The 72,089-nt window shown below is 45.7% G+C and overlaps 1 protein-coding gene across 1 annotated transcript; it reads left to right on the top strand.

Annotated features, from left to right (window-relative positions):
- The first annotated feature begins 26,229 nt into the window (after positions 1-26,229).
- On the top strand, positions 26,230-58,311 carry LOC115081086 (vomeronasal type-2 receptor 26-like). The gene is made up of 5 exons (XM_029585597.1): positions 26,230-26,481; positions 44,068-44,892; positions 52,296-52,523; positions 55,912-56,035; positions 57,398-58,311. Exons 1-5 carry the CDS (start codon positions 26,230-26,232, stop codon positions 58,309-58,311), a joined length of 2,343 nt encoding a protein of 780 aa, XP_029441457.1.
- The last annotated feature ends 13,778 nt before the right edge of the window (positions 58,312-72,089 follow it).

Below are 72,089 nucleotides of genomic sequence, written 5' to 3'. Positions count from 1 at the left end.
ATTAGTTTTATATACCGTTATTTGGTAGAGCCATCATAACGGTTTACAAAGTGAATATTATTTTCTTAACAGTATTGAAACATTATAACAGAATGAGCATATATAGAAATAAGCAAGTCAGGTCAAATAACTATTCTTGGGTTGGAAGTGGAGGGAAACGAGTTTGGTTGGAGATTAGAGTTGAGAGTTAATTTGATGGTATGGTCAGTTGACAGTGGGTCAGTGAAGAATTTGCGGAAGAAAAAAGCTTTTAGGTCTTTTTTGAACGTTTTTGTGTTGTTCTGAGTTCTCAAATCTTCAGGTAGAATGTTCCAGAGTTTGGGGGATGCGATGGAGAAGGCTCTTTCTCTTGTTGTTGTCAGATGTGCATCTTTTATGGTAGGGATGTTTAAGTAACTTGAGTTATTGGAGCGTAGGTTTCTAGAGGGTTTTTGATGAGATATGTTAAGCGTGTTTAAGCCTTGGTCATCTTTGTTTAATTTTGTGAATGATGGTCACAAATTGTGATGGAGAAGGTACAGAGAAGGGCTACCAAAATGATAAGAGGAATGGAACAGCTCCCGTACGAGGAAAGACTAAAGAGGTTAGGACTTTTCAGCTTGGAGAAGAGACGGCAGAGGGGGGATATGATAGAGGTGTTTAAAATCAGTGCCAGGAAAAATAGTGGAAAGTGTTCTAAACATCAAAATCACAGAACATATAGAAAGACATGGTTTAATGGAAGAAAGTCAGCATGGCTTTACCCAAGGCAAGTCTTGCCTCACAAATCTGCTTCACTTTTTTGAAGGAGTTAATAAACATGTGGATAAAGGTGAACCGGTAGATGTAGTATGCTTGGATTTTCAGAAGGCATTTGACAAAGTTCTTCATGAGAGGCTTCTAGGAAAAGTAGAAAGTCATGGGTTAGGTGGTGATGTCCTTTTGTGGATTACAAACTGGCTAAAAGAAAGGAAACAGAGAGTAGGATTAAATGGACAATTTTCTCAGTGGAAGGTTGTGGGCAGTGGAGTGCCTCAGGGATCTGTATTGGGACCCATACTTTTCAATATATTTATAAATGATCTGGAAAGAAATACGACGAGTGAGGTAATCAAATTTGCAGATGATACAAAATTGTTCAGAGTAGTTAAATCACAAGCAGATTGTGATAAATTGCAGTAAGACCTTGTGAGACTGGAAAATTGGGAATCCAAATGGCAGATGAAATTTAATGTGGATAAGTGCAAGGTGATGTATATAGGGAAATATAACCCATGCTTTAGTTACTAGGGATGTGAATCGTTTTAGGACGATTAAAATTATCGTCCGATAATTTTAATATCGTCTTAAACCGTTATGGAACACAATACAATAGAGATTCTAACGATTTATCGTTATAAATCGTTAGAATCGTGAGCCGGCACACTAAAACCCCCTAAAACCCACCCCCGACCCTTTAAATTAAATCCCCCACCCTCCCGAACCCCCCCCCAAATGACTTAAATAACCTGCGGGTCCAGCGGCGGTCCGGAACGGCAGCGGTCCGGAACGGGCTCCTGCTACTGAATCTTGTTGTCTTCGGCCGGCGCCATTTTCCAAAATGGCGCCGAAAAATGGCGGCGGCCATAGACGAACACGATTGGACGGCAGGAGGTCCTTCCGGACCCCCGCTGGACTTTTGGCAAGTCTTGTGGGGGTCAGGAGGCCCCCCCCAAGCTGGCCAAAAGTTCCTGGAGGTCCAGCGGGGGTCAGGGAGCGATTTCCCGCCGCGAATCGTTTTCGTACGGAAAATGGCGCCGGCAGGAGATCGACTGCAGGAGGTCGTTCAGCGAGGGTTCCGGCGCCTCGCTGAACGACCTCCTGCAGTCGATCTCCTGCCGGCGCCATTTTCCGTACGAAAACGATTCGCGGCGGGAAATCGCTCCCTGACCCCCGCTGGACCTCCAGGAACTTTTGGCCAGCTTGGGGGGGGCCTCCTGACCCCCACAAGACTTGCCAAAAGTCCAGCGGGGGTCCGGAAGGACCTCCTGCCATCCAATCGTGTTCGTCTATGGCCGCCGCCATTTTTCGGCGCCATTTTGGAAAATGGCGCCGGCCGAAGACAACAAGATTCAGTAGCAGGAGCCCGTTCCGGACCGCTGCCGTTCCGGACCGCCGCTGGACCCGCAGGTTATTTAAGTCATTTGGGGGGGGGGGGTTCGGGAGGGTGGGGGATTTAATTTAAAGGGTCGGGGGTGGGTTTTAGGGGGTTTTAATGTGCCGGTTTTGCGATTTTACGTTTTTTCGATTTTTTACGATTTTTCACGATTTTTCACGATATTTTACCCCCCCAAACGGCAACAATACGATTCCCTCCCCCTCCCAGCCGAAATCGATCGTTAAGACGATCGAGGACACGATTCACATCTCTAATAGTTACACAATGTTAGGTTCCATATTAAGGGCTGCCAACCCAGGAAAGAGATCTAGGCATCATATTTATTTATTTATTTATTTAACATTTTTATATACCGACCTTCATGAAAAAAATTCATATCAGATCGGTTTACATGTAACAAGGGGTATAACTTAATCAACCATATAACAAAAGGCGAAAGGTACATATAACAAGGAGGTTTTAACTTGGAGGGCTAGGATAGCCGGAGATATAGGACAGCATAACTGAATAAATTAGATAATACAATAATATAAGAAGAGAGGCATAAATATAATGCCTAAACTTGGAGGGGGGTTTAGTTAGGAGTTCGTGTCCGGTCTGGTGGAGAAAATTGCTGGATATGCGAGTTAGGGGAAGGCTTGGAGGAAGAGCCATGTCTTGAGTTTTTTTCGGAAGGTTAGAGGGCATGGTTCTAGTCTGAGGTCTGTGGGCATATTGTTCCAGATGGTTGGGCCAGCTGTAGAAAAAGCTCGTTCTTTGGTGGATGATAGGCGAGTGGATTTCGTTGGGGGGGTTTGCAGGGTGCCTTTATATGCTTCTCTGATAGGTCTAGAAGATGAGTATGATTTGAGAGGAATCTGGAGGTCTAGTTGTTGCTGATTATGAATGGTTTTGTGAATTATGGTGGATCATAATTCAATCATAGTGGATAACACATTGAAATCGTTGGTTCAGTGTGCTGCGGCAAACCAAATTTTGGGAATTATTAGAAAGGGAATGGTGAATAAAATGAAAAATGTCAGAATGCCTCTGTATCGCTCCATGGTGAGACCCTACCTTGAATACTGTGTACAGTTCTGGTCGCCGCATCTCAAAAAAGATATAATTGCGATGGAGAAGGTACAGAGAAGGGTGACCAAAATGATAAGGGGAATGGAACAGTTCCCATGTGAGGAAAGACTAAAGCGATTAGTACTTTTCAGCTTGGAGAAGAGATGGGTGAGGGGGGATATGATAGAGGTGTTTAAAATCATGAGAGGTATAGAACAGGTAGATGTGAATCAGTTATTTACTCTTTCAGATAATAGAAAGACTAAGGGGCACTCCATGAAGTTAGCATGTGGCACATTTAAAACTAATCGGAGAATGTTCTTTTTCACTCAACGCACAATTAACTCTGGAATTTGTTGCCAGAGGATGTGGTTAGTGCAGTTAGTATAGCTGTGTTTAAAAAAGGATTGGATAAGTTCTTGGAGGAGAAGTCCATTACCTGCTATTAATTAAGTTGATAGCCACTGCTATTACTAGCAACAGTAACATGGAATAGACTTAGTTTTTGGGTACTTGCCAGGTTCTTATGGCCTGGATTGGCCACTGTTGGAAACAGGATGCTGGGCTTGATGGACCCTTGGTCTGACCTAGTATGGCATATTCTTATGTTCTTATGTTATGTGCATGCACCAAACTTGTAACTACAAAAGAGGCCTACTGGGGATTTGGTTTCAGAGAGCACCGCTGTCCCAATCTATGTGAGTTTACAAAACTGCCCACAGACCGCTCTATGTGCTTGTGCACGCACCAAACTTGTAACTACAACAACACTTTTAGAGCGCCTGGCAGACATAGGCATCAAGGGAACAGTCCTTAGCTGGTTCAAGTCCTTCCTGTCTAACAGACATTTCAAGGTAAAGATAAACAACAAAGAATCACATCCGGTCCTCTCCAACCAGGGAGTCCCCCAAGATTCCTCCCTCTCACCAACTCTTTTCAACATTTACCTTCTCCCGCTCTGCCATCTACTCACCAATCTAAAGCTAACTCATTACCTCTACGTGGACGACGTACAAATTCTCATCCCGATCACAGAATCCTTATACAAAACTATGACACACTGGAACAACTGCCTGCAATTGATCAATCTCCTGCTCTCCAGCCTCAACCTAGTCCTTAACAACAACAAAACGGAGATCCTAATCATCTCACAAGATGACAACAACGGGCTTCTCAAACCAACTGGCACCCTCCTATCAACCACATCAAAATTAAATCAATCTCCTTATGTGAGAGATCTAGGAGTCATGCTTGACAACCAACTAAACTTAAAAAAATTTGTAAACACCACCACTAAGGATTGTTTCTACAAACTGCAAGTCCTTAGAAAGCTGAAACCACTACTTGCCACATTAAAAACAAAAAGGGACTTCTACGCTCACAAGATCCATCACCTCATCTTTGATTCAAAAGCCCTATTTACTTACGTTTTGAATTTAACTCAAGTCAACCCACCGGACATCCCAATCAACCAAGCGCACGAAAAATCCGAGGAGTTGGCTATCTTCTTCAGTAACAAAATATCCAAACTGCAATCACAGCTGAAACCTAATACCTCAGCGCCTTTCAGCGCATTACTCCATCCCTACAAAGGCATTTCTTTACATGTCTTTGAACCTATCGCAACTTCAGAGACCCAATCTGTATTAAAGAGAATGAAACCCTCCTCTCACCCACTTGACCATATTCCTTCCAAACTACTGCTGCTAATACCAGATACCATCTCCAAAGCTCTGACTGACATTATCAATTGTTCCTTAGCCCAATGAATCTATCTAGATGACTTGAAAATTGCCTCCATCAAACCACTTTTAAAAAAACCAAATTTAAATCCCAAAGACCCGTCCAACTTCCGCCCAATCTCAAACCTCCCTTTCATAGCTAAGGTAATGGAAAAATTAGTTAATGCCAGATTATCAGACTTCCTCGAAGACCACAATATATTATTCCCCACTCAATATGGTTTCAGAAAATCTTTAAGTACCGAATCACTTCTCATATCCCTAACAGATTACCTCGTCATGGGCCTCGATAAAGGTCATGCCTACCTACTGATACTCCTCAACCTATCGGCCGCCTTTGATACTGTTAATCACTCCCTCCTTCTAAGTCAACTAGCGAACATTGGAATAACAGGCTCTGCACTTGCCTGGTTCAAATCATTCCTGGGAAACAGAGGATATAAGGTCAAAATACACAACAAAGAATCACAGTTTTACCATTCCACGCTAGGAGTTCCGCAGGGCTCCTCCCTTTCTCCCACACTCTTTAACATTTACCTCCTCCCCCTATGTCAACTATTAACCAAACTGAAACTCAAATACTTTCTATATGCGGATGACGTCCAGATCGTCATCCCCATCAAAGAATCCCTCACAAAAACAATCAAACTCTGGGAAAATTGCCTTCAAAAAATTGACAACCTCCTCTCCAGTCTAAATCTTATCCTAAACTCTTCAAAAACCGAACTGCTTCTAATTTCCCCCAAAAACTGTAACCTCACCTCAAATCCACCAACCGGTTTTCAAACATCACAAGTAAGAGACCTAGGAGCTATCATTGACAATCGGCTAAATCTAAAATCTTTTATAAATCAAACTACCAAGGACTGCTTTCATAAACTTCACGTCTTAAAAAGAATTAAACCACTTTTCCACTCCCATGACTACAGAACAATACTGCAATCAATAATCTTCTCTAAGTTAGACTATTGCAATGCCATTCTACTAGGTCTCCCGTCTACTCACACTAAACCCCTCCAGATGGTTCAGAACACGGCGGCCAGAATATTAACAAACACTAGAAGAAGAGACCACATATCTCCTATTCTCAAAGACTTGCATTGGCTGCCAGTTCACTATAGAATATTATATAAGTCCATTACCACCATCTACAAAGCTATCCATCAACTCTCCCCGCTTAACCTTCAAATCCCATTTAAAAAACATACCGCCACCAGACCGATCAGAGAGTACTACAGAGATTCACTACAGGTTCCCCCGTCCAAAACCTCTCAGCACATAACCCTCAGAGACAGGGCATTCTCCACAGCAGGACCTACTCTGTGGAACTCCATCCCACCAGAACTGAGACAGGAACCATGTCTTCCAACATTTAGGAAAAGACTTAAAACCTGGTTATTTATGAAAGCCTTTCCAGACACCATCGGAACCTATATTTCACCTTAATAAACTCTGACCACCCTACAGGGTAATCAACATCTTTGCCAGGTTTGGCAGGTTTCGTTCTCTCAGTTAAATTACTATCGCCTCTTCACCGTTCCAAGTTGTATTACGTCTTTGTTTTATTGTAACTGCTACGTTTTTTTTTCTTTGAACACCTGTTAATGTAATATTTTACTGTTGTCACACCTTGTTAATTGTAAACCGGCATGATGCGATTCCCATCGCAAATGCCGGTATAGAAAAAAACTCAAATAAATAAATAAATAAATAAATAAATAAATAAATAAATACATAAATATTGTGGCAATAAGGGGCATATCTTAGCCCAATGTGGTGAACGGCCGGAAAACGCCAGCACCTAGGTGTCATCGGGGAGCTGACCCTGGTTAGTACCAATACCGCTCTTCAATGTACTGTACCAGTTACTCTAGAATATCCTGGGGGTTTCTTCGCCACATTGGCACTGGTTGACTCTGGAGCCGGAGGAAACTTTATCCTCGCAGACCTCGTCCAGCAATTACAGCTTGCCATACAACTTCATCTTCCTCCGCTCCAAATTTCTTCGATTCATGGAACTCCCCTTCCGGGAAGCATCTCTACCAGTACTAAGCCCCTAACTCTCCGTACCGGCCTTCTACACACTGAAGAAATGAAATTCCTTATACTCGAGAGAGCCATTCATCCTATTGTCTTGGGCTTGCCCTTGCTCCAGAAGCACTCTCCAATTATTCACTGGGACAACATTCAAATTGCATCTTGGAGTCCATTTTGCTTTACCTCCTGCCTGGCTACGGTTTCACGGCCTTGTGTCCCACTCTTGACCACACCGTTGATGATTCTCACACACTATCTGGACTATATGGATGTCTTCTTTAAAGAGAAGACCGAACTCCTCCCAGAACATTGGCCCTTTGATTGTGCCATAAATTTGGTGCTGGGTACTACACCCCCCAGGGGGGCGGGTATAACCCTTGTCGCTTCCAGAAACCTGAGCCATGTTCAGCTACATCCAGGAAAATTTAGAGCGGGCCTTCATCCGGCCTTCCACTTCCCCCACAGGAACCAGATTCTAGTTTGTGGCGAAGAAAGATGGGTCGCTTATACCCTGTCACTAAGCTCGACCTCCGGGGCGCGTACAACCTGGTAAGGATATGACCAGGTGATGAATGGAAAACTGCATTCAATATGAGAGACGGGCACTATGAGTACCTAGTCATGCCATTCAGCTTATGCAATGCACCGGCGGTTTTCCAAAACCTAATGAATGAGGTGTTAAGAGATATGCTACACACCTCCATCATCGTATACCTAGATGATGTACTGATCTATTCCGAGGATCTCGCCATGCATCGCCTGCATGTTCGACGGGAGTTACAAAAACTGCGAGACAACTGACTCTTTGCCAAATTGGAGAAGTGACAGTTTGAACAAGAATCCCTGCCTTTCCTTGGTTATATTTCGTACTCCATGGGCTAGGGATGTGCAGAAGGAAAACATTTGTTGCTATTCAGAATTTGTTTTGCCCGGACCCAAATCCACTGCATTCGTTTCATAGGGGGAAAAACCAGTGATTAGTTTTATTCATTTTCCGATTTCCCATTAAAGTCAATGGGGGAAGTATTTGCAGCCTATTTTTGGCTGCAGAATTGGAGTTTTCTTATCAATTCTGATGAAACTTCTGGGGAGCAATCATCAGAATGAGAAAAGAGCTCCAAGGTACTTAGACCGTGGCAAAGTGGCACCAAAGTGGCATGAATAGTCTAAGGCACTTTAAAGGGGCAAAAGGGTACCAGGAGTGGCAAGAGTGCTTTAACAGAGGTGCAAAGCAGCAGCGAGAGTGTCAAAAACACACCACAGCTACAAAAGAGAGCACCGATAACAGATGCATGAACCCTCGAAGGCAGCATGACAGGCAAAGTTACAAGACAAGTGGCATCAACATCCTACAGCACAATGAAGGGGGAACATAGCAAGCGGAAAGACTAGCACCAACACACTGAGGAACCATGATAGTGGCAAGAACACCACAAGGAGTTGAGTGAGTCATCTAGTATATGGCAGCAAGGCAGAGTGGCAGAAAGCTGATAGGGGCAAGACAGGCTGGCAGAGTGGAGGTAGTCTGGTCCCTGTGGTATTGATAGGGGAAAGACAGGCTGGCCCCGGGGAGAGTTCCCTTTCCTTTGAGCAGGAAAGGGCTCTCCTGGAATGGGTTGGCCCCTAGAGTGGAGCACGAGCCTTCAAAGCATGGCGATGTGGAGCAGGGTGCCATGTGAACAGCGGGTCAACATGGGTCAACATGTACTAAGAGACAGGCCGGTTACCCCAGGGAGAGTTCCCTTTCCTTTGAGCAGGGAAGGGCTCCCCTGGAATGGGTTGGCCCCTAGAGTGGTTCACAAGCCTTCAAAGCATGGCGACGTGGAGCAGGGTGCCATGTGAACAGCGGTTCAACATGGGTCAACAGGTACTAAGAGATAGGCTGCAAGACCGGGGAGAGTTCCCTTTCCTTTGAGCAGGGAAGGGCTCCCCGGAATGGGTTGGCCCCTAGAGTGGGGCACGATCCTTCAAAGCGTGGTGACGTGGAGCAGGGTGCCATGAGAACAGCGGTTCAACATGGATCAACAGGTACTAAGAGATAGGCTGCTACTCCGGGGGAGAGTTCCCTTTCCTTTGAGCAGGAAAGGGCTCTACGGAATGGGTTGGCCCCTAGAGTGTATAATAAATGAAACCTATCTGGTTCTCAAAGGAGGTGGCTGACAAAATTAAAGCTAAAAGAACTGCATACAAGAAATACAAAAGATCCCAAAGGGAGGAGCACAAAGAAGAATATCTGATTCAACTGAGGGAGACTAAGAAATTAATCAAGTTGGCAAAAAGTCAAGCGGAAGAGAGGATTGCCAAGGAGATAAAATATGGTGACAAAACATTTTTCAGATACATCAGCGAAAAGAGAAAAGTCCAAAGTGGTATAGTGAAATTGAAAGGTGGAAATGATCAGTGTGTGGAGAGAGACGAAGAAATGGCAGAAATATTAAACGAATACTTCAGCTCTGTGTACACTAAAGAAGACCCTGGAGAAGGACCATCTCTACACAACAAGAAACTGGAGGGAAGCGGAACAGAGGAAAATCCATTTACAGTAGATAATGTATGGGAAGAGCTAAAGAATCTGAAAGTGGACAAAGCCATGGGGCCTGATGGGATTCATCCAAGGATACTGAGGGAGCTCAGAGATGTGCTGGCGGGACCGCTGTGCGACCTGTTCAATAGATCCCTAGAAATGGGAGTGGTGCCGAGTGATTGGAGAAGAGCGGTGGTGGTCCCGCTTCACAAGAGTGGGAACAGAGAGGAGGCTGGTAACTACAGACCGGTTAGCCTCACTTCGGTGGTGGGAAAAGTAATGGAGTCACTGTTGAAAGAGAGAATAGTGAACTATCTACAGTCGGGAGAATTGATGGACCAGAGGCAGCATGGATTCACCAGAGGAAGATCCTGTCAGACAAATCTGATTGACTTTTTTGACTGGGTAACCAAGGAATTGGATCAAGGAAGAGCACTCGATATCATATACTTGGATTTCAGCAAAGCTTTTGATATGGTTCCGCACAGGAGACTGGTGAATAAAATGAGAAGCTTAGGAGTGAGTGCCAAGGTGGTGACCTGGATTGCAAATTGGTTGACGGACAGAAGACAATGTGTGATGGTAAATGGAACCTTTTCTGAAGAGAGAGCGGTTTTAAGTGGTGTACCGAAAGGATCGGTGTTGGGACCGGTCCTGTTCAATATCTTTGTGAGCGACATTGCGGACGGGATAGAAGGTAAGCTTTGTCTTTTTGCGGATGACACTAAGATCTGCAACAGAGTGGACACGCCGGAAGGAGTGGAGAGAATGAGACGAGATCTAAGGAAACTGGAAGAGTGGTCGAAGATATGGCAGCTGAGATTCAATGCCAAGAAGTGCAAAGTCATGCATATGGGGAGTGGAAATCCGAATGAACTGTATTCGATGGGGGGGGGGGGGGGGGGGAAAGGCTGATGTGCACGGAGCAGGAGAGGGACCTTGGGGTGATAGTGTCTAATGATCTGAAGTCGGTGAAACAATGTGACAAGGCGATAGCTAAAGCCAGAAGAATGCTGGGCTGCATAGAGAGAGGAATATCGAGTAAGAAAAGGGAAGTGATTATTCCCTTGTACAGGTCCTTGGTGAGGCCTCACCTGGAGTACTGTGTTCAGTTCTGGAGACCGTATCTTCAAAAAGACAAAGACAAGATGGAGGCGGTACAGAGAAGGGCGACCAGGAAGGTGGAGGATCTTCATCGGATGACGTACGAGGAGAGATTGAAGAATCTAAATATGTACACCCTGGAGGAAAGGAGGAGCAGAGGTGATATGATATAGACTTTCAGATACTTGAAAGGTGTTAATGATCCAAAGACAACGACAAACCTTTTCCGTAGGAAAAAAATCAGCAGAACCAGGGGTCACGATTTGAAGCTCCAGGGAGGAAGATTCAGAACCAATGTCAGTAAGTATTTCTTCACGGAGAGGGTGGTGGATGCCTGGAATGCCCTTCCGGAGATGTGGTGAAGACCAGAACTGTGAAGGACTTCAAAGGGGCGTGGGATAAACACTGTGGATCCATAAAGTCAAGAGGCCGCCAATGAAGAGTGGGTGACTCGCCAGAATGATGGCTACTGCCTGGAGACAATACCCTTATTAAATAAACATACACATGCTTACTGTGACTCCAACATCGCTCTAAGCTTCAACAGCAAGAGGAAATGTGGAAAAAAGGATTCACACTCACAAAGAGGGGAGTAGCTGGCTTGTTACAGCGGTTACTACCCCAAATCAAATAAGCCTGATACTTCACTTTCAATGCCTATACAGCATAGTTCTCTGCTTCAACGGCAAGGGAGAAGAAAAACTGATACTTCACACATCCAGCAGAGCTCTCTGCTTCAACGGCAGGGGAGAAGAAAAGAGGGTTCGCACTCACAAAGCGGGGAGTAGCTGGCTTGTGCAGGCGGTTACTATCCCAAACCAAATGTGCCTGATACTTCACTTTCGATGCATATCCAGCATGGCTCTCTGCTTCAACAGCATGGGAGAAGACTGATACTTCACGCATATCCAGCATAGCTCTCTGCTTCAACGGCAGGGGAGAAAAAAAGAAAACTGATACTTCACGCATATCCAGCATAGCTCCCTGCTTCAACGGCAGGGGAGAAGAAAAACAACCAATAAGGGCTGTATAACATAGTCTGGGTAAAACAAATAAGCATGGGTGTAGCTTGCTTATTGCGGCGGCTACTACTACTAATCAAGCTAGATATTTCACTTGGATGCAGCTCCATCACTGCTCTCTACATTAAAGGTGGGGGCGGAAGGGAAATAGAACCAAGAGCTAAGAGAAACAGATAAGTATGAGAGAAAAAATGTGTGAAGCTTGCTGGGCAGACTGGATGGGCCATTTGGTCTTCTTCTGCCGTCATTTCTATGTTTCTATGTTTCTATGTTAGGATTTAATCATGTGCAAACAGAGCATGACTTCATGAGCAAGTTGGAGGAAGTTCTCTTCTCTGCCCTGAAACTAAAAGAAAATTGTTTGTTTTATTTAAGGATCCATGCTGTGAAGGATTAGTATTTTGAATTGCCGGAGACTGAAGTTTTCCTTTGCAATGAGGGTTCAGCCGTTAAGACCAAAAGAAGCGCTGACGTCATCTCCCACCCAAATCTACAATATCGACCTATGTTGACTTTGTACCCTACAGTGCCTCTGTAAACTACGGGAACACAGAGGATGAACAGGCACAGCAGTCGAGGATAGTGGTCAAGCCCTTTTAAAGACATAAATCCTGGACGGACAGGCACAGCATTTGAGGTCAAACCCTTGTAGAGATGTAAATCCTGGATGGACAGGCACAGCAATCGATGATAGAGGTCAAGCCTTTTTAGAGATATAATTCCTGGATGGATAGGCACAGCATTCGAGGATAGAGGTCAGGCCCTCGTAGGGGCGTAAAGCCTGGATGGACAGGCTCAGCAATCGAGTTTAGAGCTCAAGCCCTTGTAGGGACATAAAGTCTGGATGGACAGGCAGAGCATTTGAGGTCAAACCCTTGTAGAGACGTAAAGCCTGGATAGATAGGCACAGGAATCGAGGATAGTGGTCAAGCCCTTTTAGGGACATAAAGCCTGGAAGGACAGACACAGCATTCAAAGTCAAACCCTTGTAGAGACATAAAGCCTGGACTGACAGTACAGCACCTGAGGATAGAGGTCAAGTCCTTATAGAGACGTAAAGCCTGGATGGTCAGGCATAGCATTCGAGGATAGAGGTCAGGCCTTCGTAGGGGTATAAATCCTGGACGGATAGGCACAGCAATTGAGTTTAGAGGTCAAGCTCTTTTAGGGACATAAGGCCTAGACGGACAGGCACAGCAATCACGGATAGAGATCAAGCCCTTGTAGGGGCGTAAGCCTGGATGGACAGACACAGCAATCGAGAATAGAGGTCAAGCCCTTTTAGGGACATAAAGCCTGGACGGACAGGTACAGTATTCAAAGTCAAACCCTTGTAGAGACGTAAAGCCTGGATGGGCAGGCACAGCATTCAAGGATAGAGGTCAAGCCCTTTTAGGGATACAAAGCATGGACAGACAAGTACAGCATTCGAGGATAGATGTCAAGCCCTCGTAGGGGCATAAAGCCTTGACAGACAGGCACAGCAATCGAGGATAGATGTCAATCCATTTTAGGGACATAAAGCCTGGACGGACTGGCACAGCAATCGAGGATAGAGGTCAAGCCCTTGTAATTAAACAGAGTATGTTTTTAGAGCAATTGAGACTGTCATTTGTGAAGCAAGAAATGAGCTGGATATTATTTGTGAATTCCCAGAAGCTCTTAACTGTACTTATGCACTTCAGCTGATGACAAAGGAACTTGAAGAGCTCTCAAAAATAAGAAAACCACTACTCAAGCCCAAATCTACAATATCAACTTATGTTCTCTTTGTAGTTTACACAGTGCCTCTGTAAACTCTTGGAACACAGAGGATGAACTACAGTGCAACTACCACCAGTTGATTTTCTGTAGTACTAGAAACATTACTGTTGGCACCTAAGAAAGATTTAGGGAACATGGCCCATATTATGAAGGTCAGGAAAACTATTAGGCATATGAAATATGCAAGCTCCAAACATCTGAAGTCAGCTTTTTATGTTCTTACATTCCAAATGTGGATGGACAGGCACAGTGTTAGAGGTCAAGCCCTTTTAGGGCATAAGGCCTGGACGGAAAGGCACAGCATTGGAGGTCAAACCCTTGTAGGGACGTACGGCCTGGACAGTGGACGGACAGGCACAGCGTTTGAGGTCAGGCCCTTGTAGGGACTTACGGCCTGGACAGTGGACAGACTGGCACAGCATTTCAGGTCAGGTACATGTACTGCAGTGCTGATATTATCTGGAGCATAGGAGGCAGTTGGAGCTGCTGCAAGGCTTTCAATTGCTTTTATTCATCTTGCCATTCACAGGGAAAATTTGGAAACCCAAGCAAAGGCAGGTTTATATTCAAAAACATTAGCATTTCCATCAACTCTGGTGCCAGCCTTGAGCGGTGAGGGCTCATGATATCCCCTGTCATTGACAATGCATGTTTACTTGGCCCACTGGTTGGTGGACATGACAGATATCGCTGAGCCACTTTGGCTAGGTGTGGCCAGACAGTAGAATTCTGTGTCCAATATGATAGCGGATCTGTCTGCATGTTCTCTGTCGGCTCTGAGAGATACCGTGTCACTGACAGTTGTGCTGGTGTCTCCTTTGCTCAGGTGGGCTGAGAGTCACTCATGCCAGCTGCTTTCTCTCTAGCCCGTAGGACAAAAGATGAATCTTTATGGGCGACATGCCTTTGGCGTACTGAAGTGGAGGAGGAGGTACTAGATGTCGCTGACAGAGTGCTGCTCATGCTTGGGCTAGCACAACTCTCGGAAGTGCCCGCTGTTTCCTCCTCTGCTTCATACCTAATCTGTCTCTGTCTATGGCGCTCCTGTTCACAGACTTTTAGTAACAGAAGGTCCTTCACAAATGAGAGACAATTGGACTGTAGGGCGAGTTTCCCTTTCACCCGGGGATCACAGACTGTGGCGAGCATTTTTGTCTGGTCTTCTGTTAAAGGCCTTAATCTCTCTTGCACCTGCTGCTGCAAAAAGTCCAGACAATGCAGCACCTCAGCTGTCATTCCCTCTTCCTGTTTAAAGCCCTCCAAATTTTCATCCAAGAAATTAACTATAGGAATGATGTCAGCCAAGCTGGCACATCTGGAACTCAGCTGCTCCGTGACATCCTTGAAGGGCTGCAGGAATTTTACCAGCTGACTCATGACTAAACAATCATGATACCCCATGGGATTCTGCACACCTATGTCAATTGAACCAAAAAGTTCATGAAGGGGTGTCTGCAGCTCCACTAACCTCTGCAGCATCATATAAGTAGAATTCCACCGGGTGGCAATGTCTTGAATGAGACGCTTGTGAGGCATCTCCAAAATAGTCTGCTTTTGTTGGAGAACCTGCCCCGCCTTCACACTTCTGTGGAAGTGCCTTGATGTGTGTATTAACGTATGCAGGTATTCATTCTCTTGGTGATTGGACACCAACCCCAGATCTGACTTCACTACCAGGTGCAGAGTGTGGTCAAAACATCGGATGTTCTGAAAGCCCCCGTCACATATTGCCTTTTCCATGTTTGCACCATTGTCTGTGACAAAGAACCCTCCCTAAGGATTCCTGTCTTGCTGCTGTAGTTGCCAGCCCTCCAGCATCTGTCTAATGCATGCTAGAATATTGGTTGTGGTATGGGCCTCGTCTGTCAGGTGGGTGTGCAGTAAATCCTACCTCCACCCTGATACTTATTCACTAATAGAAATGCTGCCTGTCCCTGCCTCAGCCAGGTCCCACCAGTGTTCTGTCAGGGAGAGGTAAGAGTGTACAGAATTTATGGCGGTCCAGATATTGCAGGTGAAATGCACACTCCCCTGTGCCTTATCTAGCAGCACTTGGATGCAACTGTGACACTGCTTGTACAGGCTGGGGATGACCTTTCTGCTAAATGTGGTTCTGGAGGGGACTTTGTAATTTGGAACTACGACCTTCAGAAAATGCTTGAAATCCACATTCTCCACTATCTGCAAGGGCTGGTCATCAAGGGCAATCATTTCCCCAATGATCCTGGTTACAACTTTTGAGGCTGCCTGCCTCCTACCCCACGATAGCGTTACCGCACACCACCACATTTCCTCCATGGTGGGTTGTCACATCTGCCACATGGCAGGGGGCTGCTGGCCTGCCACCTGTCTGCTAGAAGGGGATGAGGGCATTGGGTGACACTGCTTCTTTTCAACCACTTTATGCTGCCTGGGAAAAGGGGTCCCCTGACTGGTACTGCCACCATCCCCAGATGGCAGTATTGCTGTTGGGTGTTGCCTCTTCATATGATGCGTCATGCCAAAATTAGATAGATGTCCCATTTGCTTACCTCTGCAAATAGCCCTGCCACACTAATTACACCGAGCAAAATGCAGGTCCTCCATCACTTTAAAGTGGCTCCAGATCACAGATGTCTTTCGTGATCCCTTTTCTATAGCCTTCGAGGTGGATGCTGGCACTAGAGCTGAAGTAGTGGGTGCACCCTGAGAAGCAATGCCAGGGGCATCAGTCACACTCTGTGCCTGCACTGACTGCTCTTCCTCCTCCTCATCATCAGTTTCATCTATCCCCTGCAGCTGTGAAGTGAAGGCTAAGACAGGACTGACAAATCCTCCTAAACCTTCGTCAGCTATTACGTCTTCCATTTCTGATGATGAGAATCCCACACAAGATGATTCTTCATCAGAATCAGAAGCAAACAGTGCCTGCGCTACATTGTCAATGCTAAGTTGAGTCTGCTGTCGCACTGCTGCTTTTGGGTGTCACCATTTTGTCTTGCATAACTCAGCCTCCCCTTCCCTCACCTCCAAAACTACAGGGTCAGAAACAGGTGGAGGCGATGCATCATTTTTAAATTTCATTTTTTTCCGGATGGAACTGCCTGCCCCTCCAGAGATTTTAGATTGGAACAGGTCCCTTTTTAACTTTAATGGGGGAGTGCCACTCCCTTTTGAGGTGTCTCCTCTCCCAGTCCCAATCACTTGACCACGTCAAGCTTTCCCTGACATTATGGATTTAATGTCACTGCTTACTAGGGATTTCAATTAAAAGAATTATTTCCAAAAGAGACCCACTTGGGATTTGCCTTCAGAGAGAACCGCTGCCCCAATATGCGTGAGTCTGCAAATCTGGCTATCCACAGGCACAGTGCCTTGATGTGTACACTAATGTAATGAATATGCACACAAAAAAGTTGTAACTACAAAAGAGGCCTCCTGGGGATTTGCCTTCAGAGACCACCGCTGTCCCAATATGCGTGAGTCTGCAAAACTGGCTGCAGTGCCCACAGACATAGTGCCTTGATGTGTGCACTAATGTAATGTATATGCACACAACAAAGTTGTAACTACAAAAGAGGCCTCCTGGGGATTTGGCTTCTGAGACCACCACTGTCCCAATATGCGTGATTCTGCAAAACTGGCTGCGCACAGGCACAGTGCTTTGATGTGTGCACTAATGTAATGTATGTGCACACAACAAAGTTGTAACTACAAAACTATAAAGCTACCCAGTGCCCACTGTTACTGATGCCCAGTGCACTGCCTTCTTGGATTAAAAGAGCACAGAGAGACAGTGAGTTCAATAAAAAAAAAAAAAAAGACTGCAGTTATGCCAGTTAACAAAAAGCCTGGCTTGGCACAGCAGCAAAATTGATGAAATATCTGTTTCAATGGCAATTCTATCAAACTAGCTAGAAATTGAATATATCTCCAACCCACAACACCAAAATGCTGCTTCCAACCTACCCCACGGGGTAAAATAAGCAGCAAAATGCCACTGCTAGTGCTAGCAGCTTCTCTCAGTGGCACAGACAGAGAGACCCTCTCAACTCTCTGATCAATTAAAAAAAGTGCGGTCAAAAAATAACAGGGCTAGCTAGCACTGCAGCCAAATCAAACAAATATCTTTTTCTATCGAAGTAGCTAGCAATTGAATACAATTTGATACACTTAGACTAGCTCTGAGTTCAGCCACCTCCCCATACCATCCCCGCCAAGAAAGTGCGTGGCACGCCGTGTGCTTCACGTATAAATAGTGCTGCATCCTCAGGAACAGCGTCACAGAGCACTGAGTGTGAGCGGCGATTGGCTGCATTACAAAAAATGCTTAGCTCTGAAAGTTTGCATTCTGGTCTCCTTGCCAACCTGTCTGACCAGGCTGTGTGACAGGGCTGTGAGGTCATTTATGACTCACAGGAAAGGGCTGGCTTTTGCTATCTCCTATTTCAAATGGCCGCTAAGAAATCACTATGAGCCAAAAGAATTATATGTTTGTAATTGTGGGGGATCGTGATCCATTTCACGAACCCACAAATGCAATGGATAGGGGCGTATACGTTGCGGATTGCCAATACGTTGCAAACGAATGCACATCCACTATATTTAGAACATATCTGGTTAGGGTTAACATCATCTGGGTGGTGATACCCAGATAACTTTAGCTGAGTATTCTCATTGTAAGACTTGTCCAGCTGAATATCTGTCTCAAGTTATCCAGATCAATTTAGCCGGCTACCTTATATTCTCACCTTTTTTCTGAATAGTGACCTTCAAAAGGTTAGTCCTCCTATTTCTAAAATGGAAGGGGAATGTAAAAGAATCTGAAATTAGAACAAAATAGTGTTCTTCCTCCTTCATTGTACCAGGGGAGACATTAGGCTGTGATTATCATCAGGACCCGTTATTACAGGTCACACACCTACTCATCATATAATGAGTGTAGGAAGGCACCTGACTACCACCTTGTTTAATTGCATCTCTAGAATTACAGGAGTTAGTGAAACAACCTCCAGGCAGAGAAGATATAAACCTTGTCCTCTGGTGCAATTATTCACCTGTGACAATCTGGCCTCTTCTCTTTACATTTTAATCTCTGTTGTATGTGTGTTTCCTTGTTATTTTCTTTCTATATCTCAGTCTCTGTATTGAAAATTATATGCTTATTTCTTGGTTTCTCATCTCCTGATTTCAATTTATGTTTTTGAACTTTCAATGATTATTTTCTTGTCTCACTGTTTCATCTTTCTTTAGTCATTTTTCTGCTGTTTTCGCTCTAGTTCTCTTTTTGTATCTTTGATCTCTTTTTGCCTATACTCCACTTGGTTTTATGTTTCTTTTTACTTTCCATTTCTCTCTTCTGTGCTTCCCATGCTGTGATGATGAATCTAGAGGCTTTGTGATAGAGAGTGAGAAAATGAGACTTTTTGCATGCTTGACTCTCTTGCTGCTTGCTGTTCCCATGACGGAAGCGATAAAACCAGGATGTAAGCTGGAGCTCCGGGAGATGGCTCCCTTCTCTCTGGATGGAGACTTTGTCATAGGGGTGATAGCTGGATCTCACATTGGTGTTGTTTACCCCATCCTTGACTTCAGAGAGACTCCTCAGCCAGCACGTTGTACAAAGTAAGACATACTGTTTGGGAATACTATTCTGTTAGTGACATTTCTAACCAGGATAAAGACCTGGGTCTATTAATTGGTAATAAATTGGCTTCAAAGACACAAAGCCAAGCAGAACACTTGTTTATATGAATATCTCTAGATGACTTTTAGTTTAGTTGTGTTTGGAACACTAGACATGGTCAATATTTAACACAATGAGAATTTCTTGATCATAATTTATGATTTCCTTACAATAAAATTCCCAAAATTGGTACACTGGATATCTGTTGCCTATCCATTATATTGATTGTGTAAAATATCTAACAAATTCATCAATACCTCAGTGGAAAGAAAGAACCAAAAGAATGAGATAATGGCATGTTGTCTAAGTTGGGAAGTGGTTGACTGCGAAAATATGCAGAATTGTGTAGTTGGGGAGGGGGCGGGGGAGTACAGAAATCAAAGGCAGCTTTATGCAGTGTGGTATAAGATAATGATTTCCATCAGGCAGGATAGCGACTGCGGGGTGATAATGTGAGGATTTCAAGGTATTATAAATGTTGCAATAGGGCAGCAGCCAGAACTGGAAGGATGTTAGGATGCATAAAGAGAGGCAGTTCTAGTAGAAAAAGGGGCAGATTTTCAAAGGGGAACGTGCATAAGATACGCGCGTAACCCCCGAAAAGCTGCCCCTTCCACACCCTGCACACATCGAGCCTATGTTGCATAGGCTCGGCGGCACGCGCAAGCCCCGGGACGCTTGTAAGTCCCGGGGCTTTCCTGGGCGGGCGTGTCACGGCCGGCACGTCATTGGGGGGCGTTTCGGGGGTGGGGCCACGGGTTTGGCTCCAGCCCAGGGGCGTTACGGTGGCGTGGACGCGGCCTCCGGACCAGCCCCCGGACCGGATATGGCGCGCCGGCGCACGCAAGTTATGCCTGCCTTGGGCAGGTGTAACCTTTGAAATAAAGGTGGGGGGGATTAGTTAATGAGGGGGTGGGTTAGTTAGGGGAAGGAAAGGGAAGGTGGGGGCGCCGGAAAGAAAGTTCCCTTCGGAGCGGCCTCGGAGGGAACGGAGGCAGGCTGCACGGCTTGGCGCATGCAGGCTGCTGATTTTGCACAGCCTTGCGCGTGCTGACCCCGGATTTTAAAAGATACGCGTGCCGGATGCGCGTACTTTTTAAAAATCTGCCCCAAAGTGAGGCAGTTTTGCCATTGTACAAGTAGTTGGTGAGATCTCACCTAGAGAACTGTGTGTCCATTTCTGAAGGCCATACTTTCAAAATGATATGAGTTGATGTGATCCAGAGAAGGCTATTACAATTATAAATGTCTGCATCAAAATCTATGAAACTTATTTAGTTATTTACTTGAAAAGAATTATAGCCCATTCGCTCCTAATTTTGTGGTGGCTTACAAGAAGTACACTCATAAAGTCAAAACATACAGACTTCTAAGTGACTCAGCCAGAGAGTTTGCCATATATTCATAAAAATAAGTACTAATCAGCCAAATAAATGTAGTCCACTGTTTGAAAAACATCCGAAGACTAAAGGACCTAAGTATGTATGCTCTACAGAAGAGACCTCTGAGACTTTTTATTGATGATGTTCTGTTATTGTGCAATGGCACTGAGAAACAGTTGTTGTGTTTTCATCAATGGTTAAACAGAAACATAGAAATGATGGCAGAAAAGGACCAAATGGTCCATCCAGGCTGCCCAGCAAGCTTATGGTGGCATCAAAAGTATCAGGATTATTGGTTAAGGGTAGTAACAGCCACATCAGCAATTACCCCACTCCTACTTTTTTTCACAGACCTTAAAATTTAGTGCCCTTGTTGGTTGCTGTCTGCGTTCGATTTCCCCTCCATTTTTCCCCGCTACCGTTAAAGCAAAGAGTAATATTGGAGCAGAGGGCAATAATGGAGTTGCATCAACAACAGGAAGACCTATTGGTTAAGAGTAGCAACCGCCACACAGCAAGTTACCCCCATGCACTTGCCTCTTCATTTCCATCCTTTAGTCCCTAGGGATCCGCAAAGTTTTTCCCATGCCCCTTGGAAATTTTTCACTGTTTTTGTCTTCACTACGTCTTACAGAAGGTCATTCTAGGCATCCACCACCCTCTCTGTGAAGAAATATTTCCTGTGGCTGTTTCTGAGTCTTCCTCCCTGGAGTTTCATTTTGTGATCCCTAGTTCTACTAATTTCTTTCCAACGGAGAAGGTTTGTGATTGTGCATCATTAAGACCTTTCAGGAATCAGAAGGTCTGTATCATATCCCCCCTGCACCTCCTCTATTCCAGGGTATTCATATTTAGATCCTTCAACCTCTCCTCATAAGTCATTTGATGGAGACCCCCCATCATTTTTGTCGCCCTTCTCTGGACTGCCTCCATCCTGTCTCTGCCCCTTTTGAGATATGGTCTCCAGAACTAAACACAATAGTCCAGGTGAGGCCTCACCAAGGACCTGCACAAGGGCATTATCACCTCCTTTTTCTTTCTGGTTATTCCTCTCTCTATGCAGCCCAGCATTCTGCTGGCTCTAGCTATCACTAAAAAGGTGGTAAAGAGAGTCTTTTGAAGCAGAGAGCAGTTGAGCATGGTCTTGAAATGCTGCCAGCATTGGGTTGTCGGTTGAGTTTCTTGCCTACAAAAGAGCTAAATAGCTTTGAATATAATGAAATGAATAAAATGAAATGAGAGATTAATTAAAACAAAATTTATTTGCAATAAAAATATAAAAAAAATATTGAACTTTAATAGATACAGTTCCTATAATAATAATGTTTCCCCACAGTGGTTCCGGCTGTTGAGGTCTAATTATTTGAGGAATTGTGTTTATCAATTCAAAATAAGACTTTGTTTGCTGGTATTTTTATTGCTAATTTCAGTGGTTACAGCTTGTCCTCTGTGTGGTACAAACATATTCAGAGGCATTAAGCCAGTTAACTCACAAATTAATTAGCTAAATGCTGACTTTTTAATATTTTGAGCACTTATCTGGCTAACCTTTAGCTGAATATTTCATTATTTAGCTAAAATTCATTCAGATTACATAGGGACATTCTGGGGGCATATCTGAGAGAAGTTAGGTTAGCCAGATAAGCTAACTTCAATATTCTGACCACATTCATAGAGAAAATATGATATGAAATATACTACTCAATACAATATTTATTCATATAAAGACATGAAAACCTATCTAGACAAATAAAACCTATCTATCACATTCACACATATTCATCCATCCACATCCAACCACATCATTAAAAATACATTCAATATTATATTTTTATCTTTTGCAAACACTTCTCTTATGCTGTATTGTTGCACTGTCAAATGACCTGTGCTATCCCATCACACTGTTCTGAACCAACTGTATTACTAATAACTTCGATATTCAGCATTAACGGGCGGATTTTAAAAGCCCTGCTCACGTAAATCCGCCCGGATTTACGTGAGCAGGGCCCTCGCGCGCCGGCGCGCCTATTTTGCATAGGCCGCCGGCGCGCGCACAGCCCCGGGACGCACGTAAGTCCCGGGATTTTTTAGGGGGCGTGTCAGGGGCGGGGCCGAAAGACGCAGCGTTTTGGGGGCGGGATGCAGCGTTTCGGGGGCGGGCCCGGGGGCGTGGTTTCGGCCTGGGCATTCCGGAACCACCCCCGGGGCGGTTCCGGAATGCCCCTCCCTCTGGGAGGCATAAATCTATGGATAAAGGTGTGGGGGGGGTTTAGATAGGGCCGGGGGGGTGGGTTAGGTAGGGGAAGGGAGGGGAAGGTGAGGGGAGGGCGAAAGAAAGTTCCCTCCGAGGCCGCTCCGATTTCAGAGCGACCTCGGAGGGAATGGAGGCAGGCTGCGCGGCTCGGTGCGCGCCAGCTGCCCAAAATCGGCAGCCTTGCGCGCGCCGATCCAGGATTTTATAAAATACGCGCGGCTAGGCCCATATCTTATAAAATCCAGCGTACTTTTGTTGGCGCCTGGTGCGCCAACAAAAGTACGCAATCGCGCTTTTTTAAAAAAATCTACCCCTAAGTGGATAACATATCCGGCTAACTCTGTTTATGCCCTAGACCTCTCCCTATATTCCATGGTGTGACTGCACTAGTGAATATGTTTTCATAGTTAGCTGGTGGATACGTTTATCCGGCTAACTTTATAATATGGCCAGTGACTGAATATGGAACACATACAGTGCAGGTGTCATTTTTGGGGAGGGGTCATCTCCTTTGTCCCCTTTGCCCCTATATTAACATTTCATACAGCTTTCAAGCAGCAGCACTGAACTTACACATGGGTTTCAAACAAAGGGATTTGGCAAAGGTGAGTTAAGCTGCATGTAGATGGTGCTGCAGAGAGTCAAGAGGTCATGACACTAGGTCACATACTGCACAACCTCTGAGTTCTTCTGTATCACTCAGGCTTTCACTAATCTAGCTACGTTGGATGCCCCTACGTGTTCAGATCGGCCCACATTTCTGAGCCCCATTCATATAAGATACATTCTCTGACATCACCTATTACTGTATTTTTCGCTCCATAAGACGCACTTTTTTTCCCCCAAAAGTGGGGGGAAAATGTATGTGCGTCTTATGGAGCGAATATAAAAAAAAAACTAAAAATCTAACAAACCCCACCCTCCTGACTCCCCCAAGACCTGCCGACTCAATTTACTACAACCCCCCACCCTCCCGACCCCCCCAAGACCTGCCGACTTAATTTACTACAACCCCCCCCCTCCTGACCCCCCCAAGACCTGCCAAACGTCCCTTGTGGTCCAGCGGGGGATCCAGGAGCGATCTCCTGGGCTTGGGCCGTCGGCTGCCAGTAATCAAAATGGCACCGCGGTCCTTTGCCTTCACTATGTCACTGGGACCGACCAATGGCAGCGGTAGTCCCTGTGACATAGTAAGGGCAAAGGGCCGTCGGCTGCCAGTAAACAAAATGGCGCCGACGGCCCTTTGCCCTCACTATGTCACTGGGACCGACCGCTGCTATTGGTCGGTCTCAGTGACATAGTGAGGGCAAAGGGCCGTCGGCGCCATTTTGTTTACTGGCAGCCGACGGCCGAAGCCGAGGAGATCGTTCCCGGACCGCTCCTGGACCCCCGCTGGACCACCAGGGACGTTTGGCAGGTCTTGGGGGGGTCAGGAGGGTGGGGGGTTGTAGTAAATTAAGTCGGCAGGTCTTGGAGGTGGGTCAGGAGGGTGGGGGTTGTTAATTAATTTAAAGGGTTGGGATGGGGTTTTTTTTGGGGGGGAGGGGTTCACAGAGAAAGAAAAGTTTTCTGATCTGGGGAGTGGACCGAAAGGGCCTCCCCAGACCCGAAAACAAAATGGGGAGAAAAAAAAAAGCTATACACTCCCCTAATTTGCTCCATAAGACTCCCAGACGCAGAGCCGGTTTAGCACAATTTTTTTTTTTTTTATTTTCCCCCTCTGAATCCTAGGTGCGTCTTATGGTCAGGTGCGTCTTATGGAGCAAAATATACGGTAATTACCTAAAAGCTCTGTACTCTTTTCTTCCCTAGAGGAATATATTTGCTGGCAGGTGCTTATCTGCAATAAGTTCTGACTATCCAGTTACCTGTACCAATTCCCTATAACCCAGGTGGAAATGTTCTGCCTCTGGTGGTAGAAGATGGGTTCAGGACATTCTCTCCCTCCTTGAGAGCCCAAATAAGAGAAAAGTCTTACTGAGGGAGTCCCATCCAGAATCCATGAGCCTTGCTTTGGGCTGTCCCAGCACTTCTCAGCCAATGCACCAATATTTCATGGAATATTGGCAAGGCTGAATAACACCGGTCAAGTCAATCAGAAAGAAAGACTTTTATTATTGGTATAAGAGAGAACATATACAATTTGTATGAGTTCCCTTCACTCTGAATAGCGAGTAAAACAAAGTGAGCCTTGATTAGCAGGCGAACATGTTTATTTTATAACATTTCCAATTAATATTCTAGCAAGTCCTACATTTTACAAGCTTTCTAATTTCTGCTTTTTGCAGCTCACTGACTACTGGAGAAGAAGGCTGAAACTGCTAATTTATTGTTGAAAGAGAAGAACATTACACACCATCTTATCTTTAAAAGACACACAGTCTACTTCTTGTATTTATTCATGTTGCTTATCCTAGGCATGAATTTTGTACTTTCCCTTTTATCCTTTACAGCAACCAGGACATGAACTCTGAAGCCTAGTTCAATTAGACTAAAAAGCAAGCCTTGGGGTTTGCAGTTCCCCTACATTATGATCCCTATCACTCCCTTAGAGATCTTCTGTGTTTATCCCATGTCTTCTTGAATTCAGAAACTTTTCTTGCCTCTACCACCTCTAGAAGAAGGCTGCTCAATGCACCCATCACCTTCCCTTTCAGAAATATTTCCTTAGATTACTCTTGAGTCTACTCCCTTTCACCCTTATCACATAACCACCTCATTCTAGAGCCACCTTTCTTTTGAAAGAGACCTGCCTCCTCTGCATGGAAACCTTGGAGGTATTTAAATGTCTCTATCATATCTCCCCTATTCTACCTTTCCTCTAGGGTATACATGTTTAGATCTATAAGTCTGTTGCTATATGCTTTGAAACAAAGACCATTGATCATTTTAGTAGCTACCCTATGGACCAGTTCTAACCGGTTTATATTCCTTTGAAGACATGTTCTCCAGAACTGTATACAGTATTCCAGATGAGGTCTCACCAAGGACGTATACAGGCGCAATATCTCATCTTTTTTTCTGATGTCCATTCCTCTCTCTATCCACCCAACAATCTTTCTGGCTTTTGCCTTCACCTTACCTACCTGTTTGATCCACCTTAAGCTCATCAGATACAATTACCTTTAGATTTTGCTCTTCTTTCATGCTTTGGTGAATTTAACCCCTTATACATTACCTCTCCCTTGGGATTTTTGTAGCCTACATGCATAACTGCATTTTTGAGCATTAAATCTTAGCTCACAGACCCTAGATCATTCCTCAAGCTTTGCTAGATGCCTCCTTGGTATCATCGCAAATAGACAAACCTTTGCCAATAAACCTTCCACAATGTTGCTCATGAAAATTTTGAAAAGAAATAGTCAAAGGACCAATGCATCCACAAATATTTGGTCCATGTTGGTTTCCATCATTGAAAGGTTTGATACTTTGAGAAGGAAGGAAGAATTCTGATGACTCTGCATCTTCCCAATGGTGTATCATCATGACAGAAATCTGATTTCTTCTTAAGTTTTCAGACCAGGTATTACCGTGACATATTGGCCACGATGTTTGCCATAGAAGAAATTAACCAAAACCAGCACCTGCTGCCAAACCACACCCTGGGCCTCCGGATCATGGACTCTTGCTTTTCAGAGGTAGTCGCTCTGAAGGAAACCCTTCTGCTGCTGTCTGGGGGACAAACACTCCCAAATTATAAGTGTGAGGCTCACTTGGTTCTGGCAGGAATCATCGGGGAGATGTATTCATCTGTGTCTGAGGTTATGGCCAGGATACTAGGAGTTTACAGAATCCCACAGGTATGAGATTCCTCTCTCTCTTTCTCTGTCAATGACCCATTGAGTTATCTCGACTTAATTTTATCTGCACAAATCCATGGAGTTCCTCTTATTTTTTAACAGCATTATTAAAAGTTAATAAAAAATACAAGGTGATACCTTTTTATTGAGCTAACTTAGCGGCAATTTTTATAACACTCATATTGCTTACAGGTGTGCAACTACAATCTATCTCATAGGCCTGCAAGATCATTTTCACCTCCTTCAAAGCAGGTGCAAAGTCAGCACTGTAAAGCATGTGTGGCTGTTTCACATTAAATCAATGGAGGAAGCAATGCAGCCAAATAAGAGCTCCAAAATAGGGGTTTTCTAATCAATTCTAATGAAATGTGTGAGCAGACATCCTCAAAGGGGGCAAAATAACTACAAGGCACCGAGATTGAAGCAAAGTGGCATGAATTGCTTAAGGCACCGTAAAGGGCCAAAAGGGTACCAACAGTGGCAGGAGTTCTCCCAGGATCTATGGGAGGAGGAAAGCAGCATCAAGAATGAGAGGAACACTCAGAGTCTTGAAAAGAGAGCACCAATAACTGTTCTATAAAGAGGAGCAAATGGCACCAAGGGTAGCATGAACATCCTAAGGCAACATGAATGGTGAAAGAGACAGCAAAGCTGGCAGGAAACCTCAAAATCACTGACAGAGGGACAGTGCAGCACAAACAGGTATTGAAGAAACTAAGAAACCATGAGACGTGCAGAGTAGCTACCCAGAATGGCAAGAATCACATAAAGTTGTAGAGTCCGGGGTATGGCAGTAAGTCTGAGTGTCAGAAAGCCCCTCAAGGTGTAGCATAAAGGATGTAGCACCAATGCAGAATGGCATCAATGCATCAGGGGAATGGCATCAAAGCAATGTGGCAGCAAGACCTTCAAGCTGTAAAATATGGGGATTGCAGTAAGACTAAGTTAACTGGATATGCAATGTTGCCCCGATCTGCCCACTGCCTGCCCACAAAGTTCTCCGGCTAAGAGATAACTTGATAAGTGACTTATCTGGCTATCTAACAGCCGCTGAATGTGTTTTAAATATCGGGCTCATAACCTTTTAGCATGCTGGAGAAAGTTTTTTTTTTTCCTGGTAATTAAATCTCAATGTTCATGCCAAACGCCCTTGAAGCTGCTGGTCATAATTACTTTTCTTCTGTGCAAAACAAACTTTTTTCATAATGTCATCCAGAAGTTGTTTTTGCATACTTGCACAAAAGTGGAAAAGAGGCTGACATTCGGCTGACAAAGTTTGCGAGTTCATGAAAACGTGTACTTGGCGGTTCCATTTAACTGACTAGGTCTCACTCCTAATAAAAGCTAATGCTCATGTCTACCCATAGTTATGCTGACCCTAAAAGTCTAACTAAAGCCATTGAATGGGAGGTTAGAAAGGCCTGTTGGGTTGATCAAGTTGGAAAACATATTCAGGGGCCAGTAGATGAACACACTTGAAATATTTTGAACTGAGAACCAGATTAACTAACACAAAATTGGTATAACATGATTGGTGGATTTGACTCCTCACCAAAAGTCAGGCTGCAGTGCTTTGTAAAAGTTGGAGACAATTGAGATTGTATTGTGTGATGCCAAGACGTGGTTGGTGATTAGTGTGCAATAGTTAGCATACGTTTCTTGAAGCAGTTATGCAGCTGACAAATCTGGTGGAGGTGCATAAAGGGGGTCTTTACCACCACTGAAATGTGAGTTTCCATTATGAGATTCTGGTTGAGTTGTACCTCATGACTATGTGCAGAGTTTTTAGGTTGTAAAGGGGTTCCTAACAAGTAGCATAAAGTTAATAGAGAATGTCCTTGTCAGCTTAACTAGAGGAGTTCAGATTTGGAGGAGTTTATCTTGCGTTTGTGATTGTTAAGCAATCATTGAGAGTAGAGATGACTGCAGTTTGCTCAATCCCTGGTTTGATCCAAAGATGGATGTCATTGGCAAAATAGGCGAGATTCAATGTTGAAAGATTGACTGAGGTCACAGACTGATAGATGTAGATGTTGAAGAGGACTGGAGAAATGAACCCTGGGGTACTCCACAGATGAGATCCATAGGTGTGGATGTTTTGTTGGCCCATGAAATGGCCTGTGATTGATTTCTCAGTAATGATTTGAACCATTTAATAAAAAACCCTTAGTTCTAATGTCTTTCAAGGATTGCTTAATAATGTCAAATGCAGCAGAAAGATCAAGTAAGACTAGGAAGGATTTGCCAGTTGGATCAGCGTGTTGTTTTTAATGCTAACAGGATGGATTGTTGCATTGGAGGTGGACCTTTGGGCTGAGGTGGGGTTGATGCAACCCATAGGTAGGGGACCTACAGGTCCCCACTGTCAGCAGGCAGAGTGGGTTAAATGACAGAGGCCACTGGAGCTTCACCTATACCAGCCTTCATTCCCCGCGGGTTGAGCCTTTTGGTGCCAGGGCCAGCAGGACTTAGGTGGGCCTCAAGAAGAGAGTGGTTCAGCCCAGAGAGAGCAGGTGAGAGATGGTATAGTCTTACTCTGGATGAGGTAGTGTCCTGGAAACTCGTGCGCCAAAGGAACAGAAGCAGATAATGGGCGCTCGAGCAAGAGCAGGCCAAAGCCTGAATAAGCCACATCCAGGAGGTAAGCTGAAGAGGCATCAAAGAACAGGCTTGAGTCAGAGCTAGCAGCAATCCAAAGGCAGTGGCAAGCAAGGCTGAGGTCTTATCATGGAGATAGTCAATGATTTAGTCAGGTGAAGCAGAGGTCTGGGTCTGGAGATAGGCAATAACGTGGTCAGGTGAAGCAGTGGTCTGGGTCTGGAGATAGGCAATAGCGTGGTCAGGCAATGCAGAGGTCCGGACTTGGAGAGAGTCAATGGCAAAGTCAGGCAATGCAGAGGCCTGGGCTTGGAGAGAGTAAATGGCGAAGTCAGGCAAAGCAAAGGCAAAGTCCGTGTAGTCAATCCAAGGGACAAAGCAAGGGTAGAAACAAGGAGACTGGAACCAGGAACAACAAAGAACAGGAACACAGGAAATGAGACAAATTTATGAAGGCAACAAGTACTCGACCAGCGAGGATACCTGTTGAAAAGGCGACGCTAGGGAGCGGAGCCTGAGCTTATATACTATGATAGCTTAGACGTCATCATCTGGGGCCGCGGCCAGGTTCCCGCCAAGGTCCCTACTTAAAGATTAGCGATGCGCGTGAGTGCGCCTAGGGAGGGGTGCGGCCAAAGTGGCTGCGTCTCTCCGCGGGCCACGTGGAGAGGCCCAACGAGCAGGGGCAGCGGGACCAGGGACGCCAGGAGCTGCAGCAGGACCGGAAGCACCAGGGGAGGCCCAAGGACGGAGCCGGCGGCCTACTGCCGCCAACGAGGGGGAACCAGAAGCTAGAATTGAAGGTGAGGGGGCCATGCCTCGCGTCTGCCGCAGACGGCACACGTAACATGGATTCCATTCTGTGGCCTTTCCTGAAAGTGGATTGATAAGGGTTGAGGATGCTGACCTCCATTAGGAAGTCTAAGCATTGAAAGTGAATTGCATTCTTCATTAGCATGGATAGGAATGGAAGTCCAGAGACTAGGCAACAGTGATTGACTATTCTGGAGTTGATGACTGATTTCATCAGAATGGGTTTAATGACAGCCTTTTCTAGTGGATCAGGTAAGCAGCCTTAGATTAACATAGTGTTGGTTATTGTTGTTAGCCAGGGGGCTAGGTCTTGTTTCAGGTGACAGATTAGTTTGGGACACATAGGTATGTAAAGGCAAGGGGACTGATTGATCCTCTGGAGTATCTTCTCTTCCTCTACTGGGGAAGAGTTTCCTAAACTCAGATATTGGGATGCATTCTGGAGGAAGTTGATCTGGTCAAGATTTCAAGAGAAGTGTATGGAGTGGCGGCTGAACGAGAGGTGAGGACTTGCCTGGTAACCGGAGAAATATCTGTTCCAGAATTGGTACGGCTGTGCTGGATTCTGTGAGCCTCTGCCCGCGACCAGAGAAGAGAGCAGAACCCCGCCCCCTGACGCTCCTGACGTCAGCGGAAGGAACCCAGGTGCCCATAAAATCGGCGCAGGAGAGACTTTTGTTGCGGCTGAACGAGAGGTGAGGACTTGCCTGGTAACCGGAGAAATATCTGTTCCAGAATTGGTACGGCTGTGCTGGATTCTGTGAGCCTCTGCCCGCGACCAGAGAAGGGATCAGAACCCCGCCCCCCGACGCTCCTGACGTCAGCGGAAGGAACCCAGGCGCCCATAAAATCGGCGCAGGAGAGACTTTTGTTGCGGCTGAACGAGAGGTGAGGACTTGCCTGGTAACCGGAGAAATATCTGTTCCAGAATTGGTACGGCTGTGCTGGATTCTGGGAGCCTCTGCCCGCGACCAGAGAAGGGATCAGAACCCCGCCCCCCGACGCTCCTGACGTCAGCGGAAGGAACCCAGGCGCCCATAAAATCGGCACAGGAGCGGTGCACCGCCAAGCCGCGCGCCCTAAGGGGCGCGCCGGCTTGTTCCGGCTTAGTCCGGAGAAGGACGGGAGGACAGAGGACGGAGGTTCCCTCACGGATCACATCAGTTTGCCACAAAGGGAGAGAGAGATTTAAGATGGTGCTTTTTGAGGGTGCTCGCCGTTAGCTTCCGGTTCCAGTTTCTTCTAATTTCATATTGAAGTTTCTTCTTTACAAATGCCTCATAAAAGGAAAGGCAAAGTTCGGGTCTATCCACCAGACCCGAATTCAGCTGCCGGACAACGACTGATTTCAGACTTCACCCTTCAACCACAACAATTAAGGGCGTCAACCCCCATTGGTGAGCAGGCGAGAGGAGAACCTTACTCACCCGGGGAACTTTCACTGAGCCCTCCCGATTGCAGAACACCACCGAGAACTTTGCCCATAATAGCCGACCGAGGAGGTGAGCTGCAATCTGATAATAGTATCAGACAGAGCTCGCTGGGTGGCCCAGATGTCGGCCAAACGAGTGGAGTGGAGGGAGTTATTCTGGATCCCCAAGAATGTGAAACGTTGGGAGAAGGAGGAAGAATGAGAGTAGTATCTCCCAAAACATCGACTGAACCTGACGACAGCGTCGGACTTGGGGTAAGGAACCCTCCCCAGCAATTGAATAAACCGGTGGTGATAACCCTAGAGAACATCTGGGAACTTGTAGCAGGAATGTCCTTCAAATTAGATATTCAGACCCAAAAACTGGACGAGATAGTGGCTAAGGTCAGGGTCCTTGAAACAGACACAAAATCTAAATTTATTGAGCAAGATAACTCTATTATAAAAATACACGAGGATATAAAAAGCCTACAGAATGCAAATGCTGTAATGGCCTCAGAAAAATTATCATCTTTGAGAAGGCTTGAATCTATAGAAAACTATATGAGGCATTTGAATCTCAGATTGGTAAACTTCCCCGTTATTGCAGGGGAAATCCCTCTATTGTCATTTAAGAGATATGCAACTGAGGCATTAAAAATTCCAAATGAAATGATACCACCAGTAAAAAAACTTTTCTTTTTACCTAAAAGAACCAGCACACCGTTAATAGTTTCCCCACAATCTGATTTTCAGAATCTGACAGAATATTTGGAAAATTCTAGTGTTGAAATAATGGACCGTGCAGTTCTTTTTGTTACTTTTTTTGACGAAATAGCGGTATCACTGATAATGAAGAGTTACTTTAAGAATATAAATGTTTCCTACTTAGGGGGTCTGATTCGAGTGTACCCAGATCTAGCTAAATCTACACAGCAGCGTAGGAAAGAATTTTTATCTATGAGACCTGAGACTTTAGCATTAGGGGGTAGCTTTAAGTTACGCTACCCCTGTCAATGCATAATTCAACTTGCCAGGAACACTTATGTTTTCTTTGTACCAGAGCAGTTGAGGGTCTTTATTTCTGAGAGGAGGCTTCCTGATGAAGGATAAAGGGTAGAGATAATATATTTGTGGTTTAAAGCATCTAACTTGCAAATGCTTATATTATATACTCCTTGTAAATTACCTTTCTACCCTCTCCCTGTTTTCCTATGTAACTAGAGAGTGAGAAAAATATAATTTGTTGTTATTGTAGGCCCTCAGCCTTAGATTATATGTTTGAAATATCTCTGTATTTCCTATACAAATGTTTTATTTGTATATTATGTAAAATGATCATAAATAAATAATAAAAAAAAAAAAAAGAGAAGTGTATGGAGTTCTTTTATTGCATAAGCTTATGGGAGGTGAGGGGGAAGATGTGGTGATAAGGAATGAGCATATTGCATGATTTTTAAAATTAAATAATTTGATGAAGTCCTCTGCTGCATGACCCTTCATGGTGGTACTAGGTGGCATGGAGTCAAGTCAAGAGAGTTTCTTCATTAGTTGGAATAGTTTCCCTCTGTATATCTTTGCACATAGTTTAAAATCTCTAAAGCTGGGCATTGAAGGAGGAGAGAGAGTCCCTACCAACCATACCTGCGAGGGTAAGGGCGGCCTGGCCCGGAGCACCGAGGTGAGGCTACCCGGCCCCGATGACGATGCTGGAAACCCCGCCCACCCGTGACGTCATCGGGGTGGGACACGGAGCCCATAAGAACAGCCCAGCAGAAAAGTTTTCGGCGTTGAAGGAGGAGAGAGAGTCCATACCGACCATACCTGCGAAGGTAAGGGCGGCCCGGCCAGGAGCACCGAGGTGAGGCTACCCGGCCCCGACGACGACGCTGGAAACCCCGCCCACCCGTGACATCATCGGGGTGGGACACGGAGCCCATAAGAACCGCCCAGCAGCGGCGCTTGTCATCGCCGGCGCTTGTCCTAAGCTGCGCTTTCCCAAGGGGCGCGCAGCTTAGTGCGGCTTTGTGTTGGAATTGTGAGGAATTTGAAGGGTATTGCTTATCCCCACAACTGTAAGTACTCTCTAATTTACTCTTTCATCCCCAATAAGGAGCCAAGAACAATTGTACCTTAAGTGGGAGCCCAGTAAGGTCCTAAGCAATTTTGTCTGTAATAATGCCCCATTCACAGGTCGATACTGTAACGTGCGGTTGAAGATTTCCCGTCTGTAACGTGCTGGGAGCGCACAATTCGGACGCGTAAGGCGATCCAGCGATACAGTCTCCAGTTTCACGCATCCTTAGCGCTTCTTAAAACAGACGCACTACCCTTTCCACACGCAGCATGTATATGATATGTAAATGAACGAATTAGCTGTATAATGAAGGAATTAGCTATTCCCCTCAGATACTGTAACGCGCGCCCCGACTATCGCTGCCATTTTGCCCCGCGTTTAACCTGCTAACTTACTGCCTATCCCTACCCCTGCGTTAGAGGCAGGGGTAAGGGTAGGTGGCAAGCTTTCCCCTAGCCCCCTCTCACCTGCCCTGGCCGCGTCCATGGATGCTGGCCTCCGGGGCAGCCCCAGTCCTCCCCCCTCCTCCCGAAGAAAAAAAAAAGCGAAAAAAAAAAAGTTGCGAGAGAGAGGGGAGAGGACGGCAATCCTACGCTCGGCGACTTACTTTTGCAGCTCCCCTCCTCCGGACATCGTGGCTTCCCCCATGCCAGTTCCCCCTCCCCTCCTCCCGAAGCAGGGCGCGAAAAGCAGCCTTGCTCCGGGAGGAGGAAAGAAGGGACTGGCAGTGTAAAGCGGCGAAGCGACTTACTTTTTGCAGCCCCTTCCGGACATCGGACGACCTCTCCTGCCTCCAGCTGCTCGCGAAGATGGACGCCTGCACGGCCGCTGAAGACGTGACGTCACGACGTTTGGCGTCAGGCATGTGACATCACGTCTTCAGCGGCCATGCAGGCGTCCATCTTCGCGAGCAGCTGGAGGCAGGAGAGGTCGTCCGATGTCCGGAAGGTGCTGCAAAAAGTAAGTCGCTTCGCTGCTTTACACTGCCAGTCCCTTCTTCCCTCCTCCCGGAGCAAGGCTGCTTTTCGCGCCCTGCTTCGGAAGGAGGGAAGAAGGGACTGGCAGTGTAAAGCGACGAAGCGACTCACCTTTTGCAGCACCTTCTGGACATCGGACGACCTCTCCTGCTGCTCGCGAAGATGGACGCCTGCACGGCCGCTGAAGACGTGACGTCACATGCCGTGACGCCAAACGTCGTGACGTCACGTCTTCAGCGGCCGTGCAGGCGTCCATCTTCGCGAGCAGCTGGAGGCAGGAGAGGTCGTCCGATGTCCGGAGGGGGCTGCAAAAGTAAGTCGCTTCGCGCTTTTCGCGCCCTGCTTCGGGAGGAGGGGAAGGGGAACTGGCACGGGGGAAGCCACGATGTCCGGAGGAGGGGGGCTGCAAAAGTAAGTCGCCGAGCGTAGGATTGCCGTCCTCTCCCCTCTCACTCTCGCAACTTTTTTTTTCACTTTTTTTTTGCTTCAGGAGGAGGGGAGAGGGGACGGCAATCCCGACTTCCTGGTATCTGTCATTTCAAATGACATTTGAAATGACAGATACCAGCGTGGCCGTGAAGCGTTAGGCCCGAGCACCCAGGTTACTGTATAGGCGCTCTATACAGTAAAATGGGTTGCGCGGGCCTAACGCTTCCCTAACACTTCGCAGACGCGGCATGCATTTGCATGCAATTAGAAGAGAGTATCGAGCGGTAGGTGAAGAGAACTGTGCGTGCGGGGAACGAGGGTGCGCCAGGCACTGCCGTACTCTTTCTACCGCGGCCTTAGAGTATCGACCTGTCTGTAAGGCAAAGAAGAGCCAAGGAAAGAACTGAGCCTGTCAGTAACCCTGGCACTTCAATAATAGGACCTATGGACACCCACGTGCAACGCACAGTAAGATCGGATGCGGCGCAGGTGGTGGGACCTCTTGATTTTATGTCTGAGGTTTCCCCATCGGACCTATCAACATCCTTATCCTCGATCCAAAGGGAACCACCTGTAAACCCGGCTACATCTAGAGCCCATGGGCTTTTGAGGGAGGGCCCTTCTGCGGAAGTCGCAGAGATAGGGTCTCCCTTAACAGGCCATAAGCCACTGGATTTGTCTAGTATGGAAAGTCCGGAGGAAGTCCAAATAGGACAGACCACCTCACTGAATTTGGTACAAAGAAGTCTTCATTTGGATCCAACAAAGATGGAGGACTCTGTTTATTTGCCTAGAATATCTGTCCCTCAGATAAGTAAACCAGATGTAGTTACATTGGCTGTAATAATGGATGCTATAGTGAGCTTGCAAAATTCTGTAGTAGCACAAGTTAATCCTGTTATAGAAAAAGTGAATAACTTACAGTCAAAAATAATTAATATGGAATTGAGAAAGGATAATGAAATAAAAGATTTTGACAAAATTAAAGGAGATTTAGATAATACAAAATTGGTACAAGATGCAATGATAAAAGAAAATCAAATATTGCAAATGAAATTGGAAAATTTAGAGAATGTGAATAGAAAGAGAAATCTTCGTTTTGTTAATTGTCCAATGTTATCATATTTATCACCTAAAGAAATATTTAAAAAATATTTGCTTGAGGTTCTTAAAGTACCAGAAAATTCAATACCACCACTAGCTAAGATTTACTATATTCCAATGTATAAAAGAGGAACACAACTGTTACGATCCCGGTCACTAGACTAGTGACCGGGAGCTTACCTCTCTCACCCGCGCTGCGAACCGCCGGGTTCGGGGCCCTCCACGCGGCTTGGCAGCTGCGTCTCCACGAGGGAGACGTCGCCGGAGACTCCTCCCCTCGGCGAGGGAACGCGCGCGCGCGAAGGGCAGCGTTTTGTGCTGTCAGCACCCGGATGTGCTGACACGCCCCCCGTGACGTCAGACGCCGACCGGGGGATTTAAACCGGGCTCCTTCCTCACCAAAGTGCCTTGCAACGAGGTTCCTTCTTTGAAGAGCTAGTTGCCGTCGTTCCTGTTCCCCGCTGATTGCCTGCCTGCCTGCCTGCTTGATTCCTGCCTGGTTCCTGGATTCCTGCTTGTCTTCAGCCTGCCTTGATTCCGGTTTGTAACTCCGATTCCTGCTTGTCTTCAGCCTGCCTTGACTCCGGTCCGTGACTCCGATTCCTGCTTGTCTTCAGCCTGCCTTGACTCCGGTCCGTGACTCCGATTCCTGCTTGTCTTCAGCCTGCCTTGACTCCGGTCCGTGACTCCGATTCCTGCTTGTCTTCAGCCTGCCTTGACTCCGGTCCGTGACTCCGATTCCTGCCTGTCTGCAGCCTGCCTAGACTCCGGTTCGTATTCCACTCCTGGGCTTCTCCGTCCTCGCCTAAGTCCCAGCGGTCCGGGTCCCTACGGGCTCCTCCCGGGGGGACCTCGGGCTTCCAGGGCGAAGACTCCTAAGTCCTAGCGACCCGGGCTCCCACAGCTCCTCTGGAGGAGTCACGGGTTTCCAGGTGAAGCTCCTTCTGCCCAGTGGGAGTTCTGCCTCCCGACTGCCCCCTCGGGTCAGTCGGCCTAAGGATCCACTTCCGGATTTCGTCCTTCGTAACAGTTTGCAAGGCCATGGATCCGGCGGATCTCGCTGGTCTCCAGGCCATTCCGGGCCTGGCTCAGCGCCTGGTACAACAACAACAGGTTCTGGATTCCCTGGTAGCCACGGTGGAGCGAATGGCTACCCGTATGGACGCAGAACCTCCGGCACCAGTTCCTGTGGTCGCACCTGCACCAGTAGTTACGCTCCAGACGCCTACACAGCTGCCTGCTCCTTCACGCTACGCTGGAGACGCCAAGGGGTGTCGCGGGTTTTTGAATCAGTGTTTCGTGCGATTTGCCTTGCTTCCGAGTCAGTTCCCTACGGATTCTGTCAAGGTCGCTTATATTTTTTCCCTACTGGATGGGAAGGCTCTGCACTGGGCTTCACCGATGTGGGAGAAAAGTGATCCTACTCTCACCAATTTGGATCTCTTTGTGGCTGGGTTTCGTGCAGCCTTCGACGAGCCTGCCCGTCAGACCTCTGCCACATCGGAATTATTGCAACTCCGGCAAGGGGGCCGTACTCTGGCCGAGTATGCCTTGGAATTCCGCACCCTCGCCCTTGAGGTGGGTTGGCGTGACGATGCTCTTCGGGGAATTTTCCTTGAAGGATTGGCTGGTCGGATCAAGGACGTACTAGCCGCCCGGGACCTTCCCGAAGGATTAGACTCACTCATAGAGCTAGCTGGACGTGTCGACCTACGTTTGCAACAGAGAGCTCGGGAAGTACGCCCTCCGAGACGCCTGTCCCCGCTAGCTCCGGCATTCTCGAGACCGCTCACTCCGATGCCCAGGTCGTCGGTCGCCTCTGCTGAGGCTTCTGCTGAAGAACCTATGCAGTTAGGACGCACTTCCCTAACTGAAGAAGAGAAACGTCGCCGGCGGACACTGGGGTTGTGTCTTTACTGCGGTGGTAAGGGGCATTTCCTTTCCCAATGTAAGGAACGGCCGGGAAACGCCCACGCCTAGGAAGGAAGGAGGAGTACCTCCTGGGCTGTTTCAACGCTGCTCCTCAATGTACAGTACCTGTAACTCTGAGGTTCTCAGAGGACACTTTTTCTACTCAGGCCTTGATTGACTCCGGGGCTGGGGGTAACTTTATCACTCGAGAGCTGGTACAAAAGCTTCACTTGGACACAGTTCCCCGTGACCCACCTCTCTGCATTACCTCTATTCAAGGAACACCTTTACCGGGCAGTATCTCTCTTGTCACCACTCCGATCTTCCTTCGCACTGGTCTGTTACATGAAGAAGAGATCTCCTTCCTGGTATTGGAGAAGTCTGTATATCCCATAGTTTTGGGTCTGCCCTGGTTACAACTTCACTCACCCGTGATTCGCTGGGATGACCTGCAGATCGCACAGTGGAGTTCTCATTGCCTACAGCATTGCATCAAGGCCACGGTGGTTCCGCCTATCCCCTTGGCTCATGCTGGGTTGAAACTTCCTGACCAGTACAACGACTTCTCTGACGTGTTTTCCAAGGACAAGGCGGAATTATTACCTCACCATCGTCCTTTCGACTGCTCTATTGAGCTGCTCCCTGATACGACTCCGCCACGAGGTAGGGTGTACCCTCTCTCTCTCCCCGAAACCAGAGCTATGTCCGATTATATTAAGGAGAATCTCGCCAAAGGATTCATCCGTGCATCCAAATCACCTGCCGGGGCCGGATTCTTCTTTGTCGCTAAAAAGGACGGTTCCTTACGCCCTTGCATTGATTACCGGGGCTTAAATGCTATCACCAAGAAGGACCGGTATCCGTTGCCACTGATTCCCGAGCTACTGGACAAGCTTCAGGGGGCTCGGGTGTTTACTAAGCTGGACTTAAGGGGGGCCTATAACCTGGTGCGCATCCGTCCCGGCGACGAGTGGAAAACCGCTTTCAATACCCGGGACGGACACTACGAGTATCTGGTTATGCCCTTTGGTCTTTGCAATGCGCCAGCAGTATTCCAGCACCTCATGAATGAGGTACTCAGGGAGTTGCTCAACTCCTGCGTTATTGTATACTTGGATGACGTTCTTATCTTTTCACGAGATTTGGATACTCATCGTCGTCAAGTCCGACAAGTACTCCAAATCCTCCGAGAGCATCAGCTCTACGCCAAATTGGAGAAATGTATATTTGAGCGGGACTCGTTGCCCTTTCTTGGGTATATTGTATCCGCCACCGGATTCAGCATGGACCCCGAAAAAGTCTCCGCCATCAAGAAGTGGCCTCAACCTGTGGGCCTAAAGGCATTACAACGTTTTTTAGGTTTTGCAAACTTTTACAGGCACTTCATACCCGGATATTCACGATTAGTGGCACCTCTGACCGCTCTGACTAAAAAAGGAGCAGACACACAACACTGGACTCCGGGGGCTTGCAAAGCTTTCCAAGATTTGAAAGATGCGTTTCTGCAAGAGACTTGCCTCCGCCATCCGGACCCGTTACGCCCTTTCGTAGTGGAGGTAGATGCTTCCAGTGTGGCGGTAGGAGCAGTTTTGTCTCAGCATTCTGCATCTGGTCAATTGCTACCTTGCTCCTTTTTCTCTAAGAAGTTTACACCAGCCGAGAACAACTACGGGATCGGCGATAAGGAGCTCCTGGCCATTAAGCTGGCTTTCGAAGAATGGAGGCAATGGCTGGAGGGAGCCCAACATCAGGTCACGGTGTATACCGATCATAAGAATTTGGAATTCTTATCACAAGCCCAACGCCTTAACCCAAGGCAGGCTCGTTGGTCTCTATTTTTCAGCCGATTCGATTTCATCCTTAAGTACCGTCCGGCTACTAAGAACGTTCGTGCTGATGCTTTGTCTCGAAACTCCATCCTTGAGGAGGAAGATGATCCTCCACAGTATATCATCGATCCAGCTAAAGTTTCCCTTGCAGGCACCGGTATTTCCTCAACCGATAAAGTAATTGTTCCTCGCCGAGATAGGAGAAGGGTGCTGGAATGGGCCCACGACTCCCTTGCGGGAGGTCATGCCGGTCAAGGGAGAACTTTGACACTTTTGAATCGGTACTACTGGTGGCCCCGAGTACGACAGGACGTACACGAATATGTGGCTTCGTGCCCCGTTTGTGCCAGACAAAAGCCGCTGGTTGGACGTCCTTGGGGTCTGCTGCAGCCTCTGCCTATTCCTGCCGAACCCTGGACCCACATCGCCACGGATTTCGTGGTGGACCTGCCTCCGTCGGAGGGACATACGGTAATCTGGGTCACGGTGGACCGGTTCTCCAAGATGGTCCATCTGGTACCGCTGCCCAAACTTCCATCGGCCCCGGAGTTGGCACGTCTCTTTATTCTGCACATCTTCCGAGCACATGGTCTTCTGCAGAGTATCGTGTCAGATCGTGGTTCACAGTTCACGGCGCGCTATTGGCGTGCTATCTGCAAGAAGTTTGGAGTGCAGCTAAATCTATCTACCGCTTTCCACCCCCAAAGTAATGGGCAAACGGAGCGTATGAACCGGTCACTCAAATTGTTTCTTCGCAGCTTCATCACCGAAAAGAGGGATAATTGGGTCTCTCTATTGCCTTGGGCTGAATTTGCGTACAACAATCACCAACACTCCGTTACGGGTCATACTCCGTTCCAAGTCGTCTTTGGAAGACATCTTCAGCCTCCAATACCGCTTCCCTTGGAGGTTCCCTCACCAGCGGTTCAGTCTATAGCTTCCCAGCTCCATCGACTCTGGAAGGTCCTTCAGCAGCGACTATCGATGGCAGCTCAGAGGACTCGTACAGTGGCAGATCGTCATCGGCGTTCTGCGCCAGAATTGGTCCCTGGTACTAAGGTTTGGCTGAGCACCAAGAACCTGCGCTTCCCAGGCCACAGTCACAAGTTAAAACCCAGGTTCTGTGGTCCTTTCTCCGTGGCAGAACGAATTGGCATGGTATCATACAGGTTACGCCTCCCGTCTCGTCTGAGAGTTCACAATGTGTTTCATGTCTCCCTCCTGAAACCAGTAGTATACTCACGTTTTCATCGGCCTACTCCAGATGATGTTTCTGCTTCCTCTCCTGGGGAACCTGTGTACCAAGTTCATGAAGTTCGGGATGTGCGCTTCGCTAACCGTCGATGGGAGTATCTACTGTCCTGGGAGGGTTGCGGTCCAGAGGAGGACTCCTGGGAACCTGCCCGTAATATTTTGGATAAGTCATTGTTGACACAGTTTCATTTGGACAATCCCGGGAGGGCCGGTCCTCTTCGGAGGGGGCGTAAGAGGGGGGGTACTGTTACGATCCCGGTCACTAGACTAGTGACCGGGAGCTTACCTCTCTCACCCGCGCTGCGAACCGCCGGGTTCGGGGCCCTCCACGCGGCTTGGCAGCGGCGTCTCCACGAGGGAGACGTCGCCGGAGACTCCTCCCCTCGGCGAGGGAACGCGCGCGCGCGAAGGGCAGCGTTTTGTGCTGTCAGCACCCGGATGTGCTGACACGCCCCCCGTGATGTCAGACGCCGACCGGGGGATTTAAACCGGGCTCCTTCCTCACCAAAGTGCCTTGCAACGAGGTTCCTTCTTTGAAGAGCTAGTTGCCGTCGTTCCTGTTCCCCGCTGATTGCCTGCCTGCCTGCCTGCTTGATTCCTGCCTGGTTCCTGGATTCCTGCTTGTCTTCAGCCTGCCTTGATTCCGGTTTGTAACTCCGATTCCTGCTTGTCTTCAGCCTGCCTTGACTCCAGTCCGTGACTCCGATTCCTGCTTGTCTTCAGCCTGCCTTGACTCCGGTCCGTGACTCCGATTCCTGCTTGTCTTCAGCCTGCCTTGACTCCGGTCCGTGACTCCGATTCCTGCTTGTCTTCAGCCTGCCTTGACTCCGGTCCGTGACTCCGATTCCTGCCTGTCTGCAGCCTGCCTAGACTCCGGTTCGTATTCCACTCCTGGGCTTCTCCGTCCTCGCCTAAGTCCCAGCGGTCCGGGTCCCTACGGGCTCCTCCCGGGGGGACCTCGGGCTTCCAGGGCGAAGACTCCTAAGTCCTAGCGACCCGGGCTCCCACAGCTCCTCTGGAGGAGTCACGGGTTTCCAGGTGAAGCTCCTTCTGCCCAGTGGGAGTTCTGCCTCCCGACTGCCCCCTCGGGTCAGTCGGCCTAAGGATCCACTTCCGGATCTCGTCCTTCGTAACAACAACAGGAAGAACAGGAGGGAAAACAGGTTATGGATAAATTAGAAACTAGTTTGGATGTTTCCAAAATTTTGGAAACATCTGATAGTGATATGGTACAGAGTGCCACATTATTAACCACTTTTGTGTTTGAGTCTGATCGTGATTGGGTGTTATGTTTATTTTTTAAATAGCCCAAAACGAATCCTTCGTGTTGCATGTATGACTTCTCTAAAATAAGATTCCTTAATTCTCAAAAATAGAGTATGATGGTTCAAACGTTGTGAGGCAAAAAATATTTATGGAAGGAGAGGAACGTTTCATATACAATGATCATAAATCCCCAACAGGGTGATGTTGACTCTCAATTTAATCATCAACGAACCTCCTCCAACCAAAGTGTATAGTGAATGTGCAAACGTTTTTTCAAAAATGAATTTTTCTGTGTATATCTTTTAAAACATTAATCATTTCACTTGTTTATGAAGGTGAAGTGAATCACTCCAAAATTCCAAATATTTTTAAAAAAAATTTTTTTTTAAATAAACACTCCTCACAGCTTGATGACTGATCCCAATGAAGGGTATAAAGCAATGCTTTCAAGACAACCTAGATCGGCATGCTAGACGGACTCTGAAGGCTTAAAAAAGCTCATGCAACATCCCGACTTATCTGGTGGTTGTGCGGTGTGTGTGGTGCGGTGGTTGTGCGGTGGTTGTGTGGTGACCCGCACAACCACCAGATAAGTCGGGATGTTGCATGAGCTTTTTTAAGCCTTCAGAGTCCGTCTAGCATGCCGATCTAGGTTGTCTTGAAAGCATTGCTTTATACCCTTCATTGGGATCAGTCATCAAGCTGTGAGGAGTGTTTATTTAAAAAAAAATGTTTTTAAAAAATATTTGGAATTTTGGAGTGATTCACTTCACCTTCATAAACAAGTGAAATGATTAATGTTTTAAAAGATATACACAGAAAAATTCATTTTTGAAAAAACGTTTGCACATTCACTATACACTTTGGTTGGAGGAGGTTCGTTGATGATTAAATTGAGAGTCAACATCACCCTGTTGGGGATTATTGATCATTGTATATGAAACGTTCCTCTCCTTCCATAAATATTTTTTGCCTCACAACGTTTGAACCATCATACTCTATTTTTGAGAATTAAGGAATCTTATTTTAGAGAAGTCATACATGCAACACGAAGGATTCGTTTTGGGCTATTTCATGATTATTGTAATAATCCTTCTTAAATTGATTTGGTGCTCATCGATTGATGTTTATTTTTTAAACATAGGACGGAACTATTTCTGACATTGGCTATAAGAATCTACCCTGATTTTTCTAAATCAACACAAAAGAGGAGGAGGCAATTTCTCTTACTTAGGGCAAAGGTTCTCCAAATAGGGGCAACCTATTGTCTTAAATACCCATGTAAATGTTGTATAGGATACAAGGGCAAGTCCTTTGTGTTTTATACTCCTCCTCAATTGTCAATCTTTTTGAGTGATAAAACACAAGTGGTGGATACTGAATTGGAGACTTCGTAGATACCATATGTTCAATGAGCCCTAATAATATGTAATAGTACGTTGCATGGTATATTGTTGAAATAAGAATATTTCCTTTGAGTTATGCTTAAATTGGCTTCTTATAATTGAGGACTAAATTATAGCATTGTGGAAGTATTAGTAGGTAATTAAGTGAATTCATGTTTTTCTTCCATATGCTTTTTCCTAAACAAGATTGTTCTTGTATTATTTATGTAAAAATTGAATAAATATTAAATAATAAAAAAAATAAAATCTCTAAAGCTAGGCATGTGCCTCCCCTGACCTATCCCTGTCTGAAGAATACCTGCAAAATTATGCTTGTTGATGACATATGCAGTGCACATACATTTTCTCACATAGAGAGCAGGCAATAATCAACAATCCTTTACTCATGGAAATGTGTTTTAGTTTTGCCCACTTAGTACATCTCTTAGTATCTTCAGCACCACCCTTTGGTAGACCTCTAAGTAGTAATATGGATATTAACGATGTAGATGATGGAAACTTTTCTTTCTAGATCAGCTATGGAGCGCAGAAGTCAATACTAAGTGATAAATTCCAGTTTCCATCCTTTCTACGCACCTACCCTGAAGGCACTCTGCATCCCCATTCCATTGTTCAACTGCTCCGACACTTCAATTGGACATGGGTGGGGATACTGACCTCTAATGTGGATACTACCAGCCTGCCCAGCCAGAAGATAAGGCAGGAGGTGGTGGATAATGGTGGCTGTGTGGCCTTCTTCGAGAAGGTTGATGATCGCTACACTAGAGAGAGATTGTTGAGAGTGGCAGATGTGATTCATCAGTCCTCAGCAAATGTGATTGTGTGCAACTGTTATGAAATGCACATCAAGCCTATCCTGGAGATCCTTTATTTTCGCAATGTCACTGCTAGAGTTTGGGTCTTCTCATCAGGGTGGGCATTCAACCCACAACTGTTCACCAGAGAGTCATGGAGGCTACTAAATGGCAGCCTAGTTTTCACCGCTTACACTAGTGTCCTCCCCCATTTCACTGATTTCCTTTACCACATTGGACATTCTGCATTCCCATTGGACACTCTCACTAAGCTCTTCTGGGAAAAGGCCTTTGGGTGTCAATGGGAGGAACAGAACAAGTCGCAGATGGTGACTGGAAAAGAGCTCATCCCATGCTCGGGTGACGAGGACCTCAAAGCAGTGGTCCCAGTGCTCTTTCAGTTGGATGATTTAAGTGGTTCCTATCATGTTTACCTGGCTGTTTACGCTTATGCATATACCCTGCACAACATGATTTTGGATGGAGCCAAGGAAGATGTGTTTGGAATCCAAACCAACATTCAGAATATCAAACCATGGCAGGTATTGGTATTAATAATTGTGTTTTTCTGTTTAGTTTTAATATGCAAACAGGATCTCAGTGTTATTTTGTTTATAACTTTGGAAATATGTATGCAGCCATCAGATAGCACATTCATGTTTTCTCCACTGCACATGAGCTTCTAAAGGCCAGGGGAGAAGGCGTAATGTTAGTATGACAATTCTCTAACTATGGGGATAATGTTCATATTAGGGATGTGAATCGTTTTAGGACGATTAAAATTATCGTCCGATAATTTTAATATCGTCTTAAACCGTTATGGAACACAATACAATAGAGATTCTAACGATTTATCGTTATAAATCATTAGAATCGTGAGCCGGCACACTAAAACCCCCTAAAACCCACCCCCGACCCTTTAAATTAAATCCCCCACCAATGACTTAAATAACCTGCGGGTCCAGCGGCGGTCCGGAACGGCAGCGGTCCGGAACGGGCTCCTGCTACTGAATCTTGTTGTCTTCAGCCGGCGCCATTTTCCAAAATGGCGCCGAAAAATGGCGGCGGCCATAGACGAACACGATTGGATGGCAGGAGGTCCTTCCGGACCCCCGCTGGACTTTTGGCAAGTCTTGTGGGGGTCAGGAGCCCCCCCCCAAGCTGGCCAAAAGTTCCTGGAGGTCCAGCGGGGGTCAGGGAGCGATTTCCCGCCGCGAATCGTTTTCGTACGGAAAATGGCGCCGGCAGGAGATCGACTGCAGGAGGTCGTTCAGCGAGGCGCCGGAACCCTCGCTGAATGACCTCCTGCAGTCGATCTCCTGCCGGCGCCATTTTCCGTACGAAAACGATTCGCGGCGGGAAATCGCTCCCTGACCCCCGCTGGACCTCCAGGAACTTTTGGCCAGCTTGGGGGGGGCCTCCTGACCCCCACAAGACTTGCCAAAAGTCCAGCGGGGGTCCGGAAGGACCTCCTGCCGTCCAATCGTGTTCGTCTATGGCCGCCGCCATTTTTCGGCGCCATTTTGGAAAATGGCGCCGGCTGAAGACAACAAGATTCAGTAGCAGGAGCCCGTTCCGGACCGCTGCCGTTCCGGACCGCCGCTGGACCCGCAGGTTATTTAAGTCATTTGGTGGGGGATTTAATTTAAAGGGTCGGGGGTGGGTTTTAGGGGGTTTTAATGTGCCGGTTTTGCGATTTTACCTTTTTTCGATTTTTCACGATATTTTACCCCCCCAAACGGCAACAATACGATTCCCTCCCCCTCCCAGCCGAAATCGATCGTTAAGACGATCGGGGACACGATTCACATCCCTAGTTCATATAGCCTGAATGACTGCAAAGTAAGTGGATGCTTTTAGCATTTGGAATGTGCACATACTGTATACTATAGAATGAGCATGAGCACTTTACACCTGCAATTTGTGCAGGCAGCTGAGGGCAAAAGGGACAACACCACGTATGTTGGAAAATTAAATATCTGCATGCTGTTTTCCTCCCCTTACGTAAACTCTCTTCCACTCCTCCCCAAATAATACCTGTTTATAGTCCAGCTGAAAGTGCACATGGCTATAGAAGCTCATATGTACTTTTACATAGGGAGAAGAGGCAATTTTCATTCAGGCAACCAACAAAAAAAGCAAACAAAAAAAAATAGATTCGACATAACAGAGTGGTGGTAACTGAATAAAAGTGAAGAAATAAACAACAGTCACAGACAGAAATATCAATATTAAAAAAACAAAAACATATTCTTGAGTAAAGCCAGGATAGGGCGATATGATAGAGACATATAAATGCTTCTGTGATATTAATGCAAAGGAGGAGGGTCTCTTTTAATGGAGGGTTTGGAAAGAGTAGTCATGACCTGAAGATGAATCAAAGGAAATATTTCTTTAAAGAAAAGTTGATGATGCATGGAACAGCCTCTCAGTGCAGGTGATGGCGACAAGGAGAGGATCTGACTTAATGAACGCATGGGACAATCACAAGGAATCTCTGGAAGGAATGGTAGGGACTGTAGAGATGAACAGATGGTGTAGATGAGTGGGCTAGATAGCACATACGGGGGTTCATATTGAACATTTAGCTGGATTTGTAAGTTATTTGGCTAAATGCTGACTTTTGAATATCTCAGCCACTTACCTGGCTAACATTTAACCTAGAGTTAAATTCCAGGGAATTCTGGGGTGTAGATAAGTTAGCTGGATAAGTTATCTGGCTAACTGGCCATGATATAGAGTAGTCCCAAAGTTAGCTGGCTATTTTTATTTGGCTAACTAAGATAATCAAGTAGATTGTTGCGGCTGCACTACTGAATATCCTTGAAGAGTTAGCTAGATAAGTTTACTCCGATAATTGCCAGGAGCTGAATGTTACTCCCATGGTCCTTTTCTGCTTATCACGTTTCTATGTTTCTAAATTAATTGGCTGCAATGACAATATTTTTTTCTCCTAATACACACTCTCTCTTCCCTTCTCTCTCCTGGGAAAGACACGACAGTTATGCAGAGGAGAGCGAATGGAACCAGGCAACCATGACCTCTGCGTAGCTGCCGTGTCTTTTAATGTGTTCGTGGTGAGACACGCTTTGTGTTACGATTCCTTTATTTTAATATTTGTCAAGATTCTGATATGAAAGCTCATCTCAAGGAGTCGTTTTTCTCAAATATTCAATCTTATGGTAGTTGTTAAGTCGCTTGAGGAACCAGCTGTTAAACAACCACCATATCAGTCATCAATATAGGCTGTATTTAGGCCTTATGTTGTGTGCACATATTTGTTGTTTTTAACTTTATTCATTTGTACGTGTCCCCTGAAGAAGCCTACCTGTGTGCTGGCAAAACTGTGGCCTATGGTTGGGAATATGTGTGATTTTTAAATGTTTGTTTGTGTACACACTAGATATATTTAAACATTGTGGATTATGTTTGTATAATATAAACTCTTTGTTATTTTGTAAATTTTGCTTAGGAACTTTTATTTCTATGCATTAGTATTGCCTTGTGCCTTCACTTTGTACCTTCCGGTTTTGTGTATCAGTATGATACATTGGACCAGATCTATGAAATCTCACAAACACAAAGAAACGAGGCAATGTTGGAGTGGGGAAAGAAAAGAATGTGCACGTATTTCATTTTCAGAACACTGCCAGAAAAACAGGTGCAAATTGTAAGGATCCAAAACCCACTGGCCACAAATTTTAAAAGCAAAAAATCTGTGGTGATTAGTTTATAGGAACACAGGGCCTGCTAACCTCCAAGCTCTCAAAGTGGGAAAAACTCTTCAACATTTTTAACCTGGGATGTTTGAAAGAAAACTGGATCATGAATGCCTAGGAAATGCATCAGTGTAAGAGAATGAATTAAAACTGTCAAATCCTTGGATGCTATTCTCAGCTTTACTAGAAGCAAACTAAAAATGTTCAGTGGGGTGTGTCACTCCCCCCCCCCCCTCCATTTACAGAGATACATAGGTCCTGACATCATGGGTTCACATATCGCTAGTTTGCACCTTTCCCCTCTAACCTCCCACTGCCTGTTTAGGGTAGCAGGAAGGGCATACACTGGGACAAGGAGAGTAGCACTCTCTCATCATGCCCTTCACCCTTGCTGCCGCTTCTGCTCTGGAAGTAGGACTATGTGAAGAGAGGTTTGCCACTTCTTCCAGTTCATCTCAAACAGGCTGATTCAGTCCTAGGTTTCCATGCATAGAAATATTATGTCGTTATTTAATATTTGTATAATACTTTCCTTAGATGTAGTCTAACCCAAAGTAGCTCACAAAACAAGAAAATGCTACAATAAATAGCAATACTTTATGAATTCAATAAATAATTATATATGTCATAAAATAATGGTAGTGTTCTGTCTACTCCCTTCCAGCGCCATCTGAAGCTAGGAGTGTCTTCGGCTTCTGCTGCTGCTGCTGATAAAGCTCCTGAAGCCACAGAAATAGTGTTGTGTTGCGTGGCTGGGTTCTTCTTCTGATTTCCAGCTTGTAACTTATCTGCATCCTCCCATGTTTGTTCATTTAAGAAACACTATTTTCTCAGAATGATTTGTTTCTCTACAGATCCACCATTGAGTCTTCCTCAAGCCCTGCCTGCTTTTGGTCATTTGATTCATCTGAATAGCATAACAGGCGGTCAATGTTGTAGACCCACATTTCTTAGGAAAATCAGAATAACTGCTCGACAGCTACTGCCGTTTGACATCTCGTCACTAAGAATTGTGTCTTTCCTGCGCATCCCCAGCTGACTCCCCACCCACCTGATGATATCATACTGGGCGACGGGCTTAAATGGGAGGCGCGCACCTCTGGCGCATGCACGGAGTGTGATAAAGGAACCTACTCTTTGTTCGCTCCTTCGTGCGTGCATTTTGTGCCCCTTACATCCTGAAAGTTGCTGTTTATGCTTTAGCCTTCTCGGTAGTCATAGCTTTTGCAGTTATCGGACAACCTATTCTAACCATCTGGGACCAAGGACATTATGGTCTTCACTCACTCCCCATTCATGTCACAAGATCTTAGTAACATCAGTTTGCAAAGTCAACAATCTACAACTTTTAACTTTTCTGTTACTAAGGCCTAATCCATAACTAAGAAGGCAACTTTAATTTATTATAGTCTCACCTCAATTAATGCGGATTGCTTCTGTATTATGGAAACCTGGCTTCATAACTACAATGTTCCCATTTTGAATCAGTGCTGTTCTGGTTCATACTCCTATATTCACAAATCCAGAGGCAGAAGCAGAGGTGGTGGTTTGGTAGTCTTTTTCAAAGGCTTTCTTAAATTTTCAAAAATTATTTCTATCCCATCTCCTTATGACATTTTTTTACTAAAATCTCATAAGATTAATATCTGTCTAATCTATTGTCTTCCAGGACTGCTTGCCCATAACTCCTCCCCCTTAAATGAATTATTGACATATCTTAACTTAGATCTATCTAAAACTATCATTTTAGAGGATTTCAATCTCCATGTTGATCAAGTCACACCTTCCAACATGTGTACGACTCTACTTAAAGGCCTTTCAGCCTGTGGATGGGAGCAACAAATATTTGGCCCCACACAGAGCTGGTGACACTATTAACTTGGTGTTTCTGAATCCTTTGACATTTGCTATTTCATGTGCAAATGTCTCAGCTTTACAGGTCCCTTGATCTGACCACTTCATTATTCATTTTACCCTTGACTCTCTCCATGGTAATTTGGTAATCCCTAACTCAAAAGTTCCCATTTGCAAAAGGATCTTTATTAATCCAATTGTCCTAAGATCAACATTTTTGCCACTTCTTGAAACCCCCTGTCAAAACTCCCTGACAAAACTGGGATTCTGTCCTACTTTCTGAATTGGCTTCCCAAAAAAAATCTTTATTAAGAAATGCTCTCATATAGCCCCTGGCCTAATTTTCGCTTCCAGGAACAAACAATTGTAAAAAAAAATGGCATTTGAATTCTACCCCTGATCATCTATTAGCATATAAAAATTAATTGTCTCTATCAGGTAGCAGTTATATCTACAAGAAAATCTTTAATATATAAAAAACCATCAGAGTCTTTTAATAACCCAAGAGAATTGTTTCACTCTGCAAAACAGCTCATCTCTCTTTCTTGGATCGCATGCTCTTCCCTCACTTATGCCAGGTAGTAATTTTGCTGAAACATTTGCATAATACTTTCCTGACAAAATTGATTCATTATGTGCATCTTTTATTCAAGATATTGGACCATTATTAATAGGACCATTTGGAACAAGTTTGATGAGGTGTCCAGACCAGAAGTTGAGATCATAATTTCCAATCTCAATTCTTCTACTAGTCCAACTAACGCTTGCCCTACAGCAATATTGAAAGTTATCCATTGGGACACTTCTGGTTTCATTACTAAATTTAATAATGCTTCTCTTTCCACTGATCTAGTCCCTGATTCGCTAAAATGTGCAACGGTCCTCCCAATCTTAAAGAAACCCTCTGCTGACCTGACTATCCTCTCAAACTATGATCCCATTTCCTCTCTTTCCTAGCTTGAAAACATCATTGAAAATGCTGTAATGCATCAGTTATCAGATTTAATGGATTCTCACTCTTTATTAGATCAATATCAATTCAGATTTTGCAAAGATTACAACACAGAAATGTTACTCCTTTCCAGCTTTGACACTGCATTCCGTGGTTTTGATAATGGTTCAGAATAGATCCTCATCTTTCTAGATATTTCGTCAGCTTTTGGTACCATTGACCACTCCATTTTACTCTCACACCTTTCCTCTCTTGGCCTTTTGGGGACTGTCTTTCTATGGTTCAGTCTGGGTGATATTCAATTTTTCTTTCCCTTTAAATCTTTCTGGGCACAAACAGAACAATTTGTGGGTCTTTGTCTTTTTTTTACATAAAGCTGGCTGTATCAAAACAAATTAACGCTTAATGTTAAGAAGTCCGAAATAATTATTCTGCCTCAATATTCAGCAAACACTCACTTTAAAGACCATCAGATTCCCATCTCTAAATCAATACAAAACCTTGGTATCATGATTGGCACCCTCTCTCTACGCATCTGCACATAAGCATGATCTGTCAATCTCCATCACATTAAATGTCTGTTAAAGCCAAATGATTTTGGTACTATCCTATAAGCCTTTCTCTTTTATAGTCTTGATTACAGTAATTCTCTGCTCATTGGTTTCCTTGCTTATGTAACTCACTCCCTTCAAATGCTTCAAAACACTGTTGCAAGGTACATCTATTAGATAACATATCACCCCAATGATCAAATCACTACATTGGCTTCCAATTTTTTTCACAAATTCAATACAAGCTTTCAGTGACTATTCATGAACAATGTTACATCACCCTGGATTGCCTCAATATTAAAAATATATCCACCACCTCGACCTGTACAAACTTTCAGCCAAGGTCTCTTAGACATTCCTTTCTTTAAGTTGGCTCATCTTGACAAGACATGCAAATTAGTCTTCTCCATTGACGGACCAACTCTTTGAAATTCCCTTCTTGTGCATGTGAGAAATCTGAAAAATCCAGCCCTATTTAAAAAGGCACCGAAAACCCGTTTATTTAAAATGGCATTTGAAGACTTGCAATAATAAGATCTTAACAAGCTCTTTGAAATGTTTCTGATTCTTTTCAATTTTAGTGGTTGTTTTACTATTTTATTCTGTTTTACTTGTTATTACATTGATATTATGTATGTGCATTGTACCCCGCTCTGAACTGTGGAAGGGCTGGTAGCAAATCTTTCAAATAAAAAAAATAGATAGATAAATAAATAACTCTTTGAAATGTGGCAAAACCATCACTAGATCAGTGTGTTATCTGAGAAAGAGGCAACACTATATTGAGGGTGGAGTAGGGGAGAGACGTGGAGGTGTGAAGCTATCTACATAATCATTTAATGCCTTTCCATAATCAATGCAATTGATAGGTCCTCCATTATCTCTGGGATGTGCATTTTACAACAGAGTCTGGAGAAGACATCTATTTTGATAAGAATGGAGATGTGCCAACTGTCTTTGACATCATGAATATTCAGATATACCCAGATGACACCACCAGACTGGTAAAAGTGGGTAGATACGATGCCAGGGAATCCCCAGCACTGGAAATCATTATCAACGTTAGTGCCATCTTATGGAATGAAAAGTATAACCAGGTGAGAAATAAAGGCTTTGGGATTAATTTCAGAATCAGATAAAAGTAGAGGTGAACAAAGTGCAAAAGTCCTGCAAATAGATTAGCTTACATAACTTTGAAAGATGAATGTTTTTGTCAAAGATGTTATTTTATACATATTTATTGTATTTTATATTTTATTGTAATGACTAGCGGTACCCCGCCACGCGTTGCAGTGGCAGAGTCAGGTTCTTTTCCCTCCCTCCCCCTTCCCCTTGCTCATTTACCTCAGTCACTCATCCTCCTCCCCCTTGGTCACTCACCCCCTCTTCCCTCCCCTGTCCCCACTCCAACTCTCTCCCCTCACACTCACCTCCCCCCTCATTCTCCCTCCCCTCACTGTCACCTCCCCCCCACCTACTGCCTACTCTGCAGATCAGAAAACTTTTGTCTTTCTATTTCTGTGGAAACCCCCACCCCAAACCCCCCCAATCCCAACCCTTTAAATCAAATAATAACCCCCCCCCCCCCTCCTGCCCCCCCCCCCCAAGACCTGGGAAATTAAAATTGTTGGTGCTACATGTGGTCTGTCCCCGGGTGTCTGTGCGCGTTATGTAGTCAAATAGGGGAGTGCCTAACCAAATGTGCACTCCCAAATTTCTTTTGTGGTCTGGGGAGGGTTATTTTGGTGCGTTCCCGAGATCGTGCAAGTTTAGTGTATGTATTTGTGTGTGAACTTCCCCCTTCCTCCAAAAAACAACCCTATGAGAAACGTTCTCTTAAACTAACCACCCCACACTCTATTGCCCCCCTCCCCCAGTCCTACGAAAAACAGTAGCCCACACCCCTGCCCCCCCCCAGAGTTGCCGAATGAATGAAACCTGCCCCCCCATGTGACCCCTCCCCAAGATGTTTGCAATAAATTCATTACCACCCCCCACCCTCCAAACCCCCCCGAGACCTGATAAAAATGTCAGTCGGTGGAGCGGGCGTTCAGGAGCGGTCCGGGAGCGATGTATTGGCGTTGGTCCATTGGCTGCGAGCACTGAAAAGGGTCCGACGGCCCTTTGCCCTTACTATGTCAGTGGGGTGGAGCAATGGCAGCGGTAGGTCCTCTGACATAGTAAGGGCAAAGGGCCGCCAGCTGCCAGTCCTGAAAATGGTGCCGAGGGGACCTCGCCCTTACTATGTCACATGGGCTACTCCACCATTGGTGTCCCCAAGTGGCATAGTAAGGGAAAGGGCCATCGGCGCCATGTTGATTGCTGGCAGCCGAGGGCCGTAGTGCAGGAGATGTGTCCCGGACCGGTCCCGGCTCCCCGCTGGAGCCTCCCGGACTTCTGTCAGGTTTTGTGTGTGTTGTGAGGGCCTGGGAAGTAAATAAATTTGGCATGTGTGTGGGGGGCGTGAGGAGGGTGGTGGGTGTATTTTATCTGTAAAGGAAATAGTTATCTTCCGGCGAAAAAAGTGCGCAAATGTGTTAAAATGGAACTGAAACGTGGACCTGGACTGGCAAAATGATTAGTGTAGCGTGTGTTAGTGTAAGGTGTAACAGATGGCGCTTACGTCCAGCAGATGTCGCTGTTTTCTGGAAAACATTTGTAAACCTATTTTATCTGTCACAGGTGTGACAAATATGTAATGTAAGTACAGGAGAACCTTCCCGTAAGCGAAAGGAAGGTTGTGTCCAAATTTGAAAGCAATCAGTTCAGTGGTTTCTGAGATTAGCGATTTTGTCCAAACTATTTAACATTTTTATTTATATAGATATATGACTTTCTGACATTTTAAGGCTTGCATGTGTCATAAGCTGCTTTGGGCAGTCCTTTCATATTAAAAAGGTGAGTAATAAGTATAACTAGAAATAGAAAAAGGCTTTTGTTTCATGCAGCTTCAGATAGAGGGGAATAGTTTAGAAAATGGTCCTTCCATGGTATAAATAACGTAGAAATGTCAGGCCTGTGTGAGTGGAGTGGCTGCTGAATATCTAGGACAATTAAGCAAGATAAGTTTATCCAGTTAACATGTTCAGACAGATAGCAGCTGAATATTGCCCTCATAATGTTTTTATTCCAGTTGCAGTCTCCACCACCTTAAATAAATCTGTGAGGTCAATTTTAAAATGAGCACACGTGTACGCATTTACATGCGTATGTTTTAAAATGCACCAACTGCACACAAGTATGCTCCTAATGTTAAGAGATTACTCGAACCCAGCTATCGCACGACTGTCTTCAATAGGACCTTGTCAGCTTTTACGTGCGTATGCCATTGAATTTTAAATCCTGCTCGCGCAAGGCACATTCCCAGTTTTCCAATGAGCCCACCAGTTTGTCCAGTTAATAGTGAGGTCTTTCAGACCCTGCTGGTTCTTCATCCTCCACGCTGCCCAGCTGAACCGGACCCCTCCCCCTGTCCTATAAACGCTAAAACGTGAGATCTGCAGACTTGCTCCACATCAGGAGCAGCGGTAAAGTGACGCGGGTATCTAGTGCACGCGCTCTCGTTTTGTTTTCCAGATTCGGAGTTACGTGTGAAAGTCATGTCCCCGCCTAGGAATGCCTATGCCGGCCCCTTTTCCACCCCCTTATTCCTCACATGCACATGGGTACATATGCACGCATTTTGCAGCTTTTTAAAATACGTGTTACTCGAACGTGGCCCACATACGTGTGCGATACTTTTCAAATCGACCTGTGAGAATTCAGTAATTTATGGAAGAGCTCACTACAAAAGCTTCTCCTGGTTGTGTGTCTGAGAACGGTGCGTACACTCTCAGAAAAATAGCAATGAAAAGTGCTCAGCAGAGAATATTCCAAACCATCTACTTATCTCCCGCTGCCCAGTGAAGCAGGGATATCGACTGTTAAAATCCCTGCAGGGGACAACAGGCTGAATTATCGAGGGTCACAGGCAGTACCTTCTTCTGTCTTGCTCTATCGCTCTTTAATGGTCCTGAAAAGCTCAGGCAGACTTGAAATCTTTGCCCTTTTCACTTTCCCATTGATCAAATTCTCTCCTGCACTCCTATTGGTTGTTAGTCATGTGATCAGGGCCACACTACAGTTCCAAATGGAAATGACAGGCTGTGGCAGCCATATTGAGAAGGCCTGCAGACATCTCAGAAGACACATGTCAACAGTTGCCATGAATGTACGGGACTGCGTAAAGAACAAGATATAAGGGACCTACACACACATGGTGCAATGTTCGAATAGAGATGGTGGAAAACAAAGGGTTAACAGGACTAAAAAAAAAAAATGCTTGTTTCATGCATAGGTGATCCATAGAGGTAGTGGAAGTGAGGGGAAAGCCAGATACCAAATAATCTGTGGTATTGCTGTGGAAAGGCAGAAAGGGCAGACTACAATAGCAGATAATGATAGAACCTAGATACATAAGTTGGCTAATTCTTTTATAATTCACAGACGCCTCGCACTGTCTGCAGTGAGAGCTGCCTTGTTGGATACAGGAAATCTTCCAGAATGGGGCAGCCCGCCTGCTGTTTCGACTGCGTCCCCTGTTCCATTGGAGAAATAGCCAATGAAACGGGTGAGCCACTTCTGGTGATTCTGTGAATCTACTTAGCACTTTTTTAACTTCCCAATCCTACGATGTAAGGCTTATTATAGAAGGGTTTGGCGGATCCATGTGGGTTCTGTAATTGTCCTAAGAGCCAGTCCTGGTTTTATCCCATTTCATGCTGGGTCTTGTAGATCACGTTTCTACAAGCAAGGCACAAAGATGCAAGGTCCATATTTATAAGGGCTGAATGGGTTGGTGCCTTATCTTTTGACTGATGATTTAAATCATTATATCCCAGGTAGATCTTTTTGCTCCTCACAAGCATCATTGCTCTGTATTCCAGGGCTAAGAGATTCGCAGCAAGATAAACGAAGACAAATCTTTGTTACCTGTTGCACCTTGACTCTGAAATGTTCTTCCAAGGGAAATTAGAGCAAAGGAGGTTCATCATTGGTTTAGAAAACAGGTTAAAATATGGCTGTTTGGTTCAGAGTTTGATAAAACCTGAGAACAATATCTGGGTGTGCCATGTAAGCAATTACTGAGGCTTACTTTAACAGGGCAGTACATGGATATTTTGATTTTAGTGGTTTGGCTTTCTCTCTCTCATGCATATTCATTGTGGATATCCTGGCTTGTTAAGTGCACTGTCAGGAGAGGATTGAGAAACACTGTTTTACATGTGTGTCAGGTTTCACTAGAGCCCTCTGGTGGCACAGAAGGCAGGACATCACTTTCTTATTTAAGCACACTCCCAATTTAAGGCCCAGCATAGACAGTCCTAACACCCAAACTTCACCATAGAGAGCTTAGGGGTACATTTTATAAAGTGCACGCGCGCATCCATGTGCGTGCGGTTTCCAATGTGTGCAAACTCTGCACGGTGACGCATTTGGGCCTTCTCCAGTCTGCTCCTACCCCCCTACTTAAACTTCCTCCCTCTTCCCCTGTCCTGACCACCCCCTATCTGACCCCACCTATCTTTCTTTTTTTTTGTATGACAACTTACCAAGCTGAAGTAAGTTGCAAGTGCCGGCTGGCTGCCGGCACAAGAGTCTTCGGGAAAGCGTTTAAAAGTGCTGTCTCAGCCTGCCCCTGGCCCCGCCCCTCCCTGCCCAAACCCTGCTGTCCCAGCCCACCCATTTGAAGAGGACCAGCACTTGCGTACATACCGGTGTTTACGTGCATGGCCGGGCCTCTTTGAAAATTCACACAGCGCCCGCAAGTCCCAGCCAGACATGTAAACCCCGGATTTTACGTGCTCAGGCCTTTTAAAATCCGGCCATTAGGTTGTAGGCCCTACACAATTTTGGCAGCCCTCTGGAACCTTGTACAGTTATAGCACAGATAGAGATATTGCATTTGACCAATGTTTCTCTACCTTTTCAGATACAACTAAATGTTGGAAGTGCCCAGAAGACCAATGGCCCAATGAAAGTCGAGACAAGTGCCTACCCAAAGTTATCGAGTTCCTGTCCTATGAGGAGCCCCTGGGAGCGTCCTTGGCTGCTACTGCCATTATCCTGTCTTTGGTTACAGTCCTTATCCTTTTTGTTTTCTGCCGGTTCCAAGACACACCAATTGTGAGGGCCAACAACCGGGACCTCAGTTACTTCCTCCTCTGTACCCTCACACTGTGCTTCCTCTGCTCCCTAACATTTGTCGGCTTTCCCATAAATCTCACCTGCATGATTCGTCAACCTGCCTTTGGCCTCATCTTCACTGTCAGTGTCTCTTGCATATTGGCAAAAACTGTAACTGTGGTCATTGCATTCAAAGCAGTGAACCCACGCAATCAGCTCCGAAAATGGGTTGGGCCAAAGATACCCAACCTTCTTGTTATTTGTTGCTCCCTGGTCCAATTAGCTATCTGCACTTATTGGATTTTTAGTCATCCTTCCTTTCCTGAGTACAACACCAGATCTGAAAGTGGGAAGATAATTGCTGAGTGCAATGATGGGATGACCATACTCTTCTACTGCATGCTGGGATATATGGGCTTCCTGGCCAGTATTAGCTTCTTGGTGGCCTTTTTGGCTAGGTCATTACCTGACAGCTTCAATGAGGCCAAGTTTATCACTTTCAGCATGCTGGTCTTTGTGAGCGTCTGGCTGTCTTTCATTCCCACTTACCTCAGCACGCAGGGGAAGTACATGGTGGCAGTGGAGATCTTTGCCATTCTGTCCTCCGGAGCAGGCTTACTCTTTCTAATCTTTTTCCCCAAATGCTACATTATTCTCCTCCGGCCAGAGATGAACACCAAGGAACATGTAGTAGGAAAAAATACAATGAAAAGAGAGTGACTCTATGTTATAATAATCCAAAATGCAGTATGAGAGACAAGGATCTAAAAGGAACTGAGTCAAAGACAAAATTATAAATATAAAAGTGTTAGCAATCCAGACAGTGCAAGGAAGAGTATATCCAACACGCAGTCTAATCTATCATCCACCTTTAAAGCAGGCTAGATTTATTAATAGAAAATCCTTACTTCAAATAAACCACTTCACAGCCATATAAAAAATTATTTTTCTGAAATTTTCTGAAATTTTTTGTGATGCAGTCAAAACACATTGGGGTAGATTTTAAAAGAAGTGTGCGCGCTACCTGGCTACCCCTCTACATTGGAACCCAGGCATCCTTCTCCCCTTCAGCATTTCTAGACACACTTTCCATGAGCAGACACCAGTACTCTATCCCCCTCCAGTTCAATCACAGTTCTCTTTGACCCCAGAACAGTCAGCCCATCCCAGGACACCCTCCCTTTCCTCCCCCCAGTCTGAGCCCAGCTCTCTCCAAACCTCTTCCACAACCCAGCCCAACACTGACCAACTCCCTCTCCCAAGGATTATCTTAGCACATTCCAATTCTTCTCTAGCCAGTAAGGATTAGCCTTAACTAGGCGGGACAACCTAAGACAGGCAATATGCGACGCAGATAGGTGTGAAGGGTTCCTAGCTGTCACCCTTCAAAGGGGGAAATGTAGAAAAGTGAATTGCATATATCCTGCACATGTATCTCTAGCACTATGAAGCACTATGATAATTAAGCTTATCAGAGAATCAGCCAGCACAGATGACATCATTCCTGGGAGGATGGAACTAACTTTGGCTTATTCTCTACTACTGATAACAAGAGGCTCCGGCCCATAGTGAGAGCACACACACATACATGCTAAACATTTATTGATTGGCTATTAAAGGTAATGGGTGTGGATTATGCAGATGTCTGGTATCAGCGGACCCAAAACCCTTATAATGCTGAGCATGCACGTCAGATCTTTGAGCAAGCTTAGAATCATTTTCCACTTGTTTTGTGTTGCTTCTCCATGGAGGAACTAATGCTATCCTCCATTAATAAATCTTTTAAACTATTTGAAGCTGGTATTTATTTAGTTAATTAGTCATAGGTTGCCATTTTTAACATGACTCATGACTAAACAATCATGATGCCCTATGGGATTCTGCACACCTATGTCAATTGAACCAAAAAGTTCATGAAGTGCTGTCTGCAGCTCCACTAACCTCTGCAGCATCATATAGGTAGAATTCCACCGGGTGGCAATGTCTTGAAGGAGACATTTGTGAGGCATCACCAAATCAGTCTGCTTTTGTTGGAGAACCTGCCCCGCCTTCACACTTCTGTGGAAGTGCGCTGCTATGTTCCTGCACTTGTGTATTAACGTATGCAGGTATTCATTCTCTTGGTGATTGGACACCAACCCCAGAGCTGACTTCACTACCAGGTGCAGAGTGTGGTCAAAACATCGGATGTTCTGAAAGCCCCTGTCACATATTGCCTTTTCCATGTTTGCACTATTGTCTGTGACAAAGAACCCTGCCTGAGGATTCCTGTCTTGCTGCTGTAGTTGCCAGCCCTCCAGCATCTGTCTGATGCATGCTAGAATATTGGTTGCGGTATGGGCCTCATCCGTCAGGTGGGTGTGCAGTAAATCCTACGTCCACCCTGATACTTATTCACTAATAGAAATGCTGCCTGCCCCTGCCTCAGCCAGGTCCCACCAGTGTTCTGTCAGGGAGAGGTAAGAGTGTGCAGCATTTATGGCGGTCCAGATATTGCAGGTGAAATGCACACTCCCCTGTGCCTTATCTAGCAGTGCTTGGATGCAACTGTGATACTGCTTGTACAGGCTGGGGATGACCTTTCTGCTAAATGTGGTTCTGGAGGGGACTTTGTAATTTGGAACTACGACCTTCAGAAAATGCTTGAAACCCACATTCTCCACTATCTGCAAGGGCTGGTCATCAAGTGCAATCATTTCCCCAATGCTCCTGGTTACAACTTTTGAGGCTGCCTGCCTCCTACCCCAGGATAGTGTTACTGCACACCACCCCATTTTCTTCATGGTGGGTTGTCACTTCTGCCACATGGCAGGGGGCTGCTGGCCTGCCACCTGACTGCTAGAAGGGGATGAGGGTGTGGGATGACTCTTCTCCTTTTCAACTACTTTACGCTGCCTGGGAAAAGGGGTTCCCTGACTGGTACTGCCACCATCCCCAGATGGCAGTAATGCTGTTGGGTGTTGCCTCTTCATATGATGCTTCATGCCAAAATTAGATAGATGTCCCATTTGCTTGTCTCTGCAAATAGCCCTGCCACAGTAATTACACCGAGCAAAATGCAGGTCCTCCATCACTTTAAAGTGGCTCCAGATCGCAGATGTCTTTCGTGATCCCTTTTCTATAGCCTTCGGGGTAGATGCTGGCACTGGAGCTGAAGTAGTGGGTGCTCCCTGAGAAGCAATGCCAGGGGCATCAGTCTCACTCTGTGCCTGCACTGACTGCTCTTCCTCCTCCTCATTATCAGTTTCATCTATCCCCTGCAGCTGTGAAGTGGTGGCTAAGACAGGACTAACAAATCCTCCTAAACCTTTGCCAGCTATTACGTCTTCCATTTCTGATGATGAGAATCCCACACAAGATGATTCTTCATCAGAATCAGAAGCAAACAGTGCCTGCACTACATTGTCAATGCTAAGTTGAATCTGCTGTCGCACTGCTGCTTTTGGGTGTCACCATTTTGTCTTGCATAACAGCCTCCCCTTCCCTCACCTCCAAAACTACAGGGTCAGAAACAGGTGGAGGCGATGCATCGTCTTTATATTTCATTTTTTTCCGGATGGAACTGCCTGCCCCTCCAGAGATGTTAGATTGGAACAGGTCCCTTTTTAACTTTAATGGGGGAGTGCCACTCCCTTTTGAGGTGTCTCCTCTCCCAGTCCCAATCACTCGACCACGTCTAGCTTTCCCTGACATTATGGATTTAATGTCACTGCCTACTAGGTATTTCAATTAAAAGAATTATTTCCTAAAGAGGCCCACTGGGGATTTGCCTTCAGAGAGAACCGCTGTCCCAATATGCGAGATTCTGCAAATCTGGCTGTCCATAGGCACAGTGCCTTGATGTGTGCACTAATGTAATGTATGTGCACACAAAAAAGTTGTAACTACAAAAGAGGCCTCCTGGGGATTTGCCTTTAGAGACCACCACTGTCCCAGTATGCGTGAGTCTGCAAAACTGGCTGCAGTGCCCACAGATATAGTGCCTTGATGTGTGCACTAATGTAATGTATATGCACACAACAAAGTTGTAACTACAAAAGAGGCCTCCTGGGGATTTGGCTTCTGAGGCCACCGCTGTCCCAATATGCGTGATTCTGCAAAACTGGCTGCCCACAGGCACAGTGCCTTGATGTGTGCACTAATGTAATGTATGTGCACACAACAAAGTTGTAACTACAAAACTATAAAGCTACCCAGTGCCCACTGTTACTGATGCCCAGTGCACTGCCTTCTTGGATTGAAAGAGCACAGAGAGACAGTGAGTTCAATAAAAAAAAAAAAAAAAAGACTGCAGTTATGCCAGTTAACAAAAACCCTGGCTTGGCACAGCAGCAAAATTGATGAAATATGTTTCAATGGCAATTCTATCAAACTAGCTAGAAATTAAATATATCTCCCACCCACAACACCAAAATGCTGCTTCCAACCTACCCCACGGGGTAAAATATGCAGCAAAATGCCACTGCTAGTGCTAGCAGCTTCTCTCAGTGGCACAGACAGAAAGACCCTCTCAACTCTCTGATCAATTAAAAAAAGTGCGGACAAAAAATAACAGGGCTAGCTAGCACTGCAGCCAAATCAAACAAATATCTTTTTCTATCGAAGTAGCTAGCAATTGAATACAGATTTGATACACTCAGACTAGCTCTGAGTTCAGCCACCTTCCCATACCATCCCTGCCAAGAAAGTGCGTGGCACGCCGCGTGCTTCACTTATAAATAGTGCTGCGTCATCAGGAACAGCATCACAGAGCACTGAGTGTGAGCGGCAATTGGCTGCATTACAAAAAATGCTTAGCTCTGAAAGTTTGCATTCTGGTCTCCTTGCCAACCTGTCTGACCGGGCTGTGTGACAGGGCTGTGAGGTCATTTATGACTCACAGGAAAGGGCTGGCTTTTGCTATCTCCTATTTCAAACGGCCGCTAAGAAATGATTATGAGCCAAAAGAATTATATGTTTGTATTTGTGGGGGATCGCGATCCGTTTCACGAAGCCACGAATGCAACGGATAGGGACGTATATGTTGCGGATTGCCAATACGTTGCAATCGAAATCACATCTACTATATTTAGAACATATCTGGTTAGGGTTAACATCATCTGGGTGGTGATACCCAGATAACTTTAGCTGAGTATTCTCATTGTAAGACTTGTCCAGCTGAATATCTGTCTCAAGTTATCCAGATCAATTTAGCCGGCTACCTTGTCTTCTCACCTCTTTTCTGAATAGTGACCTTCAAAAGGTTAATCCTCCAATTTCTAAAATGGAAGGGGAATGTAAAAGAATCTGAAATTAAAACAAAATACTGTTCTTCCTCCTTCATTGTACCAGGGGAGACATCAGGCTGTGATTATCATCAGGACCCGTTATTACAGGTCACACACCTACTCATCATATAATGAGTGCTGGAAGGCACCTGACTACCACCTTGTTTAATTGCATCTCTAGAATTACAGGAGTCAGTGAAACAACCTCCAGGCAGAGAAGATATAAACCTTGTCCTCTGGTGCAATTATTCACCTGTGACAATCTGGCCTCTTCTCTTTACATTTTAATCTCTGTTGTATGTGTGTTTCCTTGTTATTTTCTTTCTATATCTCAGTCTCTGTATTGAAAATTATATGCTTATTTCTTGGTTTCTAATCTCCTGATTTCAATTTATGTTTTTGAACTTTCAATGATTATTTTCTTGTCTCACTGTTTCATCTTTCTTTGGTCATTTTTCTGCTGTTTTCGCTCTAGTTCTCTTTTTGCATCTTTGATCTCTTTTTGCCTATACTCCACTTGGTTTTATGTTTCTTTTTACTTTCCATTTCTCTCTTCTGTGCTTCCCATGCTGTGATGATGAATCTAGAGGCTTTGTGATAGAGAGTGAGAAAATGAGACTTTTTGCATGCTTGACTCTCTTGCTGCTTGCTGTTCCCATGACGGAAGCGATAAAACCAGGATGTAAGCTGGAGCTCCGGGAGATGGCTCCCTTCTCTCTGGATGGAGACTTTGTCATAGGGGTGATAGCTGGATCTCACATTGGTGTTGTTTACCCCATCCTTGACTTCAGAGATACTCCTCAGCCAGCACGTTGTACAAAGTAAGACATACTGTTTGGGAATACTATTCTGTTAGTGACATTTCTAACCAGGATAAAGACCTGGCTCTATTAATTGGTAATAAATTGGATTCAAAGACACAAAGCCAAGTAGAACACATGTTGGTATGAATATCTCTAGATTACTTTTAGTTTAGTTGTGTTTGGAACACTAGATATGGCCAATATTTAACACAATGAGAATTTCTTGCTCATAATTTATGATTTCCTTACAATAAAATTCCCAAAATTGGTACACTGGATATCTGTTGCCTATCCATTATATTGATTGTGTAAAATATCTAACAAATTCATCAATACCTCAGTGGAAAGAAAGAACCAAAAGAATGAGATAATGGCATGTTGTCTAAGTTGGGAAGTGGTTGCCTGCTAAAATATGCAGAATTGTGTAGTTGGGGGGGGGGGGGGGGGGGAGTACAGAAATCAAAGGGAGCTTTATGCAGTGTGGTATAAGATACTGATTTCCATCAGGCAGGATAGCGACTGCGGGGTGATAATGTGAGGATTTCAAGGTAGTTTAAATGTTGCAATAGGGCAGCAGCCAGATCTGGAAGGATGTTAGGATGCTTAAAGAGAGGCAGATCTAGTAGAAAAAGGGGCAGATTTTCAAAGCGGAACGTGCGTAAGATACGCGTGTAACCCCCGAAAAGCTGTCCCTTCCACCCCCTACACAAGCCAAGACTATGTTGCATAGGCTCGGTGGCGCGGGCAAGCCCCGGGACGCTTGTAAGTCCCGGGGCTTTCCTGGGCGGGCGTGTCACGGCAGGCGCGTCATCGGGGGGCGTTCCGAGGTGGGGCTGCGGGTGTGGTTCCAGCCCAAGGGCGTTCCGGGGGCGTGGACGCGGCCTCCGGACCAGCCCCCGGACCGGAACATGGCGCGCCGGTGCGCGCAAGTTACTCCTGCCTCGGGCAGGTGTAACTTTTGAAATAAAGGTGGGGGGGGGGATTAGTTAATGCCGGGGGGCAGGTTAGTTAGGGGAAGTAAAGGGAAGGTGGGGGGCACCGGAAAGAAAGTTCCCTCCGAGGCCGCTCCAATTTCGGAGCGGCCTCGGAGGGAACGGAGGCAGGCTGCATGGCTTGGCGCATGCAGGCTGCTGATTTTGCACAGCCTTGCGCGTGCTGACCCCGGATTTTAAAAGATACGCGTGCCGGATGCGCGTACTTTTTAAAAATCTGCCCCAAAGTGAGGCAGTTTTGCCATTGTACAAGTAATTGGTGAGCTCTCACCTAGAGAACTGTGTGTCCATTTCTGAAGGCCATACTTTCAAAATGATATGAGTTGATGTGATCCAGAGAAGGCTATTACAATTATAAATGTCTGCATCAAAATCTATGAAACGTATTTACTTATTTAATTGAAAAGAGTTATAGCCCATTCGCTCCTAATTTTGTGGTGGCTTACAAGAAGTAAACTCATAAAGTCAAAACATACAGACTTCTATGTGACTCAGCCAGAGAGTTTGCCATATATTCACAAAAACAAGTACTAATCAGCCAAATAAATCTAGTCCACTGTTTGAAAAATATCCGAAGACTAAAGGACTTAAGTATGTATGCTCTACAGAAGAGACCTCTGAGACTTTTTATTGATGATGTTCTGTTATTGTGCAATGGCACTGAGAAACAGTTGTTGGGTTTTCATCAATGGTTAACCAGAAACATAGAAATGATGGCAGAAAAGGACCAAATGGTCCATCCAGGCTGCCCAGCAAGCTTATGGTGGCATCAAAAGTATCAGGATTATTGGTTAAGGGTAGTAACAGCCACATCAGCAATTACCCCACTCCTACTTTTTTTCACAGACCTTAAAATTTAGTGCCCTTGTTGGTTGCTGTCTGCGTTCGATTTCCCCTCCATTTTTCCCCGCTACCGTTAAAGCAAAGAGTAATATTGGAGCAGAGGGCAATAATGGAGTTGCATCAACAACATGAAGACCTATTGGTTAAGGGTAGCAACCGCCACACAGCAAGTTACCCCCATGCACTTCCCTCTTCATTTCCATCCTTTAGTCCCTAGGGATCTACAATGTTTATCCCATGCCCCTTTGAAATTTTTCACTGTTATTGTCTTCACTACGTCTTCCAGAAGGGCATTCTAGGCATCCACCACCCTCTCTGTGAAGAAATATTTCCTGATGCTGTTTCTGAGTCTTCCTCCCTGGAGTTTCATTTTGTGATCCCTAGTTCTACTAATTTCTTTCCAACGGAGAAGGTTTGTGATTGTGCATCATTAAGACCTTTCGGGTATCTGAAGATCTGTATCATATCCCCCCTGCACCTCCTCTATTCCAGGGTATTCATATTTAGATCCTTCAACCTCTCCTCCTAAGTCATTTGATGGAGACCCCCCATCATTTTTGTCGCCCTTCTCTGGATTGCCTCCATCCTGTCTCTGCCCCTTTTGAGATATGGTCTCCAGAACTAAACACAATAGTCCAGGTGAGGCCTCACCAAGGACCTGCACAAGGGCATTATCACCTCCTTTTTCTTTCTGGTTATTCCTCTCTCTATGCAGCCCAGCATTCTGCTGGCTCTAGCTATCACTAAAAAGGTGGTAAAGAGAGTCTTTTGAAGCAGAGAGCAGTTGAGCATGCTCTTGAAATGCTGCCAGCATTGGGTTGTCGGTTGAGTTTCTTGCCTACAAAAGAGCTAAATAGCTTTGAATATAATGAAATGAATATAATGAAATGAGAGATAAAAATATTTAAAAAAATTGGACTTTAACAGATACAGTTCCTATAATGATAATGTTTCCCCACAGTGGTTCCGGCTGTTGAGTTCTAATTATTTGAGGAATTGTGTTTATCAATTCAAAATAAGACTTTGTTTGCTGGTATTTTTATTGCTAATTTCAGTGGTTACAGCTTGTCCTCTGTGTGGTACAAACATATTCAGAGGCATTAAGCCAGTTAACTCACAAATTATCTAGCTAAATGCTGACTTTTTAATATTTTGAGCACTTATCTGGCTAACCTTTAGCTGAATATTTCATTATTTAGCTAAAATTAATTCAGGTTACATAGGGACATTCTGGGGGCATATCTGAGAGGAGTTAGGTTAGCCAGACTAACTTCAATATTCTGACCACATTCATAGAGAAGATATGATATGAAATATACTACTCAATACAACAATATTTATTCATATAAATACATGAAAACCTATCTAGACAAATACAACCTATCTATCACATTCACACATATTCATCCATCCACATCCAACCACATCATTAAAAATACATTCAATATTATATTTTTATCTTTTGCAAACACTTCTCTTCTCTTATGCTGTGCTATCCCATCACACTGTTCTGAACCCTCTGTATTAGTAATAACTTCGATATTCAGCATTAAGTGGATAACTTATCCGGCTAACTCTGTTTGTGCCCTAGAACTCTCCTACAGTTAGCTGGATAAACATCCAGCTATCTTTAAGAAAGCCCTCTGTATTCCATGGTGTGACTGCACTAGTGAATATCTTTTCAAAGTTAGCTGGTGGATACGTTTATCCGGCTAACTTTACAATATGGCCAGTGACTGAATATGGAACACATACAGTGCAGGTGTCATTTTTGGGGAGGGGTCATCTTCTTTGTCCCCTTTGCCCCCATATTATCATTAGGGATGTGAATCATTTTTTGACGAATCGTGTTGCCTTACGGCCGGCGCCATTTTGCGCAAAATGGCGCCGGCCGTAAGGCAACACGATTCGCGTGCAGGAAGTCATTCCCGGACCCCCGCTGGACTTTTGGCAAGTCTTGTGGGGGTCAGGAGGCCCCCCAAGCTGGCCAAAAGTCCCTGAGGGTCCAGCGGGGGTCCGGGAGCAATCTCCTACGCTCCTGACGTCGGGGGACAAAAAACAAAATGGCGCCGGCGCTACCTTTGACCTGTCATATGACAAGGCAAAGGTAGCGCCGGCGCCATTTCTACAACGCACCCGGAGGTCCGAGAGTAAAAGATCACACCGGGACCCTTCCTCTGGACCCCAGGTAATTTAAGGCATTTTGGGGGGGTTCGAGACGGTGGGGGATTTATTGTAAAGGGTCGGGGTGGGTTTTAGGGTTGTTTTAGTGTGCCGGTTTTCCCGCCCTCCCCCTTCCCCTCCCCCCCACTGGACCCCAGGTAATTTAAGGCATTTTGGGGGGTTCGGGAGGGTGGGGGATTTATTTTAAAGGGTCGGGGTGGGTTTTAGGGATGTTTTAGTGTGCCGGTTTTCGCTTTACACGATTTACACGATATTTAAAAAACCCAAACTGCGACGATCCGATTCCCTCCCCCTCCCAGCCGAAATCGATCGTTAAGACGATCGATCACACGATTCACATCTCTAATTATCATTTCATACAGCTTTCATGCAGCAGCACTGAACTTACACATGGGTTTCAAACAAAGGGATTTGGCAAAGGTGAATTAAGGTGCATGTAGCTGGTGTTGCAGAGAGTCAGGAGGTCATGACACTAGGTCACATACCGCACAGTCTCTGAGTTCTTCTTTATCACTCAGGCTTTCACTAATCAAGCTACGTTGGATGCCCCTACGTGTTCAGATCGGCCCACAGATTCTGAGCCCCATTCATACAAGATACATTCTCTGACATCACCTATTAATTACCTAAAAGCTCTGTATTCTCTTTTCTTCCCTAGAGGAATATATTTGCTGGCAGGTGCTTATCTGCAATAAGTTCTGACTATCCAGTTACCTGTATCAATTCCCTATAACCCAGGTGGAAATGTTCTGCCTCTGGTGGTAGAAGACGGGTTCAGGACATTCTCTCCCTCCTTGAGAGCCCAAATAAGAGAAAAGTCTTACTGAGGGAGACCTATCCAGAATCCATGAGCCTTGCTTTGGGCTGTCCCAGCACTTCCCGGCCAATGCACCAATATTTCATGGAATATTGGCAAGGCTGAATAACACCAGTCAAGTCAATCAGAAAGAAAGACTTTTATTATTGGTATAAGAGAGAACATATACAATTTGTATGAGCTCCCTTCACTCTGAATAGCGAGTAAAACAAAGTGAGCCTTGATTAGCAGGCGAACATGTTTATTTTATAACATTTCCAATTAATATTCTAGCAAGTCCTACATTTTACAAGCTTTCTAATTTCTGCTTTTTGCAACTCACTGACTACTGGAGAAGAAGGCTGAAACTGGTAATTTATTGTTGAAAGAGAAGAACATTACATACCATCTTATCTTTAAAAGACACACAGTCTACTTCTTGTATTTATTCATGTTGCTTATCCTAGGCATGAAATTTGTACTTTCCCTTTTATCCTTTACAGCAACCAGGACATGAACTCTGAAGCCTAGTTCAATTAGACTAAAAAGCAAGCCTTGGCGTTTGCAGTTCCCTTTCATTATGATCCCTACCACTCCCTTAGAGATCTTCTGTGTTTATCCCATGTCTTCTTGAATTCAGAAACTTTTCCTGTCTCTACCACCTCTAGAAGAAGGCTGCTCCATGCACCCATCACCTTCCCTTACAGAAATATTTCCTTAGATTACTCTTGAGTCTACTCCCTTTCACCCTTATCACATGACCACCTCATTCTAGAGCCACCTTTCTTTTGAAAGAGACCTGCCTCCTCTGCATGGAAACCTTGGAGGTATTTAAATGTCTCTATCATATCTCCCCTATTCTACCTTTCCTCTAGGGTATACAAGTTTAGATCTATAAGTCTGTCGCTATATGCTTTGAAACAAAGACCATTGATCATTTTAGTAGCTACCTTATGGACCAGTTCTAACTGGTTTATATTCCTTTGAAGACATGTTCTCCAGAACTGTATACAGTATTCCAGATGAAGTCTCACCAGGGACGTATACAGGTGCAATATTGTTGAGATTACTTACCTGATAATCTCCTTTTCCTTAGTGTATGCAGATGGACTCAAAACAAATGGGTATAGCGTGCTCGTGCTAGCAGTTGGAGACGGATCTGATGTCAGCACGGGTACATATACCCCCACAGGAAGTGCAGCAATTCAGTAATCTTCCTTGCAAAAGCTTTTATGGATATATGAGTACTGACCGATCGATTAATCAACAGGATTACCCTGACCAATTGATGGTAGCTGGAGAACGCCAGTGTACTCAGCCGGAAAGCGTCGACACCCGGCAGGGTGGATGCCCTATATAAGAAACATGGCTTTCCGTGAGTCGGCGAATCCCCATGTATACCGGCAGCCGGGCGGGATGCTGAGTCCATCTGCATACACTAAGGAAAAGGAGATTATCAGGTAAGTAATCTCAACTTTTCCTAGCGTGTAGCAGATGGATTCAAAACAAATGGGATGTACAAAAGCTACTCCCAGACTGGGCGGGAGGCTGCCCGAGGACCGTTTAGGATTGCCCTCGCAAATGCTGTGTCCTCCCAGGCCTGGACGTCCAGACGGTAGAATCTGGAGAAGGTATGGAGGGAGGACCACGTCGCCGCTTTACATATCTCTGCAGGCGACAGCATCCTGGATTCTGCCCAAGAGGCCGATTGTGCTCTGGTAGAATGAGCCTTGACCTGTAGAGGCGGTGGTTTTCCCGCCTCTATGTAGGCTGCCTTGATAACTTCTTTAATCCAGCGGGCGATGGTTGGCCGTGAGGCCGCTTCCCCTTGCTTCTTCCCGCTGTGCAGGACGAACAGGTGGTCCGTCTTTCGTACTGCTTCTGACATTTCCAGGTATCTGGACAGCAGTCTGCCGATGTCGAGATGGAGTAGCATTCGACCTTCCTCCGACTTCTTCAAACCTTCCATGGTAGGCAAGGATATGGTTTGGTTGAGGTGAAAGTGTGAGACCACTTTGGGTAAAAAGGATGGAACCGTGCGAAGATGGATAGCCTCTGGAGTGATTCTGAGAAATGGATCACGACAGGATAGTGCTTGTAGCTCTGAGATGCGGCGTGCTGAACACACAGCCAGCAAGAACACCATCTTCAAAGTTAACAAACGGAGGGACAGCCCTCGAAGGGGCCTGAAGGCTGATCCCGCCAAAAATTCCAATACTAAGTTGAGGTTCCACAAGGGCACTGGCCACTGCAGTGGCGGGCGAATGTGTTTGACTCCTTTCAGGAAACGTGACGCGTCTGGGTGTTTGGCAATGGTATTGCAGTCACTCCTGGGACCGTAGCAAGACAGCGCTGCTACCTGAACCTTGATGGAGCTGAGGGACAGACCTTTCTGAAGTCCATCTTGTAGGAAGTCCAAAATGGTAAGAATCTTAGCGGCATGCGAATTGGTGCCGTGAGAGTCGCACCAGGCTTCAAAAACTCTCCAGATCCTGATATATGTTAGGGATGTGGAGAACTTGCATGCTCAGAGGAGTGTATCTATAACCGGCTCTGAGTATCCCCTTTTCTTCAGTCTAGCCCTCTCAATGGCCAGACCGTAAGAGAGAATTGAGCTGGATCCTCGTGGAGGATGGGACCTTGCCGTAGCAGGTCCCTGTAGGGAGGCAGGGGAAATGGATTCCCTGCCAGTAGTCTTCTCATGTCTGCGTACCAGGGTCTTCTTGGCCAGTCCGGGGCCATTAGAAGAACTAGGCCTCTGTGTCGCTGAATCCGGCGTACAATGGCGCCCAGCAGGGGCCACGGAGGAAAGGCGTATAGCAGGATCCCCTGAGGCCACGGCTGTACCAGGGCATCGATCCCCTGGGCTCGAGGATCCCGCCTGCGACTGAAATATCTGGGAACTTGAGCATTGGACCTGTCCGCTAAGAGGTCCATGGCTGGCGTTCCCCATTGATCCACAATTATCTGAAAAGCTGTGGGTGACAGCTGCCACTCCCCCGGGTTTAGGCTTTCTCTACTGAGGAAGTCTGCCGTCGTGTTGTCCTTCCCGGCGATGTGGACGGCAGAGATGTCCTGGAGATTTGCTTCTGCCCAAATCATCAGGGGAGTTATTTCCAGGGACACTTGTTGGCTCCTGGTTCCGCCATGACGATTGATGTATGCCACCGTGGTGGCGTTGTCTGACATCACTCTGACCACTCTGTCGCGAAGTCTGTGGGCAAATCGCAGGCACGCTAGCCTGACTGCTCGTGCCTCTAGTCGGTTGATGTTCCACCTTGACTCTTCTCTGGTCCACCGCCCTTGGGCGGTGAGTTCCTCGCAGTGTGCTCCCCATCCATTCAGGCTGGCATCTGTGGTGAGCAGAATCCAGGTTGGGGAGGACATTCTTGACCCCCGGCTCATGTGGCCGGGCTGCAACCACCACCGTAGCTGATACCGCACTCTGGCCGGTAGAGGTAGGTGTATGGTGTAGTTCTGTGATCGTGGGCTCCATCGAGATAGAAGGGTGCGTTGCAATGGTCTCATATGAGCCCGCGCCCATGGCACCACCTCCAGAGTGGATGCCATGAGGCCGAGGACCTGTAGGTAATCCCGAGCTGTGGGCTGGCTG

Source organism: Rhinatrema bivittatum, chromosome 19 (genome assembly GCF_901001135.1).
Source record: "Rhinatrema bivittatum chromosome 19, aRhiBiv1.1, whole genome shotgun sequence".
NCBI lineage: Eukaryota > Metazoa > Chordata > Amphibia > Gymnophiona > Rhinatrematidae > Rhinatrema > Rhinatrema bivittatum.
This window is presented reverse-complemented; position numbering and strand designations above follow the sequence as displayed.

Excerpts from the sequence above, each read along its gene's own strand:
- LOC115081086 (XM_029585597.1), top strand. The coding sequence starts at position 26,230 with ATGTTTGCCATAGAAGAAATTAACCAAAACCAGCACCTGCTGCCAAAC. Across the intron at positions 26,482-44,067 it reads GAGTTTACAGAATCCCACAG|ATCAGCTATGGAGCGCAGAA; the intron begins GTATGAGATTCC and ends TTTTCTTTCTAG. Across the intron at positions 52,524-55,911 it reads GGAATGAAAAGTATAACCAG|ACGCCTCGCACTGTCTGCAG; the intron begins GTGAGAAATAAA and ends TATAATTCACAG.